Source organism: Mus musculus, chromosome 1 (genome assembly GCF_000001635.26).
Source record: "Mus musculus strain C57BL/6J chromosome 1, GRCm38.p6 C57BL/6J".
In the NCBI taxonomy this organism is placed as follows: domain Eukaryota; kingdom Metazoa; phylum Chordata; class Mammalia; order Rodentia; family Muridae; genus Mus; species Mus musculus.
The window spans coordinates 101,742,349-101,814,437 of record NC_000067.6 but is presented as its reverse complement, the minus strand read 5'-3'; the positions used below and the strand labels follow the sequence as shown (position 1 = coordinate 101,814,437).

The window sequence follows — 72,089 nt, the reverse complement described above, 5'->3', positions numbered from 1 at the left end:
TGTTATTCATTGATTTGGTCTTCTCATTGTGTCCTAGATTTCCTGAATGTTTTGGGTGAGGAGCTTTTTGCATTTTGCATGTTCTCTGACTGTTGTGTCAACATTTTCTATGGTATCTTTTGTACCCGAGATTCTGTCTTCTATCTCTTGTATTCCGTTGTTGATGCTAGCATCTCCTGATCTTTTTTCTAAGTTTTCTATCTCCATTGTTGTCTCCCTTTGTGATTACTCTATTGTTTCTATTTTCATTTTTTAGATAGTGAATGCTTTTGTTAAATCCTTCATCTGTATAGTTGTGTTTTTCTATACTTGTTTTAATTCTTTAGGGGATTTTTGTGTTTCCTTTTTAAGTGCTTCTAGCTGTTTACCTGTGTTCTCCTGTATTTCTTTAGAGGGAGTTATGTCTTTCCTTCTTAAAGTCCTCTATCATCATCATGAGACATAGTTTTTAAGTTAGAGTCTTGTTTTTCCACTGTGTTGAGATATTCAGGGCTCACTGTGGTGGGAAACTGGGTTCTGATTATGCCAATTAGCCTTGGTCTCTGTTGGTTAGCTTCTTGAGCTTGCCTCTCGCCATCTGTTTATCTCTGGTGTTAGCTGGTCTTTCTCTCTCTGACTGTGGTTTGTCCATCCTGTAAACCTGTGTGTCAGAACTCCTGGGAGACAAGTTCTCTCCAGGTGAAATTTGGGTATGGAGAACTGTGGCATAGAGTCAGTTCCAGGGTGCAGATAGAAACTGGATGTATCCTGTCCACTGCTTTTCCTAGGTTCCTGTGTCCTGATATCTCTGGCCAGTCCCTCTTGAGCCAGGAATTTGAGCAAAAGATGTGGCCTTTCCTGTGCTCGCAGGTATGTCAGCACTCCTAGGAGATCAGCTCTCTCCCAGCCGCATTTCGGTGTGGAGAACGGTGGCACAGGATCAGCTCCAGTCAAAGATGGAAATTGGATGGAAATTGTCCTGAGTTGATCCTTGGCTCCTGTCTATTAAGGGCTTCAGGTGTGTCCCTCTGAGCAGAAGTGGTGGTCTTACTTTTGCTCATAGGCATGTTAGCACTCCTATAAGCCCAGCTCTCTCCCAGCACTATTTAGGTATGGAGAGCTGTGAGGCATGATCTGTTCTTGGTGCAAACCAACAGTTGCAGTTTCTTTCTTTCTTTCTTTTTTAAATTTTTTTCTTTTTCTTTTTTAAAATATTTTTTATTATTATGTATTTTCTTCAATTACATTTATAATGCTATCCCAAAAGTCCCCCATACCTCCCCCACTTCCCTCCCCACCCATTCCCATTGTTTTTGGCCCTGGCATTCCCCTGTACTGGGGCATATAAAGTTTGTGTGTCCAATGGGCCTCTCTTTCCAGTGATGGCCGACTAGGCCATCTTTTAAGACATATGCAGCCAGAGTCAAGAGTTCCGGGGTACTGGTTAGTTCATAATGTTGTTGCACCTACAGGGTTGCAGATCTCTTTAGCTCCTTGGATACTTCCTCTAGCTCCTCCATTGGGGGCCCTGTGCTCCATCCAATAGCTGACTATGAGCATCCACATATGTGTTTGCTAGGCCCCAGCCTAGTCTCACAAGAGACAGCTATATCAGAGTCCTTTCAGCCAATGATTGCTAGTGTATGCAATGGTGTCATCATTTGGAGGCTAATTATGGCATGGATCCATGTATATGGCAGTCTCTAGATGGTCCATCCTTTTGTCTCAGCTCCAAACTTGGTCTCTGTAACTCCTTCCACTGTTGGTGGGATTGCAAGCTTGTACAACCACTCTGGAAATCAGTCTGGCTGTTCCTCAGAAAATTGGACATAGTAGTACCGGAGGATCCCGCAATACCTCTTCTGAGCATATATCCAGAAGATGTCCCAAACGATAAGAAGGACACATGCTCCACTATGTTCATAGCAGCCTTATTTATAATAGCCAGAAGCTGGAAAGAACCCAGATGCCCCTCAACAGAGGAATGGATACAAAAAAATGTGATACATTTACACAATGGAGTACTACTCAGCTATTAAAAAGAATGAATTTATGAAATTCCTAGCCAAATGGATGGACCTGGAGGGCATCATCCTGAGTGAGGTAACACAATCACAAAAGAACTCAAATGATATGTACTCATTGATAAGTGGATATTAGCCCAGAAACTTAGTATACCCGAGATATAAGTTACAATTTGCAAAACACATGAAACTGAAGAAGAATGAAGACCAAAGTGTGGACACTCTGCCCCTTCTTAGAATTGGAAACAATCACCCATGGAAGGAATTACAGAGACAGAGTTGCAGTTTCTAATTCTCAAAACTTTGTGAAATGGTTGGATACTTGTGCTAATTTTGGAATGTATATATATATGTTTACACACTTATATCTCTTTAGATGCAGCATTCACCTTATAGTGATACAATAGGTATATAAAAAAATATAACCATGTTCGTGAAAATGTCAGTTCTTATTAATTGTGATAGGTAGGCATAGTATTCATCTTCTCTCTAAGGGTTTTCAAATTGACTTTAATATCTCAGATTTTTTTCTTAAAAACAGATCTACATACTACATTAATCTGAAAAAGTTATGCCTGTAGTTCACCATCAATGCTAACAAGGAGGTAGACCTTGCCTAAAATATGTTCTAGTCTATAAAAGTCTCTCTCTGTATCTCTGTCTCTCTCTGTCTCTCTCTGTCTCTCTCTCTCTCTCTCTCTCTCTATATATATATATATATATATATATATATATATATATATATATATATGTAAGTATATAGTTATATACTTATACAGTTATATAAGAGAAAGGAATATATATTCCTTTCCCTTTCATATATATATATATATATATATATATATATATATATATATATATATAATATTAAACATTGTAAGTTCTTAGAGAAAATATTTCTTTCTTTGAAACTTTTTCACACTGTATGTGTGCATGTCGGTTTGTATGGGAGTCTACCTCCATACTTGAGTGAAGGTCAGAAGACTACATGAAGGTATCGATTTTCTCCATCCACACTGTGAATTGTGTTGAACAAATTTAAATTGGCAGGCATAGTGGAAAACATCTTCACCTATTGACACATCTTGCTTGCCACTGAAAGTTCTAATTTTCCAATATGAAACAGATGAAACTCATACATTAATGGATCTTCATAGGTTAACTTTGTCTAATTTATTACAAAGTTATATAGGAATAACAGACAAGTAGTAAGTCAGACAAAAAGCATTAAGGTGAAAAAAACAGTCTTATACTTGTACTTCAAAGTATGATATTCACATTATAAAACCAAATGCAAGCTATTATGTTCCTGATCCAGAATAAAATGAAATAAACATATATTTTTAAATGAAATTTGGAAAAATTAAATCTGTGTGTGTGTGTGTGTGTGTGTGTGTGTATCTGTGTGTGGTGTGTGTGTGTGTGTGTGTGTGTCTGTGTGTCTGTGTGTCTGTGTGTGTGTGTGTGTGTTTATGAATATGCTTCCTCAACCAGAGGAGACAAGAGGACTACCTCATAGAGTCAATTTCTTCCTTCCCCCCTGTAATTTCTGAGAGTGAACTCAGGTATTAAGACTTGGTTGCAAATACCATTACTTGCTGTTGAGCTAATCTATCAGAAAACCAGCTGATGCTTTATTATATTGTTCTATACTCATGTGAAACAAACATAGGACAAAGAGAAAAGCACAGAAGATCTTTGTAGTACTAGGTCATTATATAGGGTGGAGGATGGGAGAACAAAACAAAACAAAACAGCACTTTATACCTGAATTTAAATAGAAAGTAATCATAGAAAACTTGGGAATTTGCATAAGAAAAATATTGAGTAAGCTTCCATTTAAAAATAAAATTGAATTGTAATATTATACTATCTATCATATTGCAAGCTGTTTTTCTTAAAATAATAATCATCTGACAAAAATAACTTGAAAATTATTAGCTTTGAGAGGGAAAAAAAAGTCCCCGTTGATGCCTCTAAAAACAGGAGGTATGGGGGTAGATGTAGTAGGAGGAACTGCAAATTTGCTAATTTACACATCTTCTGTGAGGGGGAGTGAATTAGTACTGTGACATTTCTGAAGCTGATAAATCAAGAAACACAATTTATTTTTTTCATCAATATAGCATAACTATCTTTATTTTGGAAAAAGTTAGTAATTTGATTACAGTCTTTAAATTCTTTTAAAAATTCTGTGAAGTGGGCTGTAGAGATTGCTTGGATTATAAAGTACTTGCTGTGGAAGCCTGAGGCCTTGAACATCAACTATACAATTTCTCAGAACTGATACAAAAGGGCGAATGAACAATGAACAATTATGATATTAAAACAAAGTGTCACATAGTGAAAGGTATTATAGACCACCCTAGAAAAATCAATGAGCTTTAAGCTGAGTGGAGATGCTACCTCAAAAACTAAAGTAGAGGCCTGTCAAACATTAATATCAGAATTTCTGATAGCTTATCCAAATCCACTCTCTCATCCCTCTGACAATCAATCACTCCACCTACCACCAGATCCACCCACAGAATCACATGGTATATATCCAGGAACTGTAAGACAACCTGCAAAATGTGTTATAATTTACAGAAACTCCTGAAGCCCACTGGAGAGTACATTCTAAGCCTTTTGAAGGTTTGCTACTACGCTTTGAAGTTATACCTATAACTACCCAAGCAAAGACAATTTCTAACACCTCTCTTGCACACAAATATAGTCATTTACACAACGGAATACTATTCAGCTATGAAAAACATGGACATCATGAATTTTGCATGGAAACAAATGGAAATAGAAAAATATCATCCTGACTGAAGCAACCAGAACCAAAAGGGCATGCATGCTATGGACTCACTGATAAGTGGATAGTAACCATAAATTATATTATTTCGATGAAATACCCCCAAAGACCTAAATAAGTTAAACAAGAACAAAGGCCCAAGTAAGGATGCTAAAAATACTACTAAGGAGGAACAAAATAGTCATAGAGGCAGAATATTATATTTTATATATTTATTTTCAGATATGGAGAGTTTATTATGCCCTTTTAGTAATATAGAGGAAAAGATTAAAGAGCGGGTAGATAAAAGCAAAAATACAAAACACAAATACAGGGTTGGCAAAGATCTTTTCCCAATCTGTAGGTTGCCGTTTTGTGTGTTTCCACTGTCCTTTGCCTTATGTGACATTAGTGGAAATATCCAACAAAGGAGAGAGAGAATCTATAAAGACCATGTCCAGAGGTTCAGTATGGCCCTGTTTGATGGATGGGGCCACTCAATCATCTCAAAAATATTAATCCAAAATTACTCTCATCTAAAGAAAATGCAGGGACCAAGAGTAGAGCAGAGTCTGATGGAAAGGCCATCCAGAGACTGCCCCACCTAGGAATCCATCCCATCTGCAGACACCAAACCCATATACTACTGCTAATGACAGGAAGTGGTTGGTGACAGGAGCCTCAGATGGCTGTCCCCTGTGATGCTCTGCCAGAGCTTGACTATTAGAGATGCATGCAGATCCTCACAACAAACCATCAGATTTAGTGTGGGGACCCCAAGGGAGGATTTAGGGTAAGTACTGACGGAGCTGAAGTGGATTGCAATCCTATAGGAAGAACAACAATATCAACTAACCAGACTCCCCACACTTCCCAGAGTTTGCCAACCAAAGAGTCCACATGGAGGGACCCATGGCTCTAGCTGCATATGTACCAGAGCATTGCCTTATCTAGTATGAATGGGAAGAGAGTCCTGTGGAGGCTCGATGGATGCCTGAGCATAGAGGAAAGCTAGTGTGGTGAGGCAGGAGGGGTGGGGGGAGCTTCATCATAGAAGCAGTGGGGAAGGAGGATGATATGGGGTTTTGTGGAGGGAAAACTAGGAAGAAGGCTAACATTTGAAATGTAAATAAGTAAAATAACACATATACACACACATATGCAAAAGAAAAACAAACAAAAAACCCACAAATGTAAAATGTGACCTAGCAGAAGAAGATATGCATGTTCCATATGTCTTAAAGAGGCTATCATGATGGTCTTCCAGGATGATCTTTGTTGAGTCACTTGAAAGCAAGCTATAATTGAAGTAAGTGTTAAAGCTATTTTTCCTGGTAGCATTCTAATGCAAGGATTTAACATGTCAAAGAGTTTAACTGTGATGCTTTACCTTCCCCTGCCTCTTCGCAACAGTATGGCTTACAATCAAGAATGGGGAACTGGTAGGACAGGGCTTATATTCACTGTCAAGCTACCTTATAAGAAATGCCAGGAAGACTTAGACACATGCCTTTTTCTTCATCAGTTATGCAGCTTCAAATACCTCCAATTTTATGTTTCCTTTTCTGATCTATGATATTTGTGCTTGCTGGGTTCCCAGGAACTGCCTTATAGGACATTTCTGTATTTACTGCTTCCTAGTTCTAGGAGTCTAACTTGAAGTTGGTAGCTGCCCACTTTCTCCTGAATATTCATATTATATAATAACATTTTATTTTAAAATATATGTTATACATTTATAAAAGCTTCCTATCATACTGGAGCAAATATCAAGACATAAAGTTTAAAATTATTTAAATCTCATATAACATATTGACAGACAAAAATATAATTAACAGAACATTTAAAACAAAACAAAAAAATCACGGAAACGATTCATATCTTTAGAATACTTAAGACTGAATTTAAAATAAACCATACAACAAAAACTTTTTGAAACTTGCATACATAAATGTTACATAATTTGATTATGCCAATCTCTCTAGTATCTCCTTGCCTCTTCGTTCTTCCTCCTACTGCTGATACCTTTACCTTCCAAAAAGATCTCTTATATAAAAATCTCTCTCTCTCTCTCTCTCTCTCTCTCTCTCTCTCTCTCTCTCTCTCTCTCTCACACACACACACACACACTCAGACACACACACACACACACACACTCAGTAATGAACACATGTATCTAAAGTGTGGTACTTGTTCTTTTTAGTATGGTTTATTTCACTTAACTTCATGATCTTCAGGTTCCTTAATTTTATCAAAATAACATAATTTTATTCATTATATATGAATTCAATACTACATTGTGTTCATATGCATGTGTTATGCACAATATATATATATATATGTATATATATATATATGTGTGTGTGTGTGTGTGTGTGTGTGTATGTGTATATGTATATGCGTATGTGTATGTGTGTGTGTATATGTATATGTGAGTATGCATGATCATACTTGTTTATTGAGGCTATAAAAGGATGCCAAAATCCTGTTCCTTCAACATTAGTTTTCTTGATACAGGGCCTCCCACTCTACCTGGAACTGGGCTGTCTGTCAGTCATCCTCTTGTCGGTACTCCATACTGCTGCAGTTGTAGGTAAGCATAAAAGTCCAGGTCACTGTACAGTGTTGGAGATTTAGACTCAGGTTCTCTTGCTTGCATGACAACTACTCTTACTATTGACCCCAATATGTGTTGGAGACCATACCGTGAGAAAGTAAGCCTTTCACAGTTTCTCACCCTAATAAGCCAAATGGCCTTGTGCTAAGGAGCCATTCACTTCCTCCTCCCTACCCTATCCCTTCTTGGCACCCAAGACCCTAAAAGTTTGAATTATAGTCCCCTCTTCCTTATTTCTTCCTGACTCCCAAGACTTCTAAGGACCTGAGTTATGTGCTGAGCCCAGCTAGATACCCCGAGCTGTTAAGGAGGAATATACATTCCTGAGACAAGACTCAGGGTGCCTCCCGCCTGCAGTCAGAATTCAGCTTTCATGTCCCCAGATGCCTACTTCTTTGTTCTTTGTTAATTATCCCTCAGCCACTCCCTATTTTCTCTCACTGTGTGCTTATAATCAGGCTCCTAGCCTTCATTAAACAGACCTTGACAACTCTTTGCTTGGTCTCACTCTTCTTTTCCACCCGTTTCTCTTCAGGTTTGTGGTTCCCGTCTTACCCATGAATAACTGAGTACTGCTGGGCGGGACAAGTGGTGACTCAATGTGTGGCCAAGGTACAGACCTTTTACCTTAGGTGGAGATTACAGAGTTTAACTCCCCCAGAGAAGTTCATCAAGACCAAGAAAAAATAAGCAGTTGAGGAGCACTCTCAAGGCTCATGGGAGAAAGTCGTCCATGGTAAGTGATTCATCTCCACTGAAAAATAGTAACTAAACTTTCTAAAGAGGCAGCCTTCATTAAAGGCTTAAAGATATCTCTCAGGGAAAAAGGGGTTAGAGTTAAAAAAAAAAAGATTTGATAAACTTTCTTTTTATTTTTATAGATCAAGCATGCCCCTAATTTATCATTGACAGAGCAGAAATACACTGTAAAAATGGTGAAAGGTAGGCAGATATTTAAAATATAAACTAGCTAATGAGGGTTCTGATGTGGTCCCTGCAACCATCTTTTCTTATTGGGGAGTAACCCAGAAGCTACCACTGTGCCTCCTCTCCCTTCTCTGGCAGATTTCCCAGAAGAAGGAGATAAAGAATTAGAATTTGAACATGAGAGAGAATAAGTTTCAGAAAAGCAGTTATCCCCTGTTTGGGACCTTTTAGCAAAAACGAGGGAAAATGAAAATAAGCTATTTCAGAGCTCTCCTAGAGACAGAAGGAAATTGGGAGACGTCCTACTTCCTCTCTGGCTCCTACGGAGATATTTTTAGTTCTGGTTAGGATATCTGGGTCCCTTTGAGACATCAAGTTCTATTCCCTCTCTGTCTATTTTCTGTCCTTGGTGCATCATTTGTCCATATGTCTGTCTATTTATGTTTGGTTTTGTTTTGTTGTTTGAATGATTGTTATTCTGTTTCATGTTGAAAGAAAAAAAATGGTTAAAACTTTATCTGCTGGCTGTCCATCCTTTAATTTAGTTTAACTTGTTTAAAAGGCAATCTCAATTTGCACAGCAGAAACTGATAAGTTACATTGCACTGTGGCTGGGAGCCAAGTACAGCTGGAAAAGCCCTGCTAAAGTCAGATTATCTACACAGGAGCTCTTAAAGGGGAAGGCAGCCTTTTGCTTGTAACAGAAAGCTTAAAATTAGGAACTCAGGGGAAAACAGGTCTTTAAAGATACTTCAAAATTGGGATAATCTTTGGGTCAGGACTCTGACAGCGTGCTTAGACTGAGAAAAGTTTGCATTTGGGTTGACACGGAGCTCAGCTCAAAGCAGCTTCAGAGAGGCTTGTGTGGGATTTCTTTTGTTTCGCAAACCATGACTAGGGAAATTCCTGGGAACTCACCTCTCCCTCCCTTCCTTTGAGCTAAAAGAGCCTTGTTGCAGACCTAGCCAGAAGTTGTTTTAAATAAAGTTTAAATTCAAAGTTTATAAAAGGTCAATCAGGCTGAGGAATTTATCAGGACATTGTGATTTGACTTGCCTACTTTATATAAAGTTCCAGTGTACAGAGTTTGCTTATATGTATATGTATATTGCTTCCTAAGTGAAAAGTATTTTAGTTACTAATGCTTTTAAGGGGAAATTTACTTTAAATCTTTGCTCTCACGCAATGAGCTTTTAAGTTCTGGGGAGTAGCTATAACTCCAGATAAGATTCAGAGGCAATATTTTTTAATGCTTAGGGTTTTTTAGCTATATTAGAAAATTGTGGTACAGAAAATCTAAGAAGGAAAAATTGATTTTCATCAAAATTTTATTTTTAAAAGCTTCCAGGAGATGTTAATTGGCTTAGACCTCACCTTGAGGCCTAAAAGCAACTTAAATCTCTGTTAGGTGCTCTCTAGTGAGATTCAAAATTACTGATGAGAAACAAAAAAGCTTTCATAGAAAGCAGAGTAAACTTCTGTGATCAATTGTTATCAATTATAATCAATGGTAATTAAATGTTACCTGCTCGTTTTATTTATGTGCCCACAGCAAATATTTGACAAGAGAAAACACTGTTGTAAAAATCATCCTTCTTCACCTCAAAGTAAAGTTTTAACACCCTATAAAGCCATGGTGGTGCTAATAAAGAATTGTAAGATAAAGTCATATATTTTAGAAAAACTATAACAAAAATTGTGCCTTAAGAACCTGACTAAGTGTCTGTTCCTTGTTCCAAACAGCCATTAATTTGGTTATTGCAGAGTTTTGATATTTGATCTATTGCATATCATCATTTTAAATGAAATTGATAATCCTTATCCTAAGCTAGTTAAAAATTGTTTTTATGCATGCTTCTATATCTTCTATAAATTCATGCATGCATGCATGCATCCCATTTACTGTGTTTAAAAACAGCCCTTCTATGGGAGAAAAGTATATATGAATTAAATCACACACTTATTCTTTTGAGTTTCCTCCTGCTTCAGCACAGATAATAATATTGTGTGCTGTAGATGGTGTTTTAAAATGTTGAACAATCAAACTTTAAATTGTATATTAATAGTCAATATTATATCTCAGAGCTTACAATTGCTTAAAATTGTTCATCACTCAGACGCTATTAATTCTCAATCTTGCAATTGCTTATGCAACTTATAAGAAAAAAATACTGTTCCTTTAAGAAGAGTGTTTTTGGACAGTTAAGAAATTGTCCTGGGTTGCCTGGAAAAGATCCCCAGGATTTGTTTTTGTGTTATAGAGGTTAATATAAAGCTTTAACTGATAAGGATTACAGATAGCTCCTGAAAAGATACAAACACAGGATCCTTATAATTATTTGGGTTTTAGACTTACTAATCAAGCTGTTTTTCCCTAGAAGACAGTTATTCGTAGAGACAACTTAAGGACTTTGAATGATTTTCAAAAATTGTTAGGTGATATTAATTGGCTTCACCCCTATTTAAAGCATACTACAAGGGAAATGAAACCTTTGTTTGATAGTCTTAAAGGGAGTTCTGATCCAACCTCCCTTAGGTCTTTAACCTCAGAAGGATTGATGACCTTACAACAAGTGGAAACAGCTATTGAAGAGCAATTTGTCACTTATATATATTACTCTTTGCCTTTACATCTGTTAATTTTTAATAAGATTCATATGCCTACAGGATTGTTATTACAAAAGTTTTCTCTAATGTGGATACATTTGAGGATTTTTCCTAAATGAAATATCTTGCCATATTATGAAGCAGTATCTCAGATGGTTATCCTTGGAAAGAAGCAGGCACTAACTCATTTTGGCAAAGAGCCAGATATTGTAAAATAATGTCCTAAATGTATTACATTATCTCCAGTGCCACATTTAGGAGTTAATCCACGAGGTCTTATGTCTAATTATATTGGGCAAATGGATGTAACACATTCTGTGGAATCTGAAAATTTTAAATATATACATGTTTGTACTGACAATTGTTCAGGATTTCCTTTTGCTTCTCTGCATACAGGAAAGGCCTCTAAAAATGTAACTGATCATTGCCTACAAGCCTTTAATGCTATGGGATTGCCTAAACTTATTAAGACAGATAATTGGGCATCCTATTCTAAGAAGAATTTTACTTCATTTTGTAAAGAATTTGGCGTCAAACATAAAACTTTAATTCCTTATAACCCATGGGACAAGGAATAGTTGAACGTGCTCATTGTACTTTAAAAAATTGGCTATATAATCTTGTTCTTTATATATTCAAATAGTAATGGTTTAAGATAATATTTTGGTATTTTTAGAGAATGTGCATGTCTAATTGTAAAAAAATTTGCTCTGGTGTCCTCAGTTCCTACCTGTTTCCACATAACAGTATTAATTCTTGAGAACCTATACTTAATTGCTGCAAATGAATGCTCTTATTGGGAAAATACAAGAGGGGCTGAGTGGGGTTTACACACCTATAGAGAGGAAAGAGATTTTAGAGTGAGTTTCAAAATCCAGTTACTTAAGAACACCCTACCCTTAGGGTTGACTGCTATAGGCCCCAACCCTATTCTGCAACCCTCATTACCAAAAAGACCAAGTCCCCCACAGGCTGTTACCCTAGGTCCCTTTGGGACTATTATATTCCAACCTACTTTACCTGCTGCATCTCCCTCCTCCTCAGAATTGATTTTATCCTTGGTAAATGCATCAATTGCCACTATGCATGCAGCTAATGCTACCCAACATGAAGAATGTTGGGTGTGCTTTTCTCCTCAACCCCCCTTTTATGAAGTAGTGGCAACATTTGGATCAATTATTGCAACCAATGATTCCAGCAGACTTGGATGGCACCCTGAGAATCATGACGGGCTCACTCTGAGTCAGGTGTCTGGCATAGGCTTATGCTTTTTAGGGCCTTCCATGCTTTCCCCTCAGGCCTTATTAGAGGTTTTCAATAGACTATTATTGTAAATGCCACCTCTTGATACCTTGGAGCACCTAATGGTCCTTATTTAGCATGTTCTATTGGACTTACTACCTATGTAGTTACTTTTTAGATGACAGAGATTATTGTGTTGTAGCTCAGCTTCTCCCGAAACTGACAGTGCACCATGCAGAGGACCTCCTCCGATTCTGGGAGAGAGGCACAGACCTACCCGGTGATAAGAGAAAGCCTATTTCTGCAGTAACCTTAGCAGTAATCCTGGACTTAGAAGCCACAGGTGCAGGAACTAGCACTGCCTCTTTGGTTACCTCCCAACAGCAATACACCCAGCTTAGCCTTGCTGTGGACAGAGATATACAAGAGCTACAAAAGGGTTTGAAAAATTAAAAAAAAAACCCTGGTCTCTCTGTCTGAGGTAGTGTTACAGAACAGATGAGGCCTTGATTTAATGTTCCTACAAGAGGGTTGGCTATGTGCAGCCCTCAAAGAAGCATGTTGTTTTTATTCTGATAATACTGGCTTAGTTCAAGATAGCATAGAAAAAGTTAGAAATAGTTTAGAAGAGAGAAAACAACAGAGAGAAACAAGAATATTGGTATCAAAATTGGTTTTCTACTTCTCCTTGGCTCACTACCCTATTTCCCAGCATTTTGGGACCTTTTGGCCCTTGGGCGTTTAATAGATTAACCAGTTTTGTTAAGTCACAGATTGAAGATGCTTTAAGCAAGTCGGTTGCAGTTCACTATCATCGACTGGATATCCGAGACTCAGATGAAGATCTCCCTTCCACCGATGCAAAGAGAGCAGCTGCTGGCCCCCAGTTTTCTGCCCTTGCTGCAAATGCAGAGTCCCCTTGGCTCCTCAAGCCGTGGAGACAATAGAGATGAGGAGGGTGACCTCCAGCTCTTAATAAAGCCTAAGAGCCACAAATTGTTCTATTAACATTGGCATAATTCCTGTGGGTACAGCCCACAGAGGCCTTGCTGAATCTGAGGATGACAATTCTCCATTAGGAGGTGCACAGGACTCAGACCTGTGCATACTGGTTTGTGACAATATGAATCCAGTATGGGCACCCCAGTATGGGCACTAGTGTGGGTATGAGACTAAGCATTGCAAGGGAAGGTCCAACTAGACTATTTCTGAGTTCCCTGAGAGACACACCCGGTTTGCATGGAGGTTGGTATCTAGTTCCAGTTACAACTAAAAAAAAAAAAAAAATCTTTTTAAGGTTCTGCCTCCCCTCCCCAAAAGATACCACAGTCATGAGTGTGGGTCGTGACAGCACCCACGAGAGGAATCGGGTCAATGCTTCCCCAGCATTCATCCAAGGATGCGAAGATCATTTAATCACCTCAGTTAAGTGTGGCCTTATTAAATTAATTCAAAGGTGGGAGATGTTGGAGACCATACCATGAGAAAGTAAGCCTTTCACAGTTTCCCACCATAATAAGCCAAATGGCCTTGTGCTAAGGAGCCAGTCACCTCCTCCTCCCTATCCCTTCCTGGCACCCAAGACCCTAAAAGTTTGAATTATAGTCCCCTCTTCCTTATCTCTTCCTGATTTCCAAGACTTCTAAGGACCTGAGTTATGTGCTGAGCCCAGCTTGACACCCCGGGCTGTTAAGGAGGAATCTACATTCCTGAGATAAGACTCAGGGTGCCTCCCTCCTGCAGTTAGAATTCAGCCATCATGTCCCCAGATGCCTACTTCTTTGTTCTTTGTTAATTCTCCCTCAGCCCCTCCCTATTTTCTCTCACTGTGTGCTTATAATCATGCTCCTAGCCTTCATTAAACAGACCTTGACAATTCTTTGCTTGGTCTTGCTCTTCTTTCCTGCCCGTTTCTCTTCTGGTTTGCTGTTCCCCTCTTACCCACGAATAACTGAGCCCTGCTGGATGGGACAAATATATATCTATGCCTCTGTCTCTCTGTCTCTCTCTTTCTCTGCCTCTGTCTCTGACTCTCTGTCTCTGTCTCTGTCTCTCTCTTTCTGTGTGTGTGTGTGTGTGTGTGTGTGTGTGTGTGTTTGTTTGTGTGTGTGTATCTGAGAAATACAAGTTTCTGACTAGGATCTTTTCATGGAGACAGGGACATCTCTGACATTAAGACAGGGACATCTCTGAGTTCAAGGTCATCTGGGATTGAAGTCATGGTGACATATACTCCTCCTGACAGAGACCCACATAAACATGGGAAGAAGGATTATTTATTCTCTCCCATTTACATGCTTGCCTTATAGGACTGAGTAACTGCTAGATCCTTAGTTTTCCGTTCACAGCTGCTGCTGACCATTTTTGGGAGTTGGATTACAGACTGTAAGGCGTCAACAAATTCCCTTACTATGTAGAGACTGCCCATAAATTCTGTGACTCTAGAGAACCCTGACCAATACAACATTTATCTGTAACTTCAGCTCTGATAAATATAAAGGGTTATTCTGGATACTGCAGTGACCTATATTTACATGCTAATGCTTTTCCTTGCTTTTCCCTCCCAAAGAAACACACATTCCTTAAAATAAAATGAATCGTTAAATATATTTGATGTTGTCTCTAGTCCCAATGTTTTAGGAGCATTATATGTGTCTCTAAGGCCCCTGCATTCATAAGTGGAGTGGTTTTGAATTCCATTAAGAACTCCTACTGGGTTTTACTTAATAAACAGTTTCCATATTTACAGTAAATATTTTCAGGGTTGGTGTAATGATGTTTAGTTTAAATGTTATAGGAATCAGTTCCGACAGTTTTGACATCTTTCAAAATACCATCACATTTGAAGCCCTTTCCCCCAAAATCATGACTTACAGTTTCTTCCCAAGTTTCTGATACATTTGGCTACCTTTTGTTATTCAAGAGTGACTGTTTTTGCTTTTGCTTTTCTGATTCTTTTGTCCACCATTTGTGCCAATGGCACCATGTTGTAATTTTTTTTTCAGTTAAAACTTTTTTAAAGTCAGTAATAACAGCTGGCATTTACAGGAGATTTTTTTAATTAATTTTAGAAGCCGAAGAATGTTTTAAAATGTCACATTTAGTACCATTGCTACAGTGTCACAGTAAGAGTGAAAATTTTTATATTCCATTAATATAATTGTGATATAATTCAACACTGAAACATTACAATGAAATTTTCACTAACAGGAAAATATACCATGTCTGACTTACACAAACCCTTCTGTAAGTAGAATCAAAATGATTATTGAAAAATCCAAAATTTTTTTAGTTTGAGATCAGAAAATTGCAAACTATTTTTACTATTGGTTTTTATAAATTCAGCAGGTCAGTGGAAAGAAACAAAGATATAAATACTTCAAAACATAAATTTGATTTTTAGTCCTAGGTGATTTCATTATGTGTACAGAAATGCCAGAATGTTATTTTCTGCTTATAAATATTAATAAGTGATTCACTAGGGTGTAAATAAAATGTGACAGCAAAACCCTCTTTCCTTTCCTTTCATAAAATGTTAAAAATAAGTATTAAAAACAGATTTCCTCAGTAATATCATATATTTTGGTTCAGTTCAAGAAGATATATAATCAGTATAAAATGATATTGAAAATATGAAATAAGGGCTGACAAGATTGGTCAATGGTATCACTGTTTGCCACCAAGCTTGATAACTCAAGCTTATTCTAGCCTTTTAAGGGAAAAAGGAGTGAATCTAGTAAACTGTCTCCTGCCTGCACACACAATACACAGACACACACACAGACACACAAAAACTAGATATATACTCATGATAAAAATATGTATTCCCTGTGTACATTTCTTTTCCTCACTCACATGTTCTTTGTTTTGCTTTATATACACTGATATTTCTTGATACTTCCTATAATTTTGAGCAAAAATATTTATTGTTTTAAAAAATAGTAGAGTTTATTCAACAATGAAAAAGCTAAAAGCGATGATAGGATTGAGGAGATGAATAACTTGATAAGGGCTTGTTGTGCAAATATGAGGACTTGAATTCAGTCTCTCTAAATCCATATAAAGACAGTGGGCATAGTGGCACACACTTGTAATTTGAGTGCTGAGGTGCAGAAACAGTATTTCTGGGGGCTTATTAGCCAGCTTTTCTAGATGAACCAGTGGATTTCTTGTTCAGTAAAATACACTGTTTCAAATTTTAAAAAAACCAAAAAACAAAAAACAAACAATGAAAAACAGGGAAATGCATTGGACTAGACAGGTGGCTAGGTAACCAAGAGCACTTGTTGAATTTTCAAATGACCCAAGATGGGTTCCGTGCACTAACCTAAAGCAGCTCAGAACCACCTCTATTTTGTACACAGGAGGAACATACATATATGTGTATACACTCAAACATATACATAAAATACATAAAATACTTAAACAAATAAGATCCTGGAAGGTTTAAGAAGACAACTGATATCAACTTTTGACCTCTACATGAAAACACATATAAGTGCATACACATTTGCACATACAATTGCCGTGCATACGTACAGATAACAACCATCAGTTTAAAAGAGAATTTGAATTTGTCTCATCAACTTACTAGATTCTTGAGAGTTTTTTTTTTTTAATGAAAGAAATGGTATTGGTAATAATGAACTCAACAAGCCAACTCCTGAGTACTGGTTTCAGTGTAAAACTGTTGAATGGTGTAGTAAACTCCTGTTAATCCAAAGTTTACTACGGAGAAAACTGATTAATATTTGAGAGGTTATTTCTGAGATGCTAAATTCTATCAAAATTAACTTTCCCTATGGGTGCCTTTGCACACCATTAAGCACAGATACATTGGAAAAGAATTGAAAGTCTATGTCTATAAATAAGTTTAGAGTTATGAAAAATGATGGCAATATGAACATTTTATTATTTAATATGCTTTTTTTCCTGTTAGTGGGTCTACTTATCCCAAAAGATCCATGCTTCTGTAAACCTCAGGAACATTTAATATAGAATACTTTAAAGCTTGCTTTATCTATATTAATGTCCTTAGGCACTCAACAAATAAAGTATTGAAATCATTGATGAAAACATCAGATGGAAATGAATACTTCCAGCTTCTGCAGGGAACCAGTGATAGATGATGCTACAGAAAACAAAACAAAACAAAACAAAACAAAACAAAACACACACACACACGCACACACACACACACAAAATTGCTTTTCATCACTTTCTCCATTTTTACTGAGTACTAACACCTCAGTATTGGAAGTGGGATAGGTAACTAAGCAGTTGGGAACACATGCTTTCCCTATAGAGGACCAAAATTCAGTTCCAGCACTTACATGTTCAAGCCACCTGTAACTCTTGCTCCAGGGAATAACATATTGTCTTCTGGCCCCCAAGAACAGCTGCATTCATGATGTGATCATTCATACAGTCACACATACTGACATAAATAAAAATAAATCATAAAAGGAGACATTTCAACTTGGTAGTGGTGGTAATGCATGCCTTTAGTCCCAGCACTCAGGAGACAGTAGAAATTGGATCTCTGATTTTGGGCCCAAACTGACCAATACAGTGAGTTTCAGGACAGCTGGTTTCATACAGAGAACCTTTGTCTCAAACAAACAAACAAACAAACGAACAAACAAACAAACACTCAAGAAATACATCCTCCTATACTTTTCATTAATGGGTACTATTTAAGTGTAGGTTTACCATTTAATATCATCAAGAAACTGGTTATAATAAATTGGATATTCTGAGAGAAAATAATGGAAACATTACTGTGGTATTGAGTTTGCTGAAGGTACAAAAGAATTCAATTTACATTTCACTTCAAAATTAGACAAAGATATAGGGTGGTTTTTTTTCCTCTGTGATATAGTTTGGAATTCTGATTTAGGTCTACCATTAATCAGTAATAGAATCAGGTTGTCATTATTTGTTTTCATAGCTTCAAATTAAAGCCTTCTTTTCATTGACTAGAGAGATAACTTGACTCCTAAAACTTCCAGAGGATCTAATTTCATTGGCAAGCACCCTTTATTGGCCGCTCACAACACTGGTAAATTCAGCTTCAAGAGAATCCGACTCTCCCCTTTGCCTCTACAGGTACTGCATGCATATACAGAGACAAATTAAAAACACAAAGTTAAATTAAAAATTAATACAAATAAAAGTTTTAAATCTTGTTTTAAAATTTCCAGTGTTCTCATATTTTCATATACATGTACCATTTGTATATCTCATCTCACTCTGTATTCTTTTCTCTTTGTTTACATTGATATTTCTTGCTGTATCTGTAATTTATACCTGAAATGTCCAATTTTAGTATAAATGGTACATTTCACTCAATAATGTAAAAGGTGTTAATGGGCCGAGGAAATGACTCCTTATGCAAGCATGAGGCCCAGAGTTCGGTCCCTCCAGATTGTGAAAATGCTATGGATGCATCTGTGTTTCAGTGCATCTTCCCATGGAAACCAGAGAGACAGAAAAGCATATAAACTCTCAGTGAGTAATAAACATTATATGGCTTATGAAAATCTCATATGTCTTTAGAGAAAAAAAAAGCCTTTTGTTTCTGTGTTTTGGCTCATTCTTGAATAATAGTGAGGTTATAGAAATGAGTCAAATATTTTAACTATTTTTAAGTTTTTCATTACTTTAATAATATTGAGTATTTTTATTATATGTTATAGAAGCAACATGTTAACATGCATCAATAGGAGTCATAAGACATGTAGATTATGTTACAACTATATATAAGATAGCATATGTTACTGCATATTGTATAAAACTTTATTTTATTTTTTCTGTTTTTATAATACATTCTATAGGTAACAGTACTACCCAGCCAAGGGATTCTGATTTCTATAATAGTGGTTAAAACCAACCTGAGCACTAGCATGCAACTATTAATTTATTTATGTAGGTTCTTGATTCTGGATGTAATATGATCAGCTATCTGAACCTATTGCCATATGATTGCTGTAATGAGATGTAACTGATTAAGAGTTAATATAAACCCTTCTTGCCTAAATTGCTTTTGTCAGGGTACTTTACCATGGAACAGACTAGGACTCAGTCAGATTATAATTTTCATATATCTTCTTAAATTCTTAAATGGACAAAATCAGGTGATATGCCTGGTAAAGTCAGGTGTGCCCTTGATTCTAGGGAGTGGCAAATGAGAAGAAATGATAGAACAGGGATATAGTCAAGGACAATTAACATTGAAAATCTTTTGAAAACCTTACAGAACACAACTAAAGTAGAAACTTCCTAAAATATGCACATTAACTAATTTAAATAGTGCTATTCTATAAAAAGGAGACAATAGACCAACTAGATAACACATGCCAGTACCAGGAATGAGTGACCTCTTTTTCTACTGTTGGTCAATGATATGATGTAGATAGTTAAACATCAAAAGCAATTTTTTTGGTTGCCTGCCATAACTTGCTGGTAAGACTTTCTTCATGAATGCTCCAGAGATTTCAATTATAAGCATGAAAAAAATCAAGTGGGTAATAATGTGGAAGCTTCATGCCTACTGGATAGTTCTCATAGTATCAAAAGATGCTATTCAAACTACCAGAAAAGAAAAGTAATTGTCAGCATCATATAACTGTCAACCCTTCTAGCTACAATAACTACACAACTTCAAAAACATGCCTACTGGTAAAGTAGTGCTACAAATACTGTAGAGACATTCAATTACTTTTTTACTAGTTATACCACCTGTTCAGTGAGATGGAACCCTATGAGTTCAGAGTTTTGTGACTACATAGTGAATAATCCCTGTTGTGGAACCTAATACTTTTATTTTGTTAACTGAACATACTATTAAAATACCTTTTAGTGACTTGTAACTATAGCCATAGAACACTGTCTCTCAGCCCACATCAGAGAAGTTTTTTGCAGTAGATAGCAATTAATCCTGAGACTTGCAAATGGCCAGTATCCTGTGAAATAGTAAAATTCAGAAAGCTCAGTTATAATGGGACTTTATCACAGACCTGGTCTCAACATTCAAGTCTCTATGTGGAAGATGAGGTGGTAAGATTGCAATAGCAAGAGATATTAGATTAATTTAAAGAAACAAGTTTTCTGGATACAATATAGCAGGTGTAGATATCACATCATAGTGCTTATGACCTAATCAAACTCAAGTCATACAAAAGCCCTCAATGAGTTGATGGAAGTGTGCCACATACTTTCACCCTTAACTGAGAGGTTGCTGAATTTTGATAATTTCTGGGAAAGACAGAGTCAGTTTTCTTTAACAAAATGACATATACAATCGACTATAGGTTCTTTGTCCAAGAATATTTGGTCAACAGAAACTAAGTGAGAGAAAGAGAGGGAGAGAGAAGGAGAGAGAGAGAGAGAGAGAGAGAGAGAGAGAGAGAAAGAGTTAGAGACAGATAGAGGCAGAGAGAGACAAAGACAGAAAAAACAGGGAGAGGTAGAGAAACAGGGAGAGACATTAAGAGAGACAGGCAGAGAAGTAGAGAGAGAAAAGAGAAACAGGATTGTGTGAACAGGAGGAAAGGGTGGATCTGGAAAAATTGAGAGAATAAACATGATCAATATATTTTGTATGGAATTCTTAAAATTAAGAAAAAGTATCATATGTGTTAAGCAGAATATGCCAAAACCAACCTCAATTATCAGCATTATAATATGCATCATCTTTGTATTTTTCCTCTATTATGTAAAGTGTATCGTATGGTAAAACAGATCCATCATCACTTACTTAAAGAGCTGAGTGAATGACTTAGAGAAGGGGTTTGGTGTCATGACTGTTTACTGAAATGTCAGTCCATCATGGTAAAGAGGGCTTTGTCAGGGACAGGGTAACTCATCCCAAGTAAGGCAGGAAATAGTAAAGAGCATGCCTGGGCTTGCAAGGTTGCCTTTGCTTCTTTTCTCTGAAACTTGCATTCAGAACAGACCTTTCTCTGTTCCCACAGACCCACACACAAGTATGAACTCATTGGTGACCTCATCACTTCTCACCAAACAATTAGACAATTAAACTGTAAGTTCTTTTCTCTGGTGAATATGTAACCCACCTCTTTAAATCATTATTATTCCAGGTCTAGCTCTCCAAAGGTGTATATCATAAAAGCTAGATTACCATAAGATAAGAATCTCATTTTCATACAAGATTTGGTCCTACAAAATACTTTACCCTAAAAAATGTAAAATTTAGAAGCATAATTACTTTTTTATATGATACCTCTCTGTGTGTGTGGTGGCTGTGTATGTATGCATGCATAACTGTGTATCAGAGTGATGCCTCTTTGTGTATGTATATGTGTGTGTGTATGAGAGAGAGAGAGAGAGAGAGAAAGAGAGAGAGAGGAGGAGATGCCAACACATGTCCATGTAACTTATGCCTATATACATGTCTAAGTTATGAATATGTATGTCTTTGTCTTTGTGTTATGTTTTGTATGTATGTTCATGTGTGTGATACCTGTGGATATTTGTGAAGGAATGTAGGCATGCGTATGCCACAGTATGCATATGGTAATGGGAGGACAACCTTAGGTGTTGATTTTGGGTTTTCACCTTCTTTGACCCAGAGCCTTTTTGTGTCTATGTACATAATAGTGGGCCCATAAGCTTATGAGGAATGCTGTGAGTGTTGGAATTTCATCTACGGAACCCAGGTGTTTACACATGCACAGAAAGTTGGTTTTGTTTGTTTGGTTGGTTGGTTTTGGTTTTTGGTTTTCTTTTTCCTCTGAACTATCTCTCTACTTCTCTGGCATATTTTTATACCTATACAAAAATAATGAATAATTGTTGACTTTATAACCTGCTTGTAAGGCTTGAAGTTTTGAAAAAAAATCATACAGTAATATACTTACTGCCAGTCTACTAACATAGATAAATTTTCCTAGCTATAAGTAGGTGTTCCTTCTGATGTTGATGACAGAAATAACATTCAAAAATGTCAATGATATTTAGCTATGTATAGAGTTTTAATACAGTATCACCACCCTGAATAGTATGGCTCTGTGGTAACTGCTGCTCCCACTGCTAATATTCTTACTGGGATGTTACATAAATCTCAAAAAAATATTTGTTATCAAATAATGACTACACAACAATGTCTTTTCACATTCAAATTAGATTTCATTGGATTTATTGAAACGTGAAGTTAATAGAATTAATCAGTAAATGTAGTCATGATATGTCCTAGTTGGCTTGGGACTATCTATCCTTACTCTTGTAATGTATTATGTGTACTTTCTAGTAGTTAGTCATCTTTTGCTGTCAAGAGTGACAGATTTTGGCCACCTTTTGACAACATGAATGATACTAATTAATTCATATAAATTGAATACTAGATAATTGTTAACATTTTTGTATATATTATCTGTACATTTTTGTACATTTGTCTGCACATGTGTGCAAACCCATGAATTTGTATGCAGAAGCCAGATGTCAATGTTGTATGAGATAACTTCCCAAATTGCTCTCTGCCTTAATTTTTGAGATAGGGCTTCTCAATGAATTTGGTGCTTTCTAATTAACTAGAATGTTTGGTCAGTGAGTTACAGAGCTATTACTGTACCTCTGCACACAGCATTTGGTTATGCTGCACTATGGCTGGATTTAAAGGTTCAGAGGATCAGAACTTAGAACCTGAAGTTTACAAATAAAGCAGTTTACCCACTGAGCCTTCTTCACAGCCTCACAACACACACATACACACACACACAAACACACACATGCACACACACACATGCACACAAACACACACACACATACACATGATAAACAAGAAAACAAAAAAATATGGATGAAGAAAACTTAAGTGTTAGAGAGTTGGCTTAGGGGTTGAGAACATTCTCTGCTTTTGTTGATAAAGCAGTTTTAATTCAAAGCACCAATATGATGGGTCATAATTTCAGCTCTGGTTTCAGGGTACATGATTTCTCCTTTGGAGCTCTGTGAGCACCAGACATGGATTATTTTCACATAAAAGCACGCAGACAGCAAAATCAGATAGCTAAAAATCTATAGTATATTAGAAAGAGTTAGTATAATATGGAGTTCATGCATAAACATGTTTAGGAAAACCTTGTAGCAATCTACAAAGAAGACTAAATTCCAGGATAATTATACGAGGTCAAGATATTACTCATTTTGTGTTCTGACTTTCTGTTTTCACTAAAATTATATTAAATAATGAATTCAAATAATATCCATGGTAATTTCTTCCTGCTGTGAAGTTGAACGTGAAATCTGTGAATGGTATTTTCTTAAAATGTTATTTTAGGAAAGGGTAAAATTGAAGGGAGAGAAACTGCCCACCTTCTAAGTACACACCAATATATGTTTTGAAGCCTATGGAACATCTTTGTGAATGTTATGTAGGAGAAAACAAAAGCATAGAGACTAACCTTTCATCTATAATATGGCCATGTCTCTTTTTGTGTTGTGAAGAATATTACTTGGCACTCTATTTTGATGTACACAACTATCTGCAGTGTTGTTTAAATAAGTTGCTAATATTCTGAGTTTTGTTTTTGTAGCAATGATAAAGACATTGATCAAAAGTAACTCAGAAACATAAGGGTTTATTTAATTTTACAGATAAAATCTATAATGAAGTGAAGTGAGGTTGGAAACTGAAGGCAGGAATTTGCAGGCAGGAACTGATACACAGGCAATGAAAGAGTCCTGCTTACTTTCTTTGATAAGTTTTATAAAGTCAATTATGTGTTTTGTAGAGATGTGTGGTATGGTGCCTCAGGAGGCCCAATTGAAGCATCCTCCCACTGAGATGTTAGCCATATTACAGGTCTAATATAGAATAGAATTTACTTGGAAGCATGGGAAAGGGAGTTGAGAAGGGAACAGAGGAAGAGAAAGAGAGAAGAAAGAAAAGTACAGAGAGAGAGAATGAGAGAGTGAGAGAGAGGGGGAGGGAGGGAGGAAAGAGAGAGAAAAAGGAGGAGGCTATCTTGGCTGGGAACACATGCAGAGAGAGGTGGGAGAAAGAAGGGTAATGAGGTTGAAAGGAGTCAAAGAGAGAAAAGTGTCAGAGAAGAAAATTGGGCAGAGAGGGAAGGGCTGCTACACAGTCCCTTGTATAACAAGCCAGGCCTAGCTGGAGATGGGCAGAGCCTAGAAGGAATGCTAGCATTCTTAAGGTCGTCCTCCTCATACTTTACCTATCCTGCTTTCTTATAGTGCTCAAGACAACTTGCACAAGTATGGCAATAACTGGCAATGGCATGGTTCCTTGCAAAACAAACAGCAATCAAGAAAATGTCCCATAGGTCAATCTGAGGGTATGCTTCCTCAGTTGAGATTTTCTCTTCTCAGATAACTCTAGCTTGTGTTCAATAAAATTCTTACAACAAAAACATACTTGAATTAGCCTTATTCTCAAATTCATGTTCTTTTCTTGATCTACAATCATCCTTATTTGTGAAATGAAAAGACTAAGTTCAGTGTTTCTACTCACTTCTTCTAGCTGTTCCACATCTCGTCTTTCTTACCTTGTATAATTTTAGTTATTTTCTGTCTATCAATTTCTCTTTGTGCCCCTCAACTTTGAATGCAAAGGCATGTGTGTTTTTACCATAACACTGAAGATACTGGGAATATATAAAATTACAAAGCATAAATCTACATGAGAATAAAATACTGTGTATGCAAATGGCCATATATTTATAATTAACCATGAGCAATACCATTTCAATGTAACAATACCATTGAAAGTATATCTTACAGTATTGCAGCTATCAATCAGGGAAGCTAGGTATTACTATTTAAATGACAGAGAGCCACTTCTTACAGTGTGGCATACCATTTAATATGTGCTGTGTTTACACTGTGTCCTATTTCAGGATGCCTGCTGTTGGAAACCATCCTTCTTGATCATTTCCTGTTTCGATCTCTGAAAAACAACAACAGCAACAACAACAACAACAACAACACCCCACCCACCATTGTCTGCAAAAAGGTGCATGCTTTTTGTTTAAATAAAATGGACAAAGATTTAAGAGGAGAAAGTGAATTATTCCTTTTGTCAGAAGACAAAACCAAACCTCTCAACAGCTGACGGAATTTGTTTCCCATTTTCATGCCTTCTTTGTTCTTAAAAATCACAAATTATACCTCATAGACACACAGCCTGTATTAATTATTTTGTTCATTATTGTATAAAAATACATGAAAAAATACACCTAAAGAAAGAAAAGGTTTCTTTTGGCTCACAGTTGGGGGGTATGAAGATGTGGTGGAATGAATTTTGGGTGCCTGCTCACATAGCATATACAATCAGGAAACAGAGAGAAGTAAATGCTAGTTCTCAGAAACTTTTCTTCTTTTCATTCAGTCCAGAACTTCAACTCATGGAGTAGTGTTATCATCAGATAGAGAGGATCTTCATGTCTGCCAACCTGTTCTTGAAATTTACCTATATGACTCTTTAAGTTGACTATCAGGATTAATCATCAGGTGGAATGAAATATACTCCCTACCATCACCTTTTTGAGTACAAACCATACCCCTTATACATCAATGCAAGCATGTGCAAGATTTATGTTAATTTGAGGTTAATATGTGTTAATGTTATTCACTATAATGTGAATTTATAATAAATGCTAGCACTTGCATGATCCTGTTAGTGTCCATTTTCCACAAATATATTGGGTTTTTTATATTTATAGTGGGTGTGTATATGTGTATGTGTGTGTATGTGTGTGTATGTGTGTGTATGTGTGTATGTATGTGTGTGCATATATAGTTGCACATATGCTAGGGAATGATAGAGAACAAACCTTGAAGTCAATATTCACTTCTCACGTTCATTGAGACAAGGTATCCTTTTGTTTGCCACTGAGAGTGCCAGATTAGCTTGCCCAGAGCTTTTTTGGGGTTCTCCTGTATTCATCCTTCATTTCATGGTAGGAGTGCTATGATTACAGATATGCACTACTGCATCAAATTTCATGTTCTGGAACTTTAAACTGAAATTCTAATTTCCAAACTCAGTTTAATGTTTATTCTAAATACAAAAAATTTATGGTGTAAAATATGTTCACTACCTTGTGAATGAAGTCTACCAAAAGACTGAAGAGAATATTTGTAAATCACTTCTTGAATAGTTATATATCATAAACATAAAAATGCATATCAAAATATGAGGGTATAAAATCAATTTTTTTTGCGATTTTATGTTTAATAAATTGCTGGCTCAAAAAAGCAGCTTTGAAAGAGGTTATGAGGATGTTTAGGGAAGTTTAAACAGGATTACTATAGAATTAGCATAAGATTTCCCAGGGTAGGTCCCATTATATATTTATCTATTTATTTATTTTTCCAATTTATTTTTTACTTTTTTTATTTATTAGGAAATTTCTTCATTTACATTTCCAATGCTATCCCAAAAGTCCCCCATAGCCCCCCCAATGCCCTACCCACCTACTCCCACTTCTTGGCCCTGTCATTCCCCTGTACTGTGGCATTGCAAGACCAAGGGGCCTCTCTTTCCAATGATGGCTGTTTAGGCCATCTTCTGATACATATGCAGCTAGAGACGAGCTCCGGGGGGTACTGGTTAGTTCATATTGCTGTTCCATCTATAGGGTTGCAGACCCCTTTAGCTCCTTGGGTACTTTCTCTATCTCCTCCATTGGGGGCCCTGTGACACATCAAATAACTGACTGTGAGAATCCACTTCTGTGTTTGCTAGACCCCGGCATAGCCCCACAAGAAACAGCTATATCAGGGGCCTTTCAGCAAAATCTTGCTAGTGTATGCAATAGTGTCAGTATTTGGAGGCTGATTATGGAATGGATCCCTGGGTATGGCAGTCTCTAGATGGTCCATCCTTTCGTCTCAGCTCCAAACTTTGTCTCTGTAACTCCTTCCATGGGTGTTTTGTTCCCAATTCTAAGAAGGGGCAAAGTGTCCACACTTTGGTCTTTGTTCTTCTTGAGTTTCATGTGTTTTGCAAATTGTATCTTGTATCTTGGGTATTCTAAGTTCTGGGCTAATATCCACTTATCAGTGAGTACTTATCATGCGAGTTCTTTTGTGATTGGGTTACCTCACTCACGATCATGCCCTCCAGGTCCATCCATTTGCCTAGGAATTTCATAAATTCATTCTTTTTAATAGCTGAGTAGTACTCCATTGTGTAAATGTACCACATTTTCTGTATCCATTTCTCTGCTGAGGGGCATTTGGGTTCTTTCCAGTTTCTGGCTATTATAAATAAGGCTGCTATGAACATAGTGGTTATTGTTTCTAATTTTAAATATATAACATCATTACTTTGTTTTACTTGAATGAACGTTTTGCAGTTATGTTTGTTAATACATCATATACTTGCTTTAATTACAGACACAAGAGCAGACCATTTAGACCAAAAGTTACAGAAAATTGTAAGTCAAAATGTTGCTATTGGTATTTGAACCCTGATGCTCTGACAGAGAAACACGTGCTCTTAACTGGCAAACCTTTCCCACCCCTGCCTGAGAACTATAATTTAATGTTTAAATGGAAATAATTTCAAAATATAAATGGCCATAAATTCATGGGGAAACACATATCAAAAGGAATATGAAATAATACATCACTACCAACAAAATGGTTAAAATAATGAAAAAAATATTGAGTAAAAATTAACACATTGTCATTTCTAGGTATGGCTGAAGACATGGCCATTCCAAATCATGTATGGGAAGAAGGGTTTACTGTGGACTTAAGTGTAAAAAAAAATCCCAGAGGCATTTGAAAAAGTACAGACTAAACACAGCCATGCAGAAACAACTGGGCCATGAGTAGAGAAGAGACAAAAGTAAAGGAGGAAGAAAAGAGAAAGGTAGACAAAAAGTAATCCAGGAGACCTGAAAAAGAAGCAAGGAGAGTACACAGCCAAAATGGCTGAGTTCAATGAGAAAAGAAGCATGGGGGTGAGTTGGGGAAGCTGATGGGCTGGTAAGGTTTAGGCTGGGTGGTGGTGGCGGTGAGTACTTCTGAAAGAAGGTAGGACTCTATAGCAGGTACTTGAAATGATGTGAGACTTGAAGGACACCCCTGCTTTGATATCTTAACAAGCACTTTAGTAAGACTTCTCTTCCCCATTTCCTTGAGACCTAACACATAAACTGAAAATAGAGTTAACAATATGTGCAAAAACTGAGTTGTTTAGATTTTTTTCAAGTAGATATATAGAATAGTCAATATAAGCCAGTCAACTACTCCTGAGAATTTATCAAAGGAAATGGAAAAATACAATCACCCAGAAACCAAACAATTCTTAAGAAAGAATTATTAAAATAGTCTGAAAGTGAAAACAACTTAAATATTTATGAGCAAGTAAATTGATAAATAAAATGTGTTAGGTCCATCATTGAAATATCATTAGTTTAAAACCAAGTGTATACTATACACTATGTATATAGTACCTGCTCTGATATATGTATGACATAAATGAACATTAGCTTAAAAACAAGCTGTGTGTACAATATATGAACCTGCTATGATATATGTATGACATGAATAAACTCTATAGTGCAAATATAACTGGAGAAGTCTGTCCTGATGAATTTCACAGGGTATGACTTCATTTTTGTTTAATATACAAAACAGGATATTTTCACGTATAAAAGGTAAAATTTTTATTAGATATTTTCTTTATTTACATTTTAAATTTTATCTTCTTTCCACATTTCATCTCCAAAAATACCCCTATCCCATCCCCCCATTTGCTGGCTCACTAACCTACCCACTCCTGATTCCCTGTCTTAACATTCCCCTCCTCTTAGGAATAGAGCTTTCACAAGACCAAAGGCCTCTCCTCTCATTGATATCCCACAAGGCGATCCTTGTGCAGCTGGAGCCATGAGTCCCTCCATATGTACTTTTGGGTTAGTGGTTTTGTCCCTGAGAGCTCTAGGGGTACTGGTTGGATCATATCCCTTCAGCTCTTTGGGTCCTTTCTCTAACTCCTCCATTGGGGACCCTGTACTCAGTCCAATGGGTGGCTGTGAGCATCCACTTCTGTAACTGTCAGGCACTGGCAGAGCCTCTCAGGAGACAGCTATATCAGGCTCCTGAAAGCAAGCACTTGTTGGCGGTGTATCGGTTTAGTAATTGTATATAGGATGGATACCCAGGTGGGACAGTCACTGGATGGCCTTTCCTTCAGATTCTGCTCCAAACTTTGTCTCTGTATCTCCTCTCATGTGTATTTGATCATCCTTCAAAGAAGGGCCAAAGTATCCACACTGTGGTGTTCCTTCTTCTTGAGCTTCATGTGGTCTGTGAATTGCATCTTGGTATTCTGAACTTCTGGGCTAATATCCACTTATCAGTTAGTGCATATCTTAAGTGTTCTTTTGTGATTGGGTTAGCTCACTCAGGATAATGTTTACTAGTTTTATCCATAAGCCAAAGAACTTCATGAATTCATCAATTTTAATAGCTGAGTAGTACTCCATTGTGTAATTGTACCACATTTTCTGTATTCATTCCTCTGTTGAAAGACATGTGGTTTTTTTCCATATTCTGGATACTATAAATAAGGCCGCTATGAGCATAGTGGAGCATGTATCCTTATTACATGTTGGAGCATCTTCTGGGTATATGCCCAGGGGTGACAGAGCTGTGACTTCAGGTAGCACTATATCCAGTTTTCTGAGGAAATACCAAACTGGTTTCCAGAGAAGTGTTCCTCTTTCTTCACATCCTTGCCAACATTTGCTGTTACCTGAGTTTTTATATAAGGCATTCTGACTGGTGTGAGGTAGAATATCAGGGTTGTTCTGATTTGCATTTCCCTGATGACTAAGGATGTTGAATATTTCTTTAGGTGCTTCTCAGCCATTCAGTATTCCTCAGTTGAGAATTATTTCTTTAGCTCTGTATCCTATTTTTTAATAGGGTTCTTTGGTTCTCTGGTGTCTAATCTCTTAAATTCTTTGTATATATTGGATATTAGTCCTCTATCAGATGTACAGTTGTCAAAGATCTTTTCCTAGTCTGTTGATTGCTGTTTTCCTATTAAGAAATGAAGTATTAGCCTGGAAGTGGCGGTACATGCCTTTAATCACAGCCCTGGTTAGGCAGAGGCAGGTGAATTTCTGAGTTTGAGGCCAGCCTTGTCTACAGAGTGAGTTCTAGGACAGCCAGGGCTACACAGAGAAACCCTGTCTCAAAGAACAAAAACAAAAACAGAAACAAAAAAAACAAAGATATGAAGTGTTTTTGATATTCAACTAAGCTATTGTATAATACAATAATCAACTCTTGCTTATATTAAACATTTCCCATTTTGTAGCAGTCTACCACTTAATCCATGAACCATTAAAATTCATTTAAAAACCTTCTTCCTGGCTAGGTAATGTTGCTTTCCTTTAATCCCAGCACTCTGGATGCAGAGGCAGGCAGATTTCTGAGCTAGAGACCAACGTGGTCTACAGAGTGAGTTCCAGGACAGCCAGAACTATACAGAGAAATCCTGTGTCAAAAAACCAATAGATAGATAGATAGATAGATAGATAGATAGATAGATAGATAGATAGATAGATAGATAACATTTCCTTCCTGATTTAGGGTTATTATAAATGAAGCTGCTTCAATCATTCAGACACTGGTGTTTCTATCAGTGCACATTACCTATTTTTGATTGGGTTTGTAAGTTTATATGCTAACTATATTATGTCAAATATGATGAGAAATCCCTATATGTTTTGTTGAATGATATATCTTTTTCTATTCTCACCAATGTCACATTAAAGTTCCAACTATTTTCTTTTAATTCTTCCTTTTCTAGTAGTTGGTCATATTCACATTTCCCACTTCCTCTGTCAGCATTCTAACATATTAATTACATTCTAATTGCTATGCAGTGAACTTGATCTCACAATGTGTCTTCTTTTCCACAACAATCTCTCTTGCTTCCTCTGGTAACTACTTTTGGTTGCCACCTTAATTGGGTAGAGAAGCATGGGACATTGGTTAAAGACATTTCTCATCTTGTCTATGATGCTATTTGTAGAGATTTGACTAAGGGATTAAAAAACAGTGAAGAGGAAAACATCCCCTGAAGGTGAAACCTCACTGAACGGGCTAAGATTATAAATAGAGTGAGAATCCGAAGAGAAACACACAATCCCCTCTTCAACTCTTGTTAAAAAGATGTGGCCTGCTGCCCTCATCCCTGAACGTGGGCTCAAGATTCTGCTTGCTGTAAACAAAGGGTTTCATTAGTATCACTATTGATTTCAATATGTTTTCCCTGAGAATAGAATCTGTCCTTTTGAGGCTTCCAATTAGTTTTTTAGGTAGAACAGCAGCCAGTTTTCCCCTAAGTCTTCCATGGACTTTTCTTTATCACAAACCTGATATTTGCAAACTGTATTCAAAACAGGAATGGCTATTTTTCCATTGATTCTCATTTACTAGAGTCTCATTTTGTGATTTTTCCATTGATTCTCATTTACTAGAGTCTCATTTTGTGATTTTTTTCCCTAAAAGTTGTAAGATACTACTTCTGAAATTGCTTAAGATCTAGGCCTTAGGGGATAACTATGTTGGTAGCAGAGAAAGCTTAATTGCTGAAGGTGAGGAAGAACTGATATTTGTCCTTTGAAAACAAGTTAATGTGAACAACTACTGATCATTCAAGTGTGATAACCTAAATCCAGATCTCCTAAATGCAAGAAAAGTCAGAAAAGGTAAAGAGTGTCTTTCATCCCCCTGCTTATATCGTGAAATAGGAAATGGAAGCAAGTAATACTCTATATAAGCTTTTGAGCCATCTAACCTGTAATAAGTAGCAACTGTATTTCCATTCATCCTCATGATTCATATAAGAACAACACCTCATGCTGCAGAGAAAAGGGTTGAAAAAAGATATTCCAAGAAAATTGACCTTAGAAATAAGCTTCTATAGCCATTTTAATACCTAACAAAATAGTCTTGAAACAAGAATTAATCAAATGACAGGGACAGGGATACTACCTACTCATCAAAGGAAAAGAAAACCATCAAAATATCATTTCAAGTCTTAATATCTATGTCCCAAACACAAGGGCACCTACAGTTCAAAGACTTCAAAGAAAAATCTTTATTTTCACTCTTGCATAAAAACCCAGTGTATACTCTGTACTTTTAGCAGCCTCATTCACACCATAGAACAGATATGCCAGAAATATTTGAACGTGTTGATTTCTGATCTGATTATTTTATGGTTTGATGTTACATTTTCAATCAAGTGAATGCTAGAGTAGAAAAAAAGTTCAGTAAGAAAAAAAAATACTTTGTGAAGAGAATAGAGCTTCAAGCCTCGGTAGAGAAAAATTATTACATTTTGGTTATGTCAATTACTTAGTTATTGGAACACTTCAAAGAAGGCAGGTTAACTTTAAGCATGCTAAATAGATAGTCAGAATAATTTACTATTCTTTGAAGACTTTTTACCTTCTACTCTCTACCAAGGTTTTACCTCCTCATCTCAAATCTTCCCTCTGAAGAGATAGCAGTAACTACCAATATGAAATTTTGGCAATGATGATTCTTGCTTCACAGGGCTGAATAGGCATATTAGATGTGGTAGGTGGTGGTCCCCCTCTATTGGGACTGTCTGAAAGACCTCAGAATAATTCATTAATGTGCTAATGTACCATTCCTTAACAGAGTCCCACTCCTACTGCATGAGCTTCCTGGACTTCTAAAATTTTCAGAATATATACCTTTTATTTTTCTTCTTTCTCTTTTCTAAGCATCTACCTAACATTTTGGACGTTTTACTTTGAGCTTCTTAGGTGTCTGTGAGAATGAGTAACCAAGGCACTATAAAGATTATGGGACACAGAGCTAAATATATTATTAGCTTATGAATACTAGATATAGAAGAAAAGGAGAAGGAGGATAAAAGATAAATTGAAGAAAGTTAATTTGAGAATTTTTCCTAAATTTGAGAAAATCAGGAATCAACAAATGTATAAAAATGCAATGAAATCTAAATATAAGGAATTCAGCTTTTTTTAAAATTAGATATTTCTTTATTTACATTTCAAATGTTATTCCCTTGCCTGGTCTCCCTCTGAAAACCCTCTCCCTCTACTCACCAACCCACCCATTCCTGATTCCTGGCCCTGGAATTCCCCTACACCGAAGCACAGAGCCTTCACAGGGCCAAGAGCTTCCCCTCCCATTGATGACTGACTAGGCCATGCTCTGCTGCTTATGCAGCTGGATCCAGGAGGCCTATCATGTGTACTCTTAGGTCGGTGGTTTAGTCCCTGGGAGCTCTGGAGGTACTGGTTAGTTCATATTGTTGTCTCTCCTATGGAATTTTAAACCCCTTCAATTCCTTGGGTCCTTTCTCTAACTCCTTCATTGGGGACCCTGCACTCAGTCCAATGGATAGCTGTGAGCATTCCGTTCTGTATTTATCAGGCACTGGCAGAGCCCAATAAGTTAGACTCCAGAGAAAGAAATAACCCTAGTAAAAATGTGGTACAGAGCTAAACAAAGAACTCTCAACTCAGGAATACCGAAATGCTGAGAAGCACCTAAAACTTGTCCAACATTCTTAGTCATCAGTGAAATGCAAACCAAAACAACCCTAAGATTCCACCTCACACCAGTCAGAATGGCTAAGATCAAACCTCAGGTGACATCAGATGTTGGCAAGGATATAAAGAAAGAGGAACACTCCTCCATTGCTGTTGGGATTGTAAGCTGGTATAACCACTCTGGAAATCAGTTTGGGGGTTCCTCAGAAGATTAGACATAGTAATATTGGAGGATCCCATAATACCTCTCCTGGGCATATATCCAGAAGATGCTCCAATTTGTAATAAGGGCACATGCTCCACTGTATTCACAGCAGTCTTATAATAGCCAGAAGATAGAAATAATTTAGATGTTTCTCAAGAGAAGAATAGATACAGAAAATGTGGCACATTTACACTATGGAGTACTACTCAGCTATAAAAAAAAATGAATTTATGAAATTCTTAGGCAAATGGATGGATCTGGAGGATATTATAATGAGTGTCGTAACCAAGTCACAAAAGAACATATATCGTATGCACTCACTGATAAGTGGATATTAGCGAAAAGGAAGATTGGAATGCCCACGATACAACTTAAAGCCCATAAGAAACCCCTGAGTAAAGAAAATCATATCAAAGCGTGGATGCTACAATCCTACTCAGTAAGGTGAAGAGAATAATCTCTAGAAAGTTAAGGGAGAGAGGGTTAAGGGAGAAAGGGGGGGAGTGAAGTTCAGATCTGGGAGGAGATGGGCGAGAAGAACAGAGGGTCAGGAATTTCAAAGTAGGTGTGTAGCAGTGGGGGAGGGGGGACTCAGAATAACCACTAGAAAGTCCCAGATATCAGGGACCCAAGAGGTTCACAGAACCCAACAGGTAGTACATTAGATGAAATACCCAACAAAGGGGAGATAGAAACTATAGAGAACATATCTAGTGGATAGGCATGGCTCCCAGTTGAGGGATGGAGCTATTCATCCACCTCAAAAATATTAATCCAGAATTCCTCATGACAAAAGGAAATGGAGGGACAAAGAGTGCAGAAATTGAAAGAAAAGCCATCCACAAACTGCCCCACCTAGATATCCATCCCATCTGCTGACAACAAATCCAGACACTAATGCAGATGCCAAGAAATGCTTACTGACAGGAGCCCTGTATAGCTGTCCCCGGAGAGGCTCTGCCAGAGATGGACCAATACAAATGCAGTCTGTATACAGCCAAACATTGGATTGAATGTGGGGACAGCACTGGGGAAGTTAGTACAAGGACTTTAGGAGCTGAAGGCATTTTAAACCTTATAGGAAGAACAATATCAACCAAGCAGACTGCCCCAAAGCTCCCAGGGACTAAACCAGCAACAAAAGTGTACACACAGGGTAGCCTTTGCTCTAGCTGAATGTGTAGCAGAGGATTGCCTTATATGGCATCACTGCAGGGGATCCCCTTGGTCCTGTGGAGGCTTGATGACCCAGGATAGGGGAATATTAGACCACTGAGGGAGGAAAGGGTAGGCAGGTGTGAGAACACCCTCATAGAGCCATATGGGAGGGAGGAGGGAGATAGGGATATTGCAGAGGGGAAACTAGAAAGGGGGGATAACATTTTAAATCTAAATAAATAAAAGAACCAATAAAAAGAGGCGGAGCCACAGAGCCACTGAGGCAGCACCCTTTTTGGGCACACAATAAAGAAAACCCAAAGTGAGGCAACACTGGAGATAGAAACCCTAGGAAAGAAATCTGGAACCATAGATGCAAGCATCAGCAACAGAATACAAGAGATGGAAGAGAGAATATCAGGTGCAGAAGTTTCCATAGAGAACATTGGCACAACAATCAAAGAAAATGGAAAATGCAAAAAGATCCTAACTCAAAATATCCAGGAAATCCAGGACACAATGAGAAGACCAAACCTACGGATAATAGGAATGGAAGAGAATGAAGATTTTCAACTCAAAGGACCAGCAAATATCTTCAACAAAATTATAGAAGAAAACTTCCCAAATCTAAAGAAAGAGATGCCCATGAACATACAAGAAGCATACAGAACTCCAAATAGACTGGACCAGAAAAGAAATTCCTCCGGACACATAATAATCAGAACAACAAATGCACTAAATAAAAGCAGTAAGGGAAAATGGTCAAGTGACTTATAAAGGCAAGCCAATCAGAATTACACCAGATTTTTCACCAGAGACTATGAAAGCCAGAAGAGCCTGGACAGATGTTATACTGACACTAAAAGAACAAAAATTCCAGCCAAGGCTACTATACCCAGCCAAACTCTCAGTTACCATAGATGGAGAAACCAAAGTATTCCACGACAAAACCAAATTCACACATTACCTTTCCACGAATCCAGCCCTTCAAAGGATAATAACAGAAAAAAACAAAAAAAACAATACATGGACGGGAACCTTGCCCTAGAAAAAACAAGAACTTAATCCCTCAACAAACCTAAAAGAAGACAGCCACAAAAACAGAATGCCAACTTTAACAACAAAAATAAAAGGAACCAACAATTACATTTCCTTAATATCTCTTAATATCAATGGTCTGAACTCCCCAATAAAAAGACATAGACTAACAAACTGGCTACACAAACAAGACCCAACATTTTGCTGCTTACAGGAAACTCATCTCGGAGAAAACGATAGACACTACCTCAGAATGAAAGGCTGGAAAACAATTTTCCAAGCAAATGGTATGAATAAACAAGCTGGAGTAGCCATCCTAATATCTGATAAGATTGACTTCCAACCCAAAGTCATCAAAAAAGACAAGGAGGGGCACTTCATTCTCATCAAAGGTAAAATCATCCAAGAGGAACTATCAATTCTGAATATCTATGCTCCAAATACAAGGGCAGCCACATTCATTAAAGACACATTAGTAAAGCTCAAAGCACACATTGCACCTCACACAATAATAGTGGGAGACTTCAACACACCACTTTCACCAATGGACAGATCATGGAAACAGAAACTAAACAGGGACACAGTGAAACTAACAGAAGTTATGAAACAAATGGATCTGACAGATATCTACAGAACATTTTATCCTAAAACAAAAGGGTAAACCTTCTTCTCAGCACCTCATGGTACCTTCTCCAAAATTGACCACATAATAGGTCACAAAAAAGGCCTCAACAGATACAAAAATATTGAAATTCTGCCATGCATCCTATCAGATCACCATGCACTAAGGCTGATCTTCAATAACAAAATAAATAATAGAAAGCCAACATTCATGTGGAAACTGAACAACACTCTTCTCAATGATACTTTGGTCAAGGATGGAATAAAGAACGAAATTAAGGACTTCTTAGAGTTCAATAAAAATGAAGCTACTTCATACCCAAACTTATGAGACACAATGAAAGCATTTCTAAGAGGAAAACTCACAGCTCTGAGTGCCTCCAAAAAGAAACTAGAGAGAACATACATTAGCAGCTTGACAACACACCTAGAAGCTCTAGAACAAAAGGAAGCAAATTCACCCAAGAGTAGTAGATGGCAGGGAATAATCAAACTCAGGGGCGAAATCAATCAAGTGGAAACGAAGAACTATTCAGAGAATCAACCAATCAAGGAGCTTGTGCTTTGAGAAAATCAACAAGATAGACAAACCCTTAGCCAGACTCACTAGAGGGCACAGGGAAAGCATTCTAATTAACAAAATCAGAAATGAAAAGGGAGACATAACAACAGATCCTGAAGAAATCCAAAACACCATCAGATCCTTCTACAAAAGGCTATACTCAACAAAACTGGAGAACCTGGGTGAAATGGACAAGTTTCTAGACAGATACCAGGTACCAAAGTTGAATCAAGATCAGGTTAATGATCTAAACAGCCCTATATCCCCCAAAGAAATAGAAGCAGTCATTAATAGTCTCCCAACCAAAAAAGGCCCAGGACCAGATGGGTTTAGTTCAGAGTTCTATCAGACCTTCAAAGAAGATCTAATCCCAATTCTTCACAAACTATTCCACAAAATAGAAACAGAAGGTACTCTACCCAACTCATTCTATGAAGCCACAATTACTCTGATACCTAAACCACAAAAAGACCCCACAAAGATAGTGAATTTCAGACCAATATCCCTTATGAATATTGATGCAAAAATCCTCAATAAAGTTCTTGCTAACCGAATCCAAGAACCCAATCAAAACAATCACCCATCCTGACCAAGTAGGTTTCATCCCAGGGATTCAGGGATGGTTCAATATATGGAAATCCATCAATGTAATCCAGTATATAAACAAACTCAAAGACAAAAACCACATGATCATCTCATTAGATGCTGAGAAAGCATTTGACAAAATCCAACACCCATTCATGATAAAATTCTTGGAAAGATCAGGAATTCAAGGCCCAAACCTAAACATGATAAAAGCAGTCTACAGCAAACCAGTAGCCAGCATCAAAGTAAATGGTGAGGAGCTTGAAGCAATCCCTCTAAAATCAGGGACTAGACAAGGCTGTCCACTCTCTCCCTACCTATTCAACATTGTACTTGAAGTCCTAGCCAGAGCAATTAGACAACAAAAGGAGATCAAGGGGATACAAATTGGAAAGGAAGAAGTCAAAATATCACTTTTTGTAGATGATATGATAGTATATATAAGTGACCCTAAAAATTCCACCAGAGAACTCCTAAGCCTGATACATAGATTCAATGAAGTAGCTGGATATAAAATTAACTCAAACAAGTCAATGGCCTTTCTGTACACAAAGGATAAACAGGCAAGAAACTGCAGCACTCTGCTAGAATATTTTTTGTGTGTTTCACTATATAGAATCCAGATGAATGTAGCTCAACTCTGCAGTATAAGTCTGACAAATGTGTGTGTCATTAGTAAAGAATCCATCATCACATATTCCTTTTGGTGCTTGCTTTAACAGAATATCCTTTCACCTGTGTCTACTTTAGCCAAATGTTCTTTCATGAGTCTGTCTTAACATTTTATATGTGTCCACTTCAGGAAAATACTCCTTCATGTGTTTGCCTCAGCAAAATACCATCAAATACAACTGGCTTTCCAAAGAACCATTAAGTTTCCACTTCAGCCTGCGGAGGGTAGGATCTCAGTGACTGGGTTAGTGACACTAGTGGGTATTTAAAAAGACAATTGCTAGCTCAGCTTTCATGAGTGAGTAATGAGAAAAGTGAAAGGAAATGGAATCATGAGAGTACAAACATACTGACAAAATTGTACACTATATGGCTAGGGATGGTACTATAGGACTGCAGAATGTAGATGGCCTGCAAATGATCAGGGAGTTAGAACGAATCTTGTGAAAAGATCAGACACAATAAGTCACTCTGAAGCCACAACATACCCAAACCTATGGGACACAATGAAAGCATTTCTAAGAGGGAAACTCATAGCTCTGAGTGCCTCCAAGAAGTAACTGGAGAGAGCACACACTAGCAGCTTGACAACACATCTAAAAGCTCTAGAAAAAAAGGAAGCAAATTCACCCAAGAGGAGTAGACGGCAGGAAATAATCAAACTCAGGGGTGAAATCAACCAAGTGGAAACAAGAAGAACTATTCAAAGAATTAACCAAACGAGGAGTTGGTTCTTTGAGAAAATGAACAAGATAACTAAACCCTTAGCTAGACTCACTAGAGGGCACAGGGACAAAATCCTAATTAACAAAATCAGAAATGAAAAGGGAGACATAACAACAGATCCTGAAGAAATTCAAAACACCATCAGATCCTTCTACAAAAGGCTATACTCAACAAAACTGGAAAACCTGGACGAAATGGACAAATTTCTGGACAGATACCAGGTACCAAAGTTGAATCAGGATCAAGTTGACCATCTAAACAGTCCCATATCCCCTAAAGAAATAGAAGCAGTTATTAATAGTCTCCCAGCCAAAAAAAAAGCCCAGGACCAGACGGCTTTAGTGCAGAGTTCTATCAGACCTTCAAAGAAGATCTAATTCCAGTTCTGCACAAACTATTTCACAAAATAGAAGTAGAAGGTACTCTACCCAACTCATTTTATGAAGCCACTATTACTCTGATACCTAAACCACAGAAAGATCCAACAAAGATAGAGAACTTCAGACCAATTTCTCTTATGAATATCAATGCAAAAATCCTCAATAAAATTCTCGCTAACGGAATCCAAGAACACATTAAAGCAATCATCCATCCTGACCAAGTAGGTTTTATTCCAGGGATGCAGGGATGGTTTAATATACGAAAATCCATCAATGTAATCCATTATATAAACAAACTCAAATACAAAAACCACATGATCATCTCGTTAGATGCAGAAAAAGCATTTGACAAGATCCAGCACCCATTCATGATAAAATTCTTGGAAAGATCAGGAATTCAAGGCCCATACCTAAACATGATAAAAGCAATCTACAGCAAACCAGTAGCCAACATCAAAGTAAATGGAGAGAAGCTGGAAGCAATCAATTTGTTTCTAAGTGTTCTCTATGTATTATTGTAGTGGAAGGTAAATGTAGCTCTTAACCCTCATCAAAGACACTTATTTCTGCAGCAGATACAGATTATTACAGAGGTTTTTGTTTTTGGTTTTGGTTTTGGTTTTGGCTTTGGTTTTGGTTTTGGTTTTGGTTTTGCGTTTGAGTTTGGGTTTGGGTTTGGGTTTTTTTGTTTGTTTTTTGTTTTAGTCAAAATGGAAACTCAGCAGTGGTTGGATATATTTGCTACCTTTCTGTTGCTGTGGATAGAAACCCTTGAAAATGGCAAAAAGAGAGAGAGAGAGAGAGAGAGAGAGAGAGAGAGAGAGAGAGAGAGAGAGAGAGAGAGAGAGAGAGAAAGAGAAAAAATGGAAGAAAGTTTATTTCAGTTTACAGTTCCAGAGGAATAAGGGTCAATTATGGTGGGGAGACAGAGCCCCAAATAGCAGACTAGGTGGCAGAATTCAGATGTTGAGAGAGCACATATTCAAATGTAAATGCAAGCAACTGTGTTCAAACTGTAAGTGGGGCAAAGATAAACTTCAAAGCCCTCCCAAAGTTATGTTGTTTCTCCAAGAATGCTTTACCACCTTCTGATATAGCACTACAAAGTAGTACCAATTGTTCAAATTCCTAAAACCTATGAGGGATATTTCTCATTAAAACCAACACATTCTTTCCCCTAGCCTCATAGCATCATATTATATCATAATAAAAGTGCAAACAGTTAAACAGGAAAAGACACCATTTTTCCTATAGCCAGAACTCCTGTGTTGAGAAATCTATAAATGGAAGTGGTTATGGTTCCTCTCACTATTATCCCTAGTGATACAATAGGATTTTTTTTCCCTTTCTTTTCCTGTGACCTTGTTCTGCTGACCTAGAAGATTTGGGTGAAGATAAAGAAAGCTCTCTTACCAGAAAATACAAGTTATTCCATTGAGCTGAAATCTGAGACTTCTTTCTGCCCAGTTAGGGTGTCTGACAGCCCTAAGTCAGGGGATGATAAAGGAATGATATCGTTTAAAGGGGTGATAGATCCAGGAATTATTGGACTCTTACTTCACAGTAGAGAAAAAAAAAAAAAGGTACATCTGGAGTACAGGACCTTCTTTAGGGTTTCTCATATTCTCTCATTAAAGTTAAAGGGAAATCACAGTCCAATCCAAGCAGTATTGTAAACATATCAGGCCCTTCAGAGATAAAGATTTTATGTAGAGGTCCTTGATCCCCTTGGACTTGAGCTTTGTATAAGGTGATGAGAATGGAGCAATTAGCATTTTTCTACATTCTGACCACCAGTAAAACCAGCACCATTTGTTGAAAATGCTGTCTTTTTTCCACTGACTAGTTTTAGCTCCTTTGTCAAAGATAAAGTGACTATAATTGTGTGGGTTCATTTTTATGTCTTCAATTCTGTTCCATTGATTGACTTGCCTGTCTCTGTACCAATAACATACAGTTTTTAATCGCTTTTGCTCTGTAGTACAGCTTGAGGTCAGGGATGCTCCTTCCCCCAGAAGTTCTTTTATTGTTGAGAAAAGTTTTTTTCTATCCTTGTTTTTTTGTTATTCCAAATGAGTTTGAAAGTTACTCTTTGTAACTCAGTAAAGAACTGAGGTGGAATTTTGATGAGGATTGCATTGAATCTTTAGATTGCTTTCTGCCAGATGGCCATTTTTACATAACTAATCCTGTCAATCCAGGAACTATGGCAGACTACATTACATATTAGAAGAAAGTTGGTGAGTTCTTCTGACAAATGGAGATTCCCACAGACACTTAAAAAATCAGCCACTTTATTCCCATTTGCAATAATTTACAATGGCCTAGAAAGAAGGAGGCGTGTGGTTTAAGGAGGAACTATAATATTGCATTATTCATAAAAATGTCAACAAAAGCAGAGCCCCCCTGGTGCAAGCTTTCACAAGGCTCATAGGAATATCATAAAATTGTGACTAGGGTGTGAAACCCTTACCTGGCTCCTGTCAACAACTGGATTTAGATAGGGCCGATTTTATCCCAATAGCAAGCATTGCCTGGTTCCTGCTAGTCTTTATATATGCATTTTTTGTTTTGTGTCAGATAACTTCAGTGTACCTTGGCTGATGTTGATGTGTCACCTAACTTCTTAGTTTTCTTCCGTACTATAAATCTGATGCTTGCTCTGAGTCATTACATTCAGATACAGCACTCTCTCTGGTGTCCATGTCTGTTTTTCAACCGGTCAACTCTTTCTTCACCTGATTATCAGAATCCTAGTCCTCCATGTGTTGAGCGACCCACTGAGTCCAGTCTGCAGCAGGTACTAGGTCTTCTTTGAAAGTCTGATAGAATTCTGCACTAAATCCATCAGGTTCCTGGGCTTTTTTGGTTAGGAGGTTTTTCAACGACTGCGTCTATTTCCTTAGGGATTGTGGGACACTTTAGATGGTTTATCTGACCCTGATTTAACTTTGATACCTGGTATTTGTCTAGAAAATGGTCTATTGCATCTAGATTTTCAAGTTTTGTTGATTATAGGCTTTTGAAGTAGGATCAGTTTTAGTTTTCATTTTCCTTGGTTTGTGTTATTATATATCCCCTTTCATTTCAGATTTTGTTAATTTGAATATTGTTTCTGCACCCTCTGGTTACTCTGGCTAAAGGTTTTTCTATCTTATTGATTATTTCAAAGAACCAGATCCTGGGTTTTTTACTCTTTTTATACTTCTTTTTTGTTTCTATTTGGTTGATTTTAGGCCTGAGTTTGATTATTTCCTGCCATCTACTTCTGTTGTGTGCATTTGCTTCCTTTTGATTTAGAGTTTTCAGGTGTGTGGTAAAGCTGCTAGAGTGTGATCTCTCCAGTTTCTTTTTAGAGGCACTCAGAGCCATGAGTTTTTCTCATAATACTAGTTTCATTGTGTCCCATGAGTATGGCTACATTATGCCTTCATTTTCTTTAAATTCTAAACAGTCTTTACTTTATTTTTTCCTTCACCAAGCTATCACTGAGTAGAGAATCGTCCAGCTTCCATGTATATGTGGGTTTTCCATGTATATGTTGTTATTGATATTGAAGACAAGCCTTAGTCCTTGGTAATCTCTTAGGATGTATGGACTTATTTCAATCCTCTTGTATCTGTTGAGGCCTGTTTTGTGAAAAAAAATTATGGTTAATTTGGAAAAGGTACCATGAAGTGATGAGAAGAATGCATAGTCTTTTGTTTTGGGATACAATGTTCTATAGATATATGTTAAATTCATTTGGTTCATAATTTCTCTTAGTTTTACTGTGTCTCTGTTTAGTTTCTGCTTCTGACATCTGTCCATTGATGAGAGTGGGTTGTGACGTTTCCCAGTATTATTGTGGGAGGTGCACTATGTGCTTTTAGCTTTAGTAAAGTTTCTTTTGTGAATGTGGATGCCTTTGCATTTGGAGTATAGAAGTCCAGAATTGAGAGTTCTTGGTAGATTTTTCCTTTGATGCTTATGAAGTGACCTTCCTTATCTTTTTTTTGTTTTTTAATTTTCTTTGATAGTTGATTTTATTCAATATTAAAATGGCTACTAGCTTGATTTTTTTTTTTGTTTTTTGGACCATTATCTTGGGAAAATTTTCCCCAGCCATTTATTCCATCTTTGTCACTGAGTTATATTTCTTGTATGGATCAAAATGGTGGGTACAGTTTAGGCATCCAGTCTGTTGTTCAATGTCTTTTTATTGGGGAATTGAGGCCATTGACTTTAAGAGATATTAAGGAATAGTGATTGTTGCTTTTTGTTATTTTTTTTTATTTAGTGGTGGCTGTGTTTGTGTGTCTTTTTTTTTTCTTTTTTCTTTTTTGAAACAGTGTTTCTCTGTATAGCCTGGCTGTCCTGGAACTCACTTTGTAGAACAGGCTGGCCTTAAACCCAGAAATCTGCCTACCTCTGCCTTCCTATTGCTGGAATTAAAGGTGTGTGCCACCACCGCCTGACTCTTGTGTGACTATCTTATTTTACTTTTTCTAGGGTATAGCTTTGTTCCCTGTGTTAGAGTTTTCCATCTATTATTCTTTGTAGAGATGGATTTGTTGAAATATATTGTTTAAATTTTATTCTTTCATGTAATATCTTGGATTCTCCATTAATGGTAATTGAGAGTTTTACTGGGTATAGTAGCCTGGGCTGTCATTTGTTTTCTCTTAGCATCTGTATGACATCTATGAAGTATCTTCTAGCTTTCATAGTCTCTGGTGGAAAGTCTTGTGCAATTCTGATAGATCTACATTTATAAGTTACTTGATATTTTTTCTTTACTGCTTGTAATATTCTTTTCTTGTTTTGTGCATTTGGTGTTTTGACTATTAAGAGAGCAGGAGGAATTTCTTTTCTGGTCTAATCTATTTGGAGTTCTGCAGGATTCTTGTATGTTTGTGGGTATTTCTTTCTTTAAATTAGAGAAGTTTGCTTCTACACTTTTGTTGAAGATATTTACTGTTCCTTTAAATTGGGAATCTTTGATCTCTTCTATATCTATTATCCTTAGGTTTGGGCTTCTCATTGTGTCCTGGATATCCTGGATGTTTTGAGTTAGGATATTTTTACATTTTGCATTTTCTTTGACTGCTGACTTGATGTTATCTATGGTGTCTTCTACATCTGAGATTCCCTCTTCTATCTCTTGTATTCTGTGGGTAATGCTTACATATATGTTTCCTGATCTCTTTCCTACATTTTTTTATCTCCAGGGTTCTCTCCCTTTGTGATTTCTTTATTGTTTCTATTTCCCATTTAGATCCTGGATTGTTTTGTTCAATTCCTTCACCAGTTTAGTTGTGTTTTCCTGAAATTCTTTAAGAGATTTTTGTGTTTCCTATTTAAGGGCTTCTATCCATTTACATTTGTTCTCCTGTATTTCTTTAAGCGAGTTATATATGTCCTTCTTAAAGTACTCTATCCTCTTCATGACATGTGATTTTAAATCAGGGTTTTGCTTTTCCAGTGTGTTGGGGTATGCAGGGTTTGCTGTGGTGGAAGAACTGGTTTCAGTTGATGCCGGGTAGCCATGGTTTCTGTTGCTTAAGTTTTGTCCCTGTCTCACATCATCTGGCTATATCTAATGTTAGCTTGTCTTCCTGTCTCTGACTGTGGCTTGTCCCTCCTATAAGCCAATTTTTCAATACTCCTGAAAGACCATTTCTCTCTGGGAGGAATTTGTTTATGGAGAGCTGTGGCACAGGGTCAGCTCCAGGGCACAGATAGGAACAGGGAAGACCCTGTTCTTGGCCATTTCTTGGTTCCTTGTCCTGAAGACTCTGAGCAGGTTCCTCTTGTGCCAAGAATTTTAATAGACTTGGTGGTTTCACTGTGCTTTCAGGTGTGTAAGCACTTTTGGGAGACCGGCTCAGTCCCTGTGGGACCTGGGTGTGGATAGCTGTGCTCATAGGTGTGTCAGAACTCCTAGGATGCCTGGCAAATACAGAAGTGGATGCTCACAGGCATCTATTAGATGGAACAAAGGGCCCCCAGAGGAGGAAGTACCCAAGGAGCAAAAGAGAATGTACCCAAGGACCTAAAGGGTCCTATAGGAGAAATAACAATATATACTAACCAGTACCCACCAGAGCTCTTGTCTCTAGCTGCATATGTAGCAGAGGATGGCCTAGCCAGACATCAATGGGAGGAGAGACCCTTGGTCTTGTGAAGATTATATGCCCCAGTACAGGGGAAAGCAAGGGCCAGGAAGCAGGAGTGGGTGAGTTGGGGAACTTGGGGATGGGGGGAAGGTATAGGGGACTTTCAGAGAGGAAACTAGGAAAGGGGGTAGCATTTGAAATGTAAATGAAGAAAATATCTAATAAAAATGAGATAAAAGAAAGAAAGCAAGAAATAAGAAAAAGAACTCCTGGGGGATCTGCTTTATCCCAATGGGAACTGGGTACAGAGAACTGTGGCATATGGTCAGCAATAGGGGCAAATGTAAAATGGAAGGATCTTGTCCCCAGCTGCTCCTTGGTTCCTGTGTCCTGGGGGCTCCAGATGGTTTCCTCTTGGACCAGGTATTTGAGCAGAAGTGGTGGTCTTACCTGTACTCCTATGTATGTCAGCACTTCCAGAAAACCAGCTCTATCCCAGTGGGATCTGCGTATGGAGTGCTGTATCACAGGGTCAGTTCCAGGTGAAGATGGGAACTAGAAGGTTCCTGTTCCAGGCTGCTCATAGGCTCCTGTGTCCTGAGGCCTCCAGATGGATCTCTCAGAACAGAAGTGGTGGTCCTACCTGTGCTCACAAGTGTGTCAGTACTTGTGGGAGAACAGCTCTCTTCCAAGGGGATCCAGGTATGGAGACCTGTGGCACAGGATCAGCTCCAGGTACAGATGGAAACTCATTTTTATAGACAATCTTTGCTGGAGAAGCTGATCTAACAAGTTCTAAGTAGAGACATGGAATTCTTTTCAGGTTATATGAGAAAAATGTCAAGCAGATGTGACCTCACAATAATGTCCAGAGGAATTGGAGAAACACTTTGATGTGGTTATCTTTCTTCTCTTAGAGGATACAGTCATTAGTCTCCTAAGGAGGCTCAGGTTCTGCATGTTTGATGTAATGCATTCAATTTATTGGATGCTGATAGCATGGGAATCCTACTGATTCTCATTTTTTGGAGTTACACAGAGGAATACTATTTTTAGCTCATTCACAGCTCTTCTGGCTTCACTGGGAAGACAAAGTCTGAAAGATTTGAATCACATTTAAACAATCCATAGCCATAGATCTTCTACACACCCGATGAAACTTGACAGTTTTATAATGATCATATTATAATGATAATAATGTCCAGGTGTTGGATTAATATTAATGAAGATATGACATATTACAAACAGTCAGGCTATGTTTACTCTGTATCTTGACTGATGTGTTGGTTACTTTTTTTGTTAATGTAATAAAGTACGCTGTTTAAGTAAAGTAATGGAAGAATAAGATTATTTCACCTTAATGGTCTAGAGTAGGTTTGGAACATTATGGTAGATAAGGCCCAGCAAAAGCTATATATGGCATCAAGAGCTAGAATCTGTCTTCAACCATTTTATTGCACATAGTCATCATAGAGACTACTGAGAGTGAGGCCAACCTATAGTAATTGAGTCTGTTGTGGTGTCTTCTGTTATTTATGTACTTTAACCAGCAATGTTCCATGTCCTAAAAGTTCCCTAAACTTCCCATAAGCATAACAAGCTGAGGCTTGTGATTTAAAGATCTCATCTTGTAGGGCATAGTTCTCATTCAAATCACCACAAATAGAAAAACAGAAAATTTTCTTTACACACTGGATTAATTTGTTATACTTCATTTGTCACCACTAGAACCAGAATATGTGATCAATTAGCCTGTATACCATGAGCATTAACTACTTTTTAATTTTATTTACCACTTTTTAAAATCAGTCAGCAAAAATGAACTGGGGAGGATGTTTTCTTTGATTTACAGTTGAAAGAAAAACAGGCTTATCATGATGGAAAATCTGCAGTGATGAAATGAGACTCCATGTTAGGAAGGAAGAGCAACTAAACTCCCTTACATTTTGAAACACAAAACAGAAAACAAATTGAAAGTGAATATAAGCACTAATACCTTAAGGACGACTGCTAATAATTTACTTCTTCCAGTGACCTATCAATGATTACAACTTCTCTATTTAGTACCATCACCTGGGTACCAAGTGTTTAAATACATGAGATTAATTGGAACATTCACATTGAAACCACAATACCCACATTTACCTAAGGTATTTTGAATGTTCATCTCAGATTGCTAAGCAGTACCCTTTATTTACTAGACCATAAATAAATATCTGGCACATAACTTTCAATATGTCTGTAAACATCTCTCTTCATTTGAAAGTTAAATAAAAATTAATCATCTTTGATGTCCATCTCTGTAGTACTCCTTCTAGAGAATATGCATAAGGAAATTCTATTATTAGTCGATCAAAAAGAAAAGTTAAAAAAAAAAAACAAAAAAATAAAAGAAACCCCAAAAAACCCAAAAAAAACCAAAAAAGAAAACATTTGAATTGCATTCAGTGTGACTTGATTGAGAGTAGAAAGAGTTAATTCCTTTGTTTAGTAACAGTAACACCTGATTTGGGAGCAGGCTGATCAGTCATGGATGATTGTTTAGACTTGCTGAATTGCTTTTTCATAAATGAACCTCATATACAACCCAGGGGCCATTTAATGGCACCTGTATGGGAGGCATTTGTGGGGAACATTACCAGAGAAAAGTACTTCAGAAATTTGCATATGTATTTTACTTTACTATCTACTTTTTTCTTTGCTGAGTTTATGTGTAACCCTGGAGATGGAAAGTTTTTATTGTCTTGGAATTGCATTGAAGATACAACACAGTTTACAAAGTAACAGCTGGAGTTTGATCTACTCTCCATGTTCCAATTTACTTATGCATAAAACATGCATAAAAAATTAGCCCTGTCTTAGTTATTTGATCTGTGTACCTCGTGAACTTCAGCTTTGACTGAAGAAAAGCCATGAGCTTGAAATGACCCATGGTTTCTCTTAAATTATACATACATGATTGAGATAATATAGCTTTTTTGATAATATAGCTTTTATACACTTAATATTAATTTGAAAATATCATATTCATTATGTCTTGACCTACTTGAGGGAGACAGCAAGAATATTGTGTACCAAGTTTAGGAAATAACATCAGATTAAGGGAAAAATCATGCATTTATGGATAAGATATAGAAGGGAGAAAATATCCTTGGGGGATGAATAATGAAGAAAGAAGTTGATATGTTGTTCCTTGTTCATACACATTATGAACTAGTGATCTTACATGGAAATTGAAACGTTGCAATTGTCACAGCATATAGAACTTGAGAGAACCTGCCTGAACACAATAGTCTATATATGAGAAATGTACACCTAACATTAGCTAAATGAAGCAAACACATTGATGTCAGGAACAAAACAGTGACAACCCGTTTTTCTGCTTTTTTTTTCTTTTTAATTTTGATTGAAGTACTAGATGGAGCACTCAAGCAAGAGAAGGAATTTAAATGAATACAAAAGTGGAAAGAATGAAGTCAAATTATCAGTATTTGCTGATAGTATAATAAGGTTCCAAAATTCTACCCAACAACTTCTAGAAATGATAAATTCAGCAATGTGGAAGGATATGAAATAGAATTACACAAATCAATAACTTTTCTATACATTGTCACCAGACATACAGAGAAAGAGATCATGAGCTGTCTTAGCATTTTACTGCTGTGAACAGACACCATGACCAAGGTAAGTCTTATAAAGGACATCATTAAATTGGTGTTGGCTTACAGGTTCAGTCCATTATCATCAAGGCTGAAACATGGCAGCACCCAGACAGGCATTGGGCAGGTGGAACTGAGATTTCTATGTCTTTATTTGAAGGTGACTAGGAGAAGACTGGATTCCAAGTAGCTAGGATGAGAGTATTAAAACCAAAACCCGGAACTTAGGAAATTAGTCTGAACAGGTGAGAGGGTGCGCCAGAGAACCTGACAGCTTCTGGAACAGGCAGAAGCACAGAGGCGCTGAGGCAGCACCCTGTGTGGGCCGGGGACAGCCGGCCACCTTCCGGACCGGAGGACAGGTGCCCGCCCGGCTGGGGAGGCGACCTAAGCCACAGCAGCAGCGGTCGCCATCTTGGTCCGGACCCGCCGAACTTAGGAAATTAGTCTGAACAGGTGAGAGGGTGCGCCAGAGAACCTGACAGCTTCTGGAACAGGCAGAAGCACAGAGGGGCTGAGGCAGCACCCTGTGTGGGCCGGGGACAGCCGGCCACCTTCCGGACCGGAGGACAGGTGTCCGCCCGGCTGGGGAGGCGGCCTAAGCCACAGCAGCAGCGGTCGCCATCTTGGTCCCGGGACTCCAAGGAACTTAGGAATTTAGTCTGCTTAGGTGAGAGTCTGTACCACCTGGGAACTGCAAAGCAACACAGTGTCTGAGAAAGGTCCTGTTTTGGGCCTTCTTCTTCGGCCAGGAGGAGGTCCAAATACAAGATATCTGCGCACCTTCCCTGTAAGAGAGCTTGCCAGCAGAGAGTGCTCTGAGTACTGAAACTCAGAGGAGAGAATCTGTCTCCCAGGTCTGCTGATAGACGGTAACAGAATCACCAGAAGAACAATCTCTAAACAGAGTCAATTATAACTACTAACTCCAGAGATTACCAGATGGCGAAAGGTAAACGGAGGAATCTTACTAACAGGAACCAAGACCACTCACCATCACCAGACCCCAGCACACCCACTTCGCCCAGTCCAGGGAACCCCAACACACCTGAGAACCTAGACCTAGATTTAAAAGCATATCTCATGATGATGGTAGAGGACATCAAGAAGGACTTTAATAAATCACTTAAAGAAATACAGGAGAACACTGCTAAAGAGTTACAAGTCCTTAAAGAAAAACAGGAAAACACAATCAAACAGGTAGAAGTCCTTACAGAAAAAGAGGAAAAAACATACAAACAGGTGATGGAAATGAACAAAACCATACTAGACCTAAAAAGGGAAGTAGACACAATAAAGAAAACTCAAAGCGAGGCAACACTAGAGATAGAAACCCTAGGAAAGAAATCTGGAACCATAGATTTGAGCATCAGCAACAGAATACAAGAGATGGAAGAGAGAATCTCAGGTGCAGAAGATTCCATAGAGAACATCGGCACAACAATCAAAGAAAATGGAAAATGCAAAAAGATCCTAACTCAAAATATCCAGGAAATCCAGGACACAATAAGAAGACCAAACGTACGGATAATAGGAGTGGATGAGAATGAAGATTTTCAACTCAAAGGTCCAGCAAACATCTTCAACAAAATTATTGAAGAAAACTTCCCAAATCTAAAGAATGAGATGCATATGAACATACAAGAAGCCTACAGAACTCCAAATAGACTGGACCAGAAAAGAAATTCCTCCCGACACATAATAATCAGAACATCAAATGCACTAAATAAAGATAGAATACTAAAAGCAGTAAGGGAAAAAGGTCAAGTAACATATAAAGGCAAGCCTATCAGAATTACACCAGATTTTTCACCAGAGACTATGAAAGCCAGAAGAGCCTGGACAGATGTTATACAGACACTAAGAGAACACAAACTGCAGCCCAGGCTACTATACCCAGCCAAACTCTCAATTATCATAGAGGGAGAAACCAAAGTATTCCACGACAAAACCAAATTCACGCATTATCTCTCCACGAATCCAGCCCTTCAAAGGATAATAACAGAAAAAAAACAATACAAGAACGGGAACAACGCCCTAGAAAAAACAAGAAGGTAATCCCTCAACAAACCTAAAAGAAGACAGCCACAAAAACAGAATGCCACCTTTAACAACTAAAATAACAGGAAGCAACAATTACTTTTCCTTAATATCTCTTAACATCAATGGTCTCAACTCGCCAATAAAAAGACATAGACTAACAAACTGGCTACACAAACAAGACCCAACATTTTGCTGCTTACAGGAAACTCATCTCAGAGAAAAAGATAGACACTACCTCAGAATGAAAGGCTGGAAAACAATTTTCCAAGCAAATGGTATGAAGAAACAAGCAGGAGTAGCCATCCTAATATCTGATAAGATTGACTTCCAACCCAAAGTCATCAAAAAAGACAAGGAGGGACACTTCATTCTCATCAAAGGTAAAATCCTCCAAAAGGAACTCTCAATTCTGAATATCTATGCTCCAAATACAAGAGCAGCCACATTCACTAAAGAAACTTTAGTAAAGCTCAAAGCACACATTGCGCCTCACACAATAATAGTGGGAGACTTCAACACACCACTTTCACCAATGGACAGATCATGGAAACAGAAACTAAACAGGGACACACTGAAACTAACAGAAGTGATGAAACAAATGGATCTGACAGATATCTACAGAACATTTTATCCTAAAACAAAAGGATATACCTTCTTCTCAGCACCTCATGGAACCTTCTCCAAAATTGACCACATAATAGGTCACAAAACAGGCCTCAACAGATTCAAAAATATTGAAATTGTCCCATGTATCCTATCAGATCACCATGCACTAAGGCTGATCTTCAATAACAAAATAAATAACAGAAAGCCAACATTCACATGGAAACTGAACAACACTCTTCTCAATGATACCTTGGTCAAGGAAGGAATAAAGAAAGAAATTAAAGACTTTTTAGAGTTTAATGAAAATGAAGCCACAACGTACCCAAACCTTTGGGACACAATGAAAGCATTTCTAAGAGGGAAACTCATAGCTATGAGTGCCTTCAAGAAAAAACGGGAGAGAGCACATACTAGCAGCTTGACAACACATCTAAAAGCTCTAGAAAAAAAGGAAGCAAATTCACCCAAGAGGAGTAGACGGCAGGAAATAATCAAACTCAGGGGTGAAATCAACCAAGTGGAAACAAGAAGAACTATTCAAAGAATTAACCAAACGAGGAGTTGGTTCTTTGAGAAAATCAACAAGATAGATAAACCCTTAGCTAGACTCACTAAAGGGCACAGGGACAAAATCCTAATTAACAAAATCAGAAATGAAAAGGGAGACATAACAACAGATCCTGAAGAAATCCAAAACACCATCAGATCCTTCTACAAAAGGCTATACTCAACAAAACTGGAAAACCTGGACGAAATGGACAAATTTCTGGACAGATACCAGGTACCAAAGTTGAATCAGGATCAAGTTGACCTTCTAAACAGTCCCATATCCCCTAAAGAAATAGAAGCAGTTATTAATAGTCTCCCAGCCAAAAAAAGCCCAGGACCAGACGGGTTTAGTGCAGAGTTCTATCAGACCTTCAAAGAAGATCTAACTCCAGTTCTGCACAAACTTTTTCACAAGATAGAAGTAGAAGGTATTCTACCCAACTCATTTTATGAAGCCACTATTACTCTGATACCTAAACCACAGAAAGATCCAACAAAGATAGAGAACTTCAGACCAATTTCTCTTATGAACATCGATGCAAAAATCCTTAATAAAATTCTCGCTAACCGAATCCAAGAACACATTAAAGCAATCATCCATCCTGACCAAGTAGGTTTTATTCCAGGGATGCAGGGATGGTTTAATATACGAAAATCCATCAATGTAATCCATTATATAAACAAACTCAAAGACAAAAACCACATGATCATCTCGTTAGATGCAGAAAAAGCATTTGACAAGATCCAACACCCATTCATGATAAAAGTTCTGGAAAGATCAGGAATTCAAGGCCAATACCTAAACATGATAAAAGCAATCTACAGCAAACCAGTAGCCAACATCAAAGTAAATGGAGAGAAGCTGGAAGCAATCCCACTAAAATCAGGGACTAGACAAGGCTGCCCACTTTCTCCCTACCTTTTCAACATAGTACTTGAAGTATTAGCCAGAGCAATTCGACAACAAAAGGAGATCAAGGGGATACAAATTGGAAAAGAGGAAGTCAAAATATCACTTTTTGCAGATGATATGATAGTATATATAAGTGACCCTAAAAATTCCAACAGAGAACTCCTAAACCTGATAAACAGCTTCGGTGAAGTAGCTGGATATAAAATTAACTCAAACAAGTCAATGGCCTTTCTCTACACAAAGAATAAACAGGCTGAGAAAGAAATTAGGGAAACAACACCCTTCTCAATAGCCACAAATAATATAAAATATCTCGGCGTGACTCTAACGAAGGAAGTGAAAGATCTGTATGATAAAAACTTCAAGTCCCTGAAGAAAGAAATTAAAGAAGATCTCAGAAGATGGAAAGATCTCCCATGCTCATGGATTGGCAGGACCAAAATTGTAAAAATGGCTATCTTGCCAAAAGCAATCTACAGATTCAATGCAATCCCCATTAAAATTCCAACTCAATTCTTCAACGAATTAGAAGGAGCAATTTGCAAATTCATCTGGAATAACAAAAAACCGAGGATAGCAAAAACTCTTCTCAAGGATAAAAGAACCTCTGGTGGAATCACCATGCCTGACCTAAAGCTTTACTACAGAGCAATTGTGATAAAAACTGCATGGTACTGGTATAGAGACAGACAAGTGGACCAATGGAATAGAATTGAAGACCCAGAAATGAACCCACACACCTATCGTCACTTGATCTTCGACAAGGGAGCCAAAACCATTCAGTGGAAGAAAGACAGCATTTTCAACAATTGGTGCTGGCACAACTGGTTGTTATCATGTAGAAGAATGCGAATCGATCCATACTTATCTCCTTGTACTAAGGTCAAATCTAAGTGGATCAAGGAACTTCACATAAAACCAGAGACACTGAAACTTATAGAGGAGAAAGTGGGGAAAAGCCTTGAAGATATGGGCACAGGGGAAAAATTCCTGAACAGAACAGCAATGGCTTGTGCTGTAAGATCGAGAATTGACAAATGGGACCTAATGAAACTCCAAAGTTTCTGCAAGGCAAAAGACACTGTCTATAAGACAAAAAGACCACCAACAGACTGGGAAAGGATCTTTACCTATCCTAAATCAGATAGGGGACTAATATCCAACATATATAAAGAACTCAAGAAGGTGGACCTCAGAAAATCAAATAACCCCCTTAAAAAATGGGGCTCAGAAATGAACAAAGAATTCTCACCTGAGGAATACCGAATGGCAGAGAAGCACCTGAAAAAATGTTCAACATCCTTAATCATCAGGGAAATGCAAATCAAAACAACCCTGAGATTCCACCTCACACCAGTGAGAATGGCTAAGATCAAAAATTCAGGTGACAGCAGATGCTGGCGAGGATGTGGAGAAAGAGGAACACTCCTCCATTGTTGGTGGGATTGCAGGCTTGTACAACCACTCTGGAAATCAGTCTGGCGGTTCCTCAGAAAATTGGACATAGTACTACCGGAGGATCCAGCAATACCTCTCCTGGGCATATATCCAGAAGAAGCCCCAACTGGTAAGAAGGACACATGCTCCACTATGTTCATAGCAGCCTTATTTATAATAGCCAGAAACTGGAAAGAACCCAGATGCCCTTCAACAGAGGAATGGATACAAAATATGTGGTACATCTACACAATGGAGTACTACTCAGCTATTAAAAAGAATGAATTTATGAAATTCCTAGCCAAATGGATGGACCTGGAGAGCATCATCCTGAGTGAGGTAACACAATCACAAAGGAACTCACACAATATGTACTCACTGATAAGTGGATACTAGCCCAAAACCTAGGATACCCACGATATAAGATACAATTTCCTAAACACATGAAACTCAAGAAAAATGAAGACTGAAGTGTGGACACTATGCCCCTCCTTAGAAGTGGGAACAAAACACCCATGGAAGGAGTTACAGAAACAAAGTATGGAGCTGAGATGAAAGGATGGACCATGTAGAGACTGCCATATCCAGGGATCCACCCCATAATCAGCTTCCAAATGCTGACACCATTGCATACACTAGCAAGATTTTACTGAAAGGACCCAGATGTAGCTGTCTCTTGTGAGACTATGCCGGGGCCTAGCAAACACAGAAGTGGATGCTCACAGTCAGCTAATGGATGGATCACAGGGCTCCCAATGGAGGAGCTAGAGAAAGTACCCAAGGAGCTAAAGGGATCTTCAACCCTATAGGTGGAACAACATTATGAACTAACCAGTACCCCTGAGCTCTTGACTCTAGCTGCATATGTATCAAAAGATGGCCTAGTCGGCCATCACTGGAAAGAGAGGCCCATTGGACACGCAGACTTTGTGTGCCCCGGTACAGGGGAACGCCAGGGCCAAAGGGGGGGAGTGGGTGGGTAGGGGAGTGGGGGTGGGTGGGTAAGGGGGACTTTTGGTATAGCATTGGAAATGTAAATGAGCTAAATACCTAATAAAAAATGGAAAAAAAAAAAAAAAAAAACCAAAACCCACAGTGACACACCTGCTCCAACAAGACCACACCTCATAAGAGTGACATTCACTGGGCAAAACATATGCAAATCTTTACATGAACACCCATTTATACACCTCACTTTATAACAGCTTCAAAATAAAATACCTAAGAATGAAGGAAGTGAAGACTTTCTGTACTAAAAACTTTAAAACCCTGAAGAAAAAGATAAAGACATTAGGAAATGGAAATATTTCCATGTTCATGGATTAGTAGCATTAATATTGTAAGAATGGCATTTCTAATATCACCGTGCACATTATTTAATATATCCCCATGCACATTATTTAAATCATACTATTATTTTAAGAATTTTGAAATTTGGATGTCAAAGAACTTAATAAATGCCTCATAGTATCTTAAAACCAGACATAATCATGTCTAGGTGAGATGAAAAGGATGTACTTATTGGCATATAGCTTGATCCTGAACAGCTACCTTATTGAGAAGGGGAAAAGCATAGGTTCTCTTCACAGAATGCTGCTGAAACATGACAGCTTATTCATGTGACAAGCTGACAGGTGAGTTCATTGAGTGCCCTGACTGTAGTGACAAGAAAGCTGAATTGGGTATGTTTTTGTCCCACATTTGTTTGCCATTTTCCCAGTTTGGACAAGCTAAGCTGCCTTGCTTCAAGCTTTTTAAACCTGATGGGACATAGAAAGTTAGAGACCGTGTAATCTGACTTAGAAAGATTAGTCACAAGAAAGAGTTATAGTGATTCTTCTCCTTCCCTCAATGTGACCAGTTATTCTAAGTCAATCTTGGACTGGTCTAGTAATAATTCCAGAATTAGAGATTCCTAGGGAAGATAGCTAAAATCTTAATTAACTAGCAAAGTTAATTTGAAGCACAGCCTCCACTCCCAGAGAAGCTGCAGCCTTTCTGCAATTCTCAAAGCCACTCCCCCACACCAGGAGCTCATAGTCTAAGCTTGATCATTGCTAATTTGCAATTGAATGGAGTACCTTTACTTCATCAAAGAAGCTTTTATACTGTTTCCTTTCACTGTCTCCACTCTGTTTTTCAAACAGGTTCGTCAATGCCCTTCAGCCTTACTGCAGCAAGTGTGCAGCCTCACCTCCAACAGCGCAAGTGGCAGTTATTAATCTTTCTGAAGAAACATTCTAAGTACTTATTGTGGCTTTGGACTGAATTGGGAATAAGGTGTGCAATGAGGGCCGGACAGTCAAAGACGGGCACCCAGATCTCAGAACCATAACAGTTGAAGACAGAGTTGCATGCCAAGAGGCCGTGGCCGTTAATAACACACAACAGAACCATGTCTTGTGTGAAATAAACACAAACAAGCTCCACGTAGCCTCCATGATGGCATTTTGATGCTTTGGGAAGATCTAAGATTTCCTAAGTCAGGAGCAGCCACCAGCCACCATAACTCCCAAGCAGAGACTATAGAGCATAAATATATTTTATGCCTCAGTCCAGCTATTTCTAATATTATAAACAGGGGGGAAAATGTACCCCCCCCCAAGCCTGAAGCAGACTGATCCAGACCTTGACCTTGCTGCCACTAAGGAGATTACCTAAGGTGGAGCCTTCCTGCCTAGAAGACTCTATTGTTCAGCCACTGCCACTGATCTGACTTCAAGACATAGCTACCTGCTGAGAGGCCTCTGAGCTATTCGGATGACTACACCCTATCCTGCAGCTGGTTCCAGGCTCCAAGAATAGATTAGAGGGGGAATGCACCCCCCCTTTATAAGCACAGTTTTCTATTAAACATTTGAGCTTTGACCAGGAAACTTGACTTAGCTCCATTTTTCTCTTGACCACCTAGTTCCCCTCTCTGTTCAGCCCTGGCTTGCCTCCCAGGTGAAAGCCAGTCCATGTGAGCCGCAGGCCAGCTCTCAACAGCTATGCACAGATTCCATGCAATCTCAATCAAAATCACCATCTTGCCTCATATAAAACTATCTTAACTTCATGTGGAACCAGAAAAGATTCTAGGTAGACCAATCATGAGAAAAAAAAAAATAATGGTTGAGAGATTACATTATATAGTTATATTCATATATACACAATATATATATATATGTATGTATGTGTGTACATATACATATATTATATAATATATATTATTGTGCATAATACCTGTGCTGCCTAGTCTTATGCTAACCTGTCACACAAACTAGAGCTATCTGAAAAAAGAGAACTTCAACTGAGTGAATGCTTCCACAACATCTGCCTGTAAAACATTTTCCTAATGATTGATTGGTGACAGTGCATTCAATTTTGGGTATTCTCAGAACAGCATTGGCTTGTGCTGTAAGATCAAGAATTGACAAATGAGATCTCATAAAATTGAAAAGCTTCTGTAAGGCAAAATTCACTGTCAATAGGACCAAAAGGCCATCAGCAGATTGGGAAAGGATTTTTATCAATCCTAAATCTGATAGGGGACTAATATCCAATATATACAAGGAGCTCAAGAAGCTGGACTCCAGAAATTCAAATAACCCCATTAAAAAATGGGGCACAGAGCTAAACAAAAAATTCTCAACTGAGGAATACCAAATGGCTGAGAAGTACCTAAAAAATTGTTCAACATCATTAATCATCAGGGAAATACAAACCAAAACAACCCTGAGATTCCACCTCACACCAGTCAGAATGGCTAAGATCAAAAATTCAAGTGACAGCAGATGGTGGTGAGGATGTGGAGAAAGAGGAACACTCCTCCATTGCTGGTGGGATTGCAAGCTTGTACAACCACTCTGCAAATCAGTCCAGCGGTTCTTCAGAAAATTGGACATAGTACTACCAGAAGTTCCAGCAATACCTCTCCTGGGCATATACCCAGTAGAAGTTCCAATTGTTAATAAGAACACATGCTCCACTATGTTTATAGCAGCCTTATTTATAATAGCCAGAAGCTGGAAAGAAGCCAGATGTCCCTCAACAGAAGAATGGATACAGAAAATGTAGTACATTTATGCAACGGAGTACTACTCGGCTATTAAAAACAATGGATTTATGAAATTCTTGGACAAATCTGGAGGATATCTTCCTTAGTGAGATAACCCAATCACAAAAGAAGTCATTAGATATGCACTCACTAATAAGTGGATATTAGCCCAGAAACACAGAACACCCAAGATACAATTTGCAAAACAAGAAAATCAAGAAGAGGAAAGACCAATGGGTGGATACTTCGTTCCTCTTTAGAATAGGGAAGAAAATACCCATGGAAGGAGTTACAGAGACAAAGTTTGGAGCAAAGAGGAAAGGATGGACTATCCAGTGACTACCACACCTCGGGATCCATCCCATAATCAGCCACCAAATCCAGACACTATTGCATATGCCAGCAAGGTTTTGATGACAGGACCCTGATATAGCTGTCTCATATGAGGCTATGCCAGTGCCTGGCAAATACAGAAGTGGATGCTCACAGTCATCTATAAGATGGAACACGGGGCCCCCAATGGAGAAGCTAGAAAAAGCATCCAAGGAGCTGAAGGGGTCTGCAACCCTATAGGTGGAACAACAATATGAACTAACCAGTACCCCCAGAGCTCGTGTCTCTAGCTGCATATGTAGCAGAAGATGGCCTAGTTGGCAATCAGTGGGAAGAGAGATCCCTTAGTATTGCATACTTTATATGCCCCAGTACAGGGGAATGCCAGGGCCAAGAAGTGGGAGTGGGTGGGTAGGGGAGCAGGGCAGGGAGAGGGTATAGGGAACTTTCAGGATAGCATTTGAAATTTGAAATGTATATAAAGAAATTATCTAATAAAAAAAAAGAAAAAAGAAATCATGCAGAGATTCTAGACCAGGTTGTAGAGGTGCCCAGTGAGAACATCAGGAGGCTGACCCGTACAGACTTGACTGACTACCTCTACAGGCATTACAAAGATCACTGAATGGTGCTGACTGCAGCTGGAGGTGTGGAACGACAGATGCTGCTGGACCTTGCCCAGAAACACTTCAGTAGTGTCTCCCAAGTGTATTAAGAAGGCGCCATACCTGGTGTACCTCTAAGTTGCTTTACTAGCAGTGAGATTTGCCATTGTGATGATGCCCTGCATTTGGCCCACGTGGCCATTGCAGTAGAAGGACCTGGCTGGGTTAACCCAGACAAAGTAGCCCTCCAAGCCAATGCCATCACAGGCCACTATGACTGCAATGTTTAGTGGTGGAGTGCACCTTCCCAGCCTGCTGGCTTCTATTGCTGCAGCTAACAAGCTCTGCCAGAGATTCTAGACCTTCAATATCACCTACCCTGAGACAGGGCTGCTGAGCACACACTTTGGCTGTGATACTGTGAGCATCAATGACATGGTCTTCTCCTTGCAAGGCCAGTAGATGCACATTTGCACCAGTGCTAGAGAGTGAAGTGACTTGGGGAAAAAAAAATCTTAGGAAGGGGCCATGGTATCTCATTTGGATGGCACCACCCCTGTGTGTGAAGACATTGGTCGCAGCCTCCTGACTTATGGTTGCCACATCCTTCTGTTTGAGTGGGAGAGATATATTCAGGTGGATGCCCAGATGCTGTAACAGACATAATTCACCTTTGGGGAAAGGTTTTCTGAATAGGACTCAGAATAGGACTCTATTTGCCAAAGAATTATAACCAGCAATTTCTAAGTTGTATACCATAAAACTATGGAACTTCTGCACAGCTCAGAAATTAATCAACCTTGTGAAAAGAAAGCCAAAGAGAGAAACCTTACACTATTCGTTTAGCAGAGAATTAATGTACAGAATATATAATCAACTCAGTTACAATCAATAAAATAAATGAAACATAAAAAATTACCTGGAAGGGAAGGAAACATAGCTAAGATTCATTACAATATTTTTCATAGATGTAGAAATTAGGAAAATGAAAAACTACAATTTTGTGATTTTTATCTTTTCCTTATCAAATGTCTAAGATTAACCAGAAACCTTTGGAAGGATGTGGAAAAGGGAACCCTCATTCACTGTTGTTAGCATTAAAAATGGCCCATATCAGTATAGAGAATCCTCAAAGAGTACATAGATAGATAGGGATATATAGATATGGATATAGATTTATATTTTATTATGTATATGTGTATATATGTGATATATAAGTAATATACAAATAATATATGCATAATATGTATATATACATGTATATATAATCTGTGTGTGAGCATTTTCATACAGTTATTCACATGTATATATATATATGAGTATGTGTTTCATATATATATATATATATATATATATACACATGTATACATATATAAAGAAAGGAGAATAGTAAAATAACAGTGAGCATATATGAAATTCATAAGGAATCATCCCATTAACTATCTTCCTAAAACTACCTAAATATGCAGAGAACATTATATATCTCTGTGTATTTATGTGTGTGTCTGTCTGTGTGTATGTTTCCCTGTGTATCTATATATATATATATAAACATATACTGAACCATCTCTGCAGCCCTGATTTGTGTATATATATATATATATATATATATATATATATATATATATATATATATAAACATATACTGAACCATCTCTGCAGCTCTGATTTATATGTATAGTATAATTTTTTTTCTGATTTTTCCTTTCTTGTAATTTTCTGTTGATCACCAGGCAGGAACCACTGCATAGCGAATAGTGTTGCTCACAATGGAATGTTTGTTCAAATATCAACTAACCTAAGACAATCTTTGACAGATACAGGGCAACAAGAATTCCTTCTTTGAGACTCTCCTCTCCAGGGATTCTAGATTATGTCAAATTTAAGTTAAACATGGAGAATGGTTTATTTGTTCTCAAAACAATTGTGAATTTCACTCCCTCAAAGCAGAAATACAAGATGAATCTTCAAGAGTTGATTATTGCCAAGTATGGTGGTGCATGACTTTAATCCCAGCATTTAGGAGGCAGAGGCAGGTGGGTTTCTGAGTTCGAGGCCAGCCTGGTATACAGAATGAGTTCCAGGACAGCCAAGGCTGCACAGAGAAACCCTGTCTCGAAAAACAAAGAAACAAACAAACAAACAGATTAGTTCCTAAGATAAGCAGAAGATAAATATCCTCTATCCCAGTCCTGGTTTAAATACTTATTCAGCAGAGTAGGTTGCTCCTTACCATCTGTTTAGTCTTCAAGCTTGTCTCCTCCTTCCACTATATTCTAGAACATTTTGAATTTTGTATCAGGAAGTCTTATGAGGATATACCTGCTGGACCTTTGTCTACTCAGCCTTAGAAATAGGAGCTAAAAGAATGTCTGTTCCTTTTAAATTATTCAGTCATAGGTATTTATTTGTATGACAACTGAAAAACAAATTCATACATTTATTAAACTTTTGCATTTGGCAGATTTTTAGGCGAATTTATGTTTTCCAACTGTCATTGTTTATAGCAGAATGAGATAGCATAAATCAGAAATTGAAAATGTACTACTTCAGTATTTGTGTGGAAGTGCCAATCAGCTGCCATAAATGGAGAGAAGAAAGATGTAGTCTTATAGAAGGAAAGAAGAAAAAGGAATGATTCTTGTTTCTAGGTAGGAGTCACTTTCTACTTCAAAGATGCTTATGTTTGAATATTAATCTCTAAAAAACAGGAAGTACAATTTTGAATTATGTGGGCTGATACAGGAATTACTTATTCTTTGGATTAAAGTATCATATAATATTTTATCTAAATGTCATTTTTTTGTAAATTATTTTAAGTACCTTTTCATTGTTTTAAATCTGTTTCCTCAAAGTATGCCCCACAAACTACTACCTTCTATGAAGTTTCGCAGTTCCATATGGTAGCTGACATTTTCCAGTCTTAAACGTAAAGGGTAAGAAGTAATGAGAGAAAATCTGTCTTCAAGAATATTGGCTTTCTCCTTGTATCTTACTATTCAAATTAATTTTTTTAAGTCAAATTCTGTAAGTAGTGCTATTATTGACTAAACTATGGTCACCTGCATTTTATGTGGTAAAATACTTTTTTTTCTTATGCACATCCACACACACATACACATATATATTCACACATATACATAAAAATTATCATGTATACATTTATAAAGTATATTGTGAACATATAATCACTACCATTATCCAACCTTATGCATCAGCCATCTTTATTGCTCTTCTTCCCACCCAATTTACACCATACCCACATATCTTCATGTGTTTATAGTTTGATGTCCATGTTGTGATGACCACGTCATATCTGTATTCTGCATTCTATATTATTCCATATACTATACTCTATATTCTAAAAAACTACAGCACCTTACTCTTATCATTTGGTTCTGTTTACATCTTTCTGACCTCTACTTTATGATTTTTCCTGGATATTTGAAGGATGGTATAGAAGTCTTCATGGGGTTGAGCACTCAATAGTTATTCTCTGCAAAACGACTAACTGCAACTGCATTTTATGTCATCTGCTGCAAAAAGAATCTTCTTTGATTCAGGATGAGGCAGCACCAGTATATGAGAAGAAACAAAAATGTTTAGCTGACTGTACAATATTTTTGTCAAATATGCTGAAAGCTTAACAAAAATATGGCTACTCTGGATGGCAGTATTTTTAGAAAGATAATTATTATCAGATGATATTTAATCTCAAAAGTGTAGTGCCATTCTAAGAAAAGGAAAGTACCTGTGAATACTGGTTCATTCACTACTGTACAAAACTCTATCCTTTCTCTCCCAAACTTTCTGCTTTCTTCTCATGCACCACTAAAGAAATATTATGTAACATAAAAAGGAAATAGCCTCATCCAAAGTCAGCCCTGATACTGATGAACCAAACCGAAAATAATTGACTTTGATGTTAAGGCCTATCGTGTGTACACTTGTCATATGAAAACATAGAGGTCTGGTAGAGGACTCATTTCTATGTCTCACCAAAATTTAATGGACTTCAGTGGGCTTTTTATGACCTCTTATGTACTAAATGTTTAATATTCATTTTCTGAAGTACCTTTACTTTACTCAGAATTAAAACACTCAAGAAGTCTTTGAACTCAACTCACAAATTCATTCAGAATCTCTCTCATATTGGAGATGTGTGGAAACCACTATTCTCTTATTAAATCTGAGTCAAATAATCTGTACCCAGCCTCCTCACTGACTACCAGGGATGGGCTAAGGATATACATTTTGAGAAGTTTCTTGGTTTGTGTCATTGATGTTTTAAAAGCTAACTATTAAGAATTGGTTTACATCCTTTTTCTTTCTTCCACATCATATTTTCCCATGATTTTTAAAGAAGCAACACCCAAACATAGGTGTGCTGCCAGCAGCAATTCCTTGCAAATGGTGCTAAATGTTTTAGGATACCAAAATACTTTCAGCACAATACATTTACATCTGAAATAAACTTTCCCGTTAAATGTCCATTTATTCTTTGTCCCACCCATCTTCCATCCATGTGAGGGCATGTCATTCACAAACCATAAAGACTTTGATCATATATTTTCATTCTCTCATGTGTATAATCAGTCTATTGTTTATCTGTCTCATAGAGGTTGAGACTATGACAACATCATTAAAAGTCAGTCAGTAGCAATATTTAAGAGATTTTGAATCATAATTTCTCCACTTAAAATTGAGACTGTGTTTACATTCTTTACTACACACATATTTCCAATCATATAAGTCACCTTGGTTCCTATTGAGAATCTACTATATTTTATTTACATTGCTTTCCCTTCCCCCTTCTCCTACACATTCCTCTTCAATCCTGACCTCTTTTCTCTCTTGTGTATATGTTTTGTCATGTCTTTAGTTTTGCTTACACTAAGCAACATGAAAAAAGTGTGTGTGTGTGTTTCAAGACACAACACTTGGTATTGTATAACCAACTAGGAGCCTCATCTTAATAGAAGCCAGATTCCTTCGCTCTCTATAGTCATTAACTTCCTCTAGTTCTCCTTCTAGGCCAGCAGGCCTTATGAGATTTCATATATCTTCATTTCTATGTCAACTGGTGTTGTCTTTATTCAAGTTTGTTTAACAATATTGTTTTGATTTTTATGGGTGTAACTTCACTGCAATACCTAAGAGGCACAATCTTACCGCAGATGTTCTGTTTCTTGAGTTCTTACTACATTTCCACCCTGTTTTACATTATGTTCCCTGAGCTTTCGATGTGGAGGTCATATTTTATATGTATCTATCAAATGGGCTTGAATTACTCATGGTCAGTTATTATTTTTATGTTGACCACACATAAATATAATACAGAAGTTGACTTCTGTAATGAACTCTGTATACTACAAAAGAATGCTGCTTATGTGATTTATGAGAGCTATACTTATTTGTGGGTATAGGGATACATGTTTAGAATGTAATTTAGAATTATGCTAATACCTTAAAGTGGCAAGGATCAATTTTCCTCTAAATTCAATTGCCTCATTATTCAAAGATTGTGGTCTAGGTTTACTGTAGCAGACATGGATTTACTGGGTATTATGTAAGTCTTATGTAAAGTTTACAACTGTAAAAAGTGTTATTGTATATTTGTCGATGTCTTGCTATGCTCGTCATTATTGAGGTTTATATGAATTATGGTTAGCGAGTACTATTGATTATTTTTCCCCTCAGTAGTTTGCATGGCACCTTTTGGTATTATGAATGCATTACTTAGAAAGGAATCTTCTGGGTCAGATTCTGCTTAGTTTTTGAAGTCCTAAGTCTAAAGTGTGCCATGAAATCAAAGATTGAGCCTAACCTTCAATTTCTGGAAAGCAAGTAAGGTAATATCTTATACTATTTCAGGAGTATGTCGAACTTCCCTGTCCAATATTTCAAAAGGTTTTCTCTGTCTGGTATTGTGAATTTTTATGATTGTCTATAGCTCTTATAGAGAAAATTCTCACTGCAAGTGGTTCAGTTGGGGAGAGAGAGAGAGAGAGAGAGAGAGAGGGAGAGAGAGAGAGAGAGAGAGAGAGAGAGAGAGAGAGAGAGAGAGATTTTAGATCAATATAAAATATAAATTATAACCACCTATGGCTTTTTCATGCCTCATTAATATTATCTATCCCTCTTCCCTACCTTCTATATTACCTATTTTCCAAATTCCCACTTAAATCCACCTCACATTTTTTTTACCCATTCTTCCCTCATTTAACCCATATCTTAATATTTAATTCTCTAGGTCTCCTTCTTTTTCTACTCATGGTTCCTCCTACTTTCTTGTTTTCTAAGATTACTTCAGGTTAATAGTCACATCTAAAGACTGATAGCTATACATCACAGATGGAACTTGTGTATATATCTTCCCAAGTTGTTTCCCCACTCAGTATGCGACCCTGACCTTCTTTTCCTATTTCCCAACCTAACTTCTACCCACCTGCCTAGGCCCTTCAACTCATGTGGCTGAAATTGTTTTACAGCAACATTCTCACATGGGTTAGAATCAGTCAAGCTTCTGCTGCCTATGTAAAAATCTGGCATACAACATTCACTGTTATACACTATTTCCTGGCACAACACACAACATTTCCTTTATTTATTTATTTATTTATTTATTTATTTATTTATTTATTCGAGTCAGGTTTTCTCTGTATAACCATAGCTGTCCTGGAACTCACTTTGTAGACCAGGCTGGCCTCGAACTCAAAAATCTGCCTGTCTCTGTCTCCCAAGTGCTGAGATTAAAGGCATGTGCCACCACCGCCTGGCTATTTCCTTATTTATTGAGAAGGCGATTTTTTTTTTATTATTGCTTTCATTGGATTGTTTGCCCAGTGCCATGATCAGTAAATTTCACATGCCACATTCTGGCAACTCAGTAAGAAAAGCAACATCCTGTACTAGGAGATGCTCTATAGGAAGGAAGGAACTTCAGTGTCAAGAGAGCTTTATAGGCATCATGGCTTCTGTTCTGTACCCACACTTCAGAGGATTCATATGTGAGTATATTACTTATTTTCTAACTACTATGATAATTGGCATATGTGACAAAGAAAGTAAAAACTTATTTTGGCTCATTGTGAAGGTATAGTCTTTTAAGGCAGGGAAGTCATGGTAAGAGAAGTTCTAAGCAGCTTGTCACATTGCATCTGCAATCAGGATGCAGAGAGACATATGTCAGTGCTCAGTTTGCTATGTTTTGTTTGTTTGTTTGTTTGTTTTCTGTTTTTTTTTTTTTCAGTACAGGACCCCAGCACAAGGCATATTGCTCACATTCAGGGTGAGTCCTACCATATCACTTAACTCAGTCTATAAACTCATGTTTTGTTTCTATTGTAAATTTTGCATAAGAATTATTTGTAAAGGTTCATTTTATTTCAAATTATGTCTTTGTGTGTGTGTGTGTGAGAGAGAGAGAGAGAGAGAGAGAGAGAGATGGTAAATGTCACTATAGTGTCCACAGGGACCAGAGAAGGCTTCACAGTATAAGCCTCCAGATGCAGATCCTGAGAAGTGAATTCAGATCCTATGCCAGAGCAGAATACAGTCTTATCTATGATGTTCTTTGTCAAGTCCCAGATATACAAATTCTTATTGAGCTTTACTTTTTACTTAAAACCAAGAATCAAATTTTACATCCACAATCCTAAAGTCTATTCTCAAAATCCATTGGTGTATGCATTATCTTTGCAATATATACAGGAACACATTCTTTTGTCTGGCTGCCAATGCCTTTTGCAATCTGAACCCTCCCAACTTCCTATTCTTCCTCACTCATAACTCCCTTTCATACTTTGGACTTTAAATTGTCTTAATTATAACCATTCATCATTCCTGGTAAATATTAAATACTACACTTCTTCCATCCATCTGAAAATTTCTTTTTAGTGAGTCAAGACAATTTTAAGTTGGTGATAGGTAAAATATTGAGATAATTATCATAAGTAGTAATTTCTATTCATATTTTGGTATTTTATAAAAAAAGGTTATTTTGCTGTTGTGGCTCTCTAGTACTTCTTTCTAAACACGAGGTCAGTTTCCATCTCAAAAGAAAGAAATACTTCAATTTCTCTATTCTCTAAATCATGTGTGAATGATACTGTGGCAGAAATAAACAGCTAGAATAGAAATTATCCTATTTCCCTTTGAGTTTGGAGTTATTAAAATTTTAGAAATTGCTAAATAATCAGGTCCATGTTTTCCAGAGTTTATTTGTACTTATGACACAGTCCATTTCAGGTGTTCCTAATAAATGATGATTCAGGGATAGAATTTCATTCCATTTCACTGTTTGGAATTCTTTCAGTGTTTTGGAGTTATTAAGATTGTTTAAACTATTGAAAGTAAGACAGCAAAAAGTCTTCCTCAGATTGACCCAGGCCACAGAAGATTATGTGATTCATGTTATTCCTTTGGGTAGACCCAGTCACAAAACCAAGCCAGAAGGCTCAAAGAGATGAAAATGAATATGAAGATGTGATGTTGCTTTTCAAGGGATGAATCTATGATAACAAAAAAAAGTCAGGAATACTATACATCTTTGTTTCAGTTGCTTATGAGGCTTTCTTGTTCCCCAAGTATATATTTGTTTACTTTTTAAAGTAATCTTTGGCAATGTCATACATGCATACAATTCATTTAACTCATATCTCCTGAGTAGAACCCCTTCCAATTTCTTTTCAAACACAAACTGATTATAATACCATGTGCTCTCAATTTCATGCCTGTATTCTTTATTGTTGTTGGTATATGTTTTAGATTACTCTTAAAAAAAAAAACAACCCTAAAAATTCTCTTTGAATAGTTTTCTGTTTGTATGTTCACATTGCACAACAAATAATTATTTCATATCAATGGGTTATTCAAAATCAAAAGGAATGGCAAGCAAGATAGCTCAGTCAATGCAATGCTTGCAATCTAGGCTTGAGGGCCTGAATTCTATACTAAGCAGACAGGCAAAAAGACAGAAACAGAGGCACAGGATGATTCCAGGATTTAGGAAAAAAGAGAGGAAGACCCCTGGGGCTTTACAGTTAACCAATTTGGCTGAAACTTAATAGTTCAAATGAGAGATTGATCTTGTCTAAGAGATTAAAATGGATGTTTCTGAAGAATGGTACTTACTTTTAATTTCAGGCCTTCATATGCACAAGCCAACTTTTACAATGAGCCTAAGAATTCACTCACAAATACAGAGAGAGAGAGAGAGAAAGAGAGAGAGAGAGAGAAAGAGAGAGAGAGAGAGAGAGAGAGAGAGAGAGAGAGAGAGAGAGAGAGAGAGCAATATTATAGCAACAATAAAAAAATCCAGAATTCTGCAATTACAGGGAACATTGGTTTTCTTCTTGTGGAACAGTGAATCCAGGTTTCAGTATCCTTTTCCATACTAACGTCTGCATTTGAGGACAGGTTCTTTTCCACTATATAGAGCAAAACTCAAACTAAGCCACTCAACTAAAAAAGGTTAACACTGGACCTATATCACATTTCCAGCCAAGGAATGTTAGACTAAAGATTTTTATATTTACTTTCGCAGATATGTGTACTTATTTCTATTATCAATCTTTAAACTTGGAAGATAGAAATGAATTGCATTACATTATTGAGTAAAAGATTTTGTTTAAAATAAAGAGAAATGTATCTGGAAAGGAAATTTGACAGTAGATGTTTGGACTCTGAAGATACATATCTTTAGTATTTGAATGAATTGAGCCTGAACTCCATTATTTACTTTTTCCTCTTTCTATTTTCTTAAGAATACAATTCTGTTATTTTCTTTATTTTCTTGTTATTGGTTTTTATTTTCTTTTAATAAAGAAATTATTGTTTTCCCAACCAGACACTTCAGTAACACAGATACTTTGTTAGAGCAATTATAAAAAATGCTACAAATGAAAGATTAAGGACCATTAGTTAAATCTAAATCAAAGTAAATTGCTTATGTTTCCTCTGTTTGGAGAGTGAATGCAAACAATTAAGTATACACTGTAACCTCCCCCCACAGACTGAAGCCAGCTGAGCCAGGCTTGACTGTGTTGTCACTAGGAGATCACCTGGGGTGGAGCCTGCCTCCCTGGATCACTCTATTGTTCTGCCACTGCTGCTACCCGCTGCCTAGCTGTTACAGAGCCTACTTGTGGTCACCTGGAGCTGGGCTCCAAGGATGATTTGGTGGGAATGGGCCTCCCCTCTTTATAAAGCCTGTTCCCCAGACATTAAAGTTGAGCTTTGATCAGGAAGTCTTGACTTAGCTCAGTTCTTTCTCTCGTCCCTCTAGTTCCCTCTCTTTCAGCTCCAGTCTGCCTCTTCAGCCATACCCCATTTCTTGCGAGCCATTGGACGGTCCGCAACAATACACACCACAAAAATAATGATTCATAGTAGTTTTATTCATTTATTTCTGTCTGATAGTAATATTGTCTTATTTTGTTCAAGAGGTATTTTAAGATTTGCTTTACAAAATATTTCATACACTATTGTAGTGGAGAACAATGTTAGAAATCATTTTCTATTATGAGCTTGAGAAATGTCTCATTGTGACACTTGACATAAAATCATGAGGACCTATGTTCAAATTACAAGAACCCACATAAAGTCATATGCTGAATCATGGGTCTGTAAACATACTCCTCCAAAGGTTATACTTTGATTGCCACATGTTCTGGGTGACAAGTATGACCACATTAATATACACACGAACAATCACGGTCATATGCATGCATGCATATACACACACAGGAAAACAAAGGAAAAAGGAAATAATTCAAGTATGACTAGAAATACAGACAAAATGAAGATAGGGACTGTGTGGTTTAGGAAGGCTTTTTTCATTATTGGTAAATAAAGTACTCTTCTATTTTCACCCAAGTTCTTAAGACTCCCCATGATTAGGATGGAAACTATTTAACAACAACAACAACAACAACAACAACAACAACAAAGCTTGAGTCCTTGAATCATTAAAGGAGTTGTTTTGTTTTTAGATTTTTTTAATTGGATGTTTTCTTCATTACATTTAAAATGTTATCCCCTTTCCTAGTTTCCTCTCAAAAAATCCCCTATACCCCCTCCCCCTACTCCCCAACCCACCCACTTCCACTTCTTGGGCCTGGGATTCTGATATACTGGGGCCTAGATACAAAGACCATGGTCCTCTCCTCCCACTGATGGCCGACTAGGCCATCTTCTGCTACATATATAGCTAGAGACAGGAGCTCTGGGGGGTACTGGTTAGTTCATATTGTTATTTCTCCTATAGGGCTACAGACTCCTTCAGCTCCTTGGTTACTTTCTCTAGCTCCTTCATTGGGAATCCGGTGTTCCATCCAGCAGATGACTGTGAGTGTCCATTTCTGTATTTGCCAGACATTGGCATAGCTTAACAGTAGACAGAAATATCAGGGTCCTGTCAGCAAAACCTTGTTGATATATGAAGTAATGTCTGTCTTTGGTGGTTGTTTATAGGATGGATCCCCAGGTGGGGCAGTCTCTGGATGGTCCTTCCTTCAGTAGCAAATCTGAACTTTGCCTCTGTAACTCCATCCATGGGTATTTTGTTCCCCCTTCTAACAAGGAAAGAATTATCAAAACTTTGGTATTCCTTCTTCTTGAGTTTCATGAGTTTTGCAAATTATATCTTGGGTATTCCAAATTTCTGAGCTAATATCCACTTGTCAGGGAGTGCATATCATGTGTGTTCTTTTGTTATTGGGTTAACTCACACAGGATGATATCCTCCAAATCTATCTATTTGTCTAAGAATTTCATAAATTCATTGTTTTTAATAGTTGAGTGGTACTCCATTTTATAAATGTACCACATTTTCTGTATCCATTCCTCTGTTGAGGGACATATGGGTATTTTCTAGCTTCTGGCTATTATAAATAAGGCTGCTTAAACATAGTGGAGCATGTGCCCTTATTACAAGTTGAAACACCTTCTGGGTATATGCCCAGGAGTGGTATTGCTGGATCGTCCAGTAGTACTATGTCCAATTTTCTGAGTCACCACCAGACTGATTTTAAGGTGGTTGTACACTCTTGCAATCCCATCAGCAGTGCAGACGTGTTCCTCTTTCTCCACATCCTTGCCAGCATCTGCTGTCACCT

At 37.5% G+C, this 72,089-nt stretch overlaps 1 pseudogene; it reads left to right on the top strand.

Moving 5' to 3' along the window:
- On the top strand, nucleotides 59,895-60,624 carry Gm18969 (predicted gene, 18969; annotated as a pseudogene).